The 58,081-nt window shown below is 35.6% G+C and overlaps 5 protein-coding genes across 11 annotated transcripts; 3 read left to right on the top strand and 2 right to left on the bottom strand.

The window, feature by feature from the left end:
- The first annotated feature begins 14,217 nt into the window (after nucleotides 1–14,217).
- On the top strand, nucleotides 14,218–19,010 carry LOC109021530 (ATG8-interacting protein 2-like). 2 transcript variants are annotated; one of them, XM_019004172.2, is made up of 3 exons: nucleotides 14,218–14,384; nucleotides 16,167–17,018; nucleotides 18,684–19,010. In XM_019004172.2, the coding sequence occupies exons 2-3, from the start codon at nucleotides 16,179–16,181 to the stop codon at nucleotides 18,786–18,788; spliced, it is 945 nt and encodes a 314-aa protein (XP_018859717.1). In that variant the 5' UTR covers nucleotides 14,218–14,384; nucleotides 16,167–16,178; the 3' UTR covers nucleotides 18,789–19,010. The 2 variants fall into 2 exon arrangements, with proteins under 2 accessions (XP_018859717.1, XP_018859718.1); XM_019004173.2 differs by having other exon boundaries at nucleotides 16,164–17,018.
- Nucleotides 19,011–21,106: 2,096 nt separating this feature from the next.
- On the top strand, nucleotides 21,107–25,772 carry LOC109021533 (origin of replication complex subunit 5). 4 transcript variants are annotated; one of them, XM_019004178.2, is made up of 6 exons: nucleotides 21,107–21,498; nucleotides 21,751–21,820; nucleotides 22,812–23,677; nucleotides 23,779–24,198; nucleotides 24,886–25,201; nucleotides 25,282–25,772. In XM_019004178.2, the coding sequence occupies exons 3-6, from the start codon at nucleotides 22,848–22,850 to the stop codon at nucleotides 25,330–25,332; spliced, it is 1,617 nt and encodes a 538-aa protein (XP_018859723.2). In that variant the 5' UTR covers nucleotides 21,107–21,498; nucleotides 21,751–21,820; nucleotides 22,812–22,847; the 3' UTR covers nucleotides 25,333–25,772. The 4 variants fall into 4 exon arrangements, with proteins under 4 accessions (XP_018859723.2, XP_018859726.2, XP_035547270.1 ...); XM_019004181.2 differs by having other exon boundaries at nucleotides 21,127–21,498; nucleotides 21,754–21,820; nucleotides 25,282–25,710; XM_035691377.1 differs by having other exon boundaries at nucleotides 21,127–21,498; nucleotides 22,802–23,677; nucleotides 25,282–25,710.
- Nucleotides 25,773–30,264: 4,492 nt separating this feature from the next.
- On the top strand, nucleotides 30,265–32,920 carry LOC109021535 (cytochrome P450 86A8). The gene is made up of 2 exons (XM_019004185.2): nucleotides 30,265–30,732; nucleotides 30,863–32,920. Exon 2 carries the CDS (start codon nucleotides 30,968–30,970, stop codon nucleotides 32,612–32,614), a length of 1,647 nt encoding a protein of 548 aa, XP_018859730.2. The 5' UTR covers nucleotides 30,265–30,732; nucleotides 30,863–30,967; the 3' UTR covers nucleotides 32,615–32,920.
- A 392-nt stretch (nucleotides 32,921–33,312) lies between these two features.
- LOC109021529 (ascorbate transporter, chloroplastic-like) lies at nucleotides 33,313–42,630 on the bottom strand. 3 transcript variants are annotated; one of them, XM_035691999.1, is made up of 11 exons: nucleotides 42,430–42,630; nucleotides 40,126–40,709; nucleotides 39,762–39,869; nucleotides 39,338–39,493; nucleotides 38,634–38,849; nucleotides 38,209–38,418; nucleotides 37,355–37,492; nucleotides 36,709–36,810; nucleotides 34,855–34,920; nucleotides 34,057–34,141; nucleotides 33,313–33,831 (listed from the first exon to the last, which is right to left on the bottom strand). In XM_035691999.1, exons 1-11 carry the CDS (start codon nucleotides 42,464–42,466, stop codon nucleotides 33,734–33,736), a joined length of 1,800 nt encoding a protein of 599 aa, XP_035547892.1. In that variant the 5' UTR covers nucleotides 42,467–42,630; the 3' UTR covers nucleotides 33,313–33,733. The 3 variants fall into 3 exon arrangements, with proteins under 3 accessions (XP_035547892.1, XP_035547893.1, XP_035547894.1); XM_035692000.1 differs by having other exon boundaries at nucleotides 40,126–40,691; XM_035692001.1 differs by lacking the exons at nucleotides 33,313–33,831; nucleotides 34,057–34,141; nucleotides 34,855–34,920; nucleotides 36,709–36,810 and adding an exon at nucleotides 36,962–37,143 and having other exon boundaries at nucleotides 37,323–37,492.
- A 9,780-nt stretch (nucleotides 42,631–52,410) lies between these two features.
- On the bottom strand, nucleotides 52,411–55,675 carry LOC108981658 (probable glycerol-3-phosphate acyltransferase 8). Its single transcript, XM_018952889.2, has 3 exons — nucleotides 55,243–55,675; nucleotides 54,799–55,111; nucleotides 52,411–53,442 (listed from the first exon to the last, which is right to left on the bottom strand). The coding sequence occupies exons 1-3, from the start codon at nucleotides 55,551–55,553 to the stop codon at nucleotides 52,564–52,566; spliced, it is 1,503 nt and encodes a 500-aa protein (XP_018808434.2). The 5' UTR covers nucleotides 55,554–55,675; the 3' UTR covers nucleotides 52,411–52,563.
- Nucleotides 55,676–58,081: the final 2,406 nt, after the last annotated feature.

The raw sequence follows: 58,081 nt of genomic DNA, 5'->3' as shown, positions 1-58,081 counted from the left end.
TTAAATATTTAAAAAAACATTTCTTTAATCACTAAGTAAAAAAAATCACAGTCAGGAGCACCTATGTGTGGGTTTAGCATTTCTCAAAGAAATATTCATTACATACAAAGGAAAGAAGAATGATAAAATAATGATAAATAATAAGATGGTTAGGAGCAATACTCGTAGATATGGTTTCGTATGATATATTAGATCTATTTTATAATAAAAATAATTTTATAATTCAACGTATTATATCAAGCCACATCAATTTATATATTTGTTTTTATAAAATTTCTTTGTAACTAAAGTATTTCTCTTACTCGTATACAAATATCTTTATGATCAATTGGTCACTTGGTCACGTTGTTTTTATTAAGTTTTGTTATTGTCACTTGTGAATATTGGTAGTTTTTAATCATTGTTGGATTTAATTTAAGGCCTTATGCAAAGGTCTTTTGGATTAAATGGCATAAGACCGGTCTAGGTTTGAACCCTCATCCCCGTATCAAAAAACATTTAATGGTATGTTGGTTCTATCAAAATATAAGTTTGTAAATAAATTTTTTTATTTTTTTATTATGTCATATTTACTCACACATATAATATAATATAATAATAGATGAATGCTTGAATTGTGAAACTATTTTCATTATGACGTAAATCTAACTTATCACATTTAAGCACATCAATTTGTAAATTTATTTTGTAAGTTCTTTTTGTGAACCTATGGTAAAGCTCTAATATAATATAAAAATGTGATACTCCATATTGAGTGATGGGTGTCAATAATCAATAATGTATGAGATCTCACATTATTTAGTACAGAGAAGTTCTAACTCTCTATTATACTTTTTTTTATACAAAAGGAGTGAGAGGTTTCAAGTTTAGGTTTTTCATTTGGAGAACTGGGTCATATGTCATCAGACTATCAGACTTTTGGCTTTATTATACTTGTAATAGAGTTTTGATTATACTATTAACTAGTCCTCTTAAAATATTAGCTCCAATGTAGCTTGAATCTTTTCTTAGAGTGCTACAAAAACTTTTAATATGCGGCTAAGCAAGAGAGCAGGTATTCTTACTAGGGAGTATGGTGAATTTTCTTCGTTACTCATACAAGATTTCTTCATCATATAAGATTTCAAATTCTTGGTTTTCAATTTTCAAGAAATTTGATCATCACCTATTTATTCGTCATATATATTGTAACGTTGTAACGCCCTGTACTTGAGGATAAACCTTTTTACATGATATATGGAAATATAGACTCCCAACAATACAGACATAACTCCAAATGACACATTGAAATGGCTCTATAAGAGCATTCTCATTGGCTTGGGCAAATGCGTCTTCAAAATTTAGCCAATATCACACTTTTTTACATTTGCCTATTTCATTTAAATTCAATCCCCACATTAGATTAGCCATTCACATTCTATATAATAATAAAATATTATTATTTTAATAATTAATTAATTAAATTTATTTTTATCACATTTTATAGTTCTACCAATTAAATGTTAATAATAATTATATTCTAATTAAATTAATATTAAAAAAATTATTATTAAATGTTAATAATAATTATATTCTAGTTAAATTAATATTAAAAAAAGTATTATTAAATGTTAATAATAATTATATTCTAATTAAATTAATATTAAAAAATTTTTTATTAAATGTTAATAATAATTATATTCTAGTTAAATTAATATTAAAAAAGTATTATTAAATGTTAATAATAATTATATTTTAATTAAATTAATATTAAAAAAGTATTATTAAATGTTAATAATAATTATATTCTAAATGTTAAATGTTAATTATATTCTAATTAATTTAATTTGTTTGCTTGGAGTGAGAAATTAGTATTTTAATATTTGGAGAACCAATTATGGTTCTCTATATTTGGCCAATGACTGTAGCAAAAATGTAAATTATTTTGAAGATGGTCAATTCAATGTAGAGTTTTTTTATACAAATTATCTAAATTTTAGATAATTTTCTCATTTGGCCAAGCCAATGAGAATGCTCTAACATGTGAAATTCAAATATTAAAAAATATACTATCCTCCACAAAGACATCATTGTACTCCGCCAATACAATTAATAAAGAATTTCATAAAATCTCAATAAAAGCGTTAGTATCCCAAATTACCAATCCAAAAGAAAGTGACAAATTTTCTAAATAGCACCCTTTAAAACTTTTGTACCCTTTGACACTTATTTCAATCTGTTGATACATTTGTGTCTCTAAGTTACTTATTCCATTACACTCAACTAAACCCGCCCATGCTTACTATTATTGGTTCTCAGTTGAAATATCAAAATTATCTAAAACATATTGAAGGTAATTGGATGAGTTATCAATAACTCAGTAAGCAGTAAATATATACTAATGTGCAAGCATGAGATAGTTACAGAATGTAAAACAAATTAGAATATCCAAGAATATCAGAGCAACAATTCATAAATATTTATTTGTAATAATAAAATATACAAAAGTCCTTTGGTATAAGCATAACTGAGCAGCATCATAACAGAACAAATTACATGTTAAACTCCTATGTTAAACTCTTGTGATAGGGTTGTGCTTTCCCTAGTGGTCAAACCAAGTAGAAATAGAAGTTAAATATTTCCCTTTCAAACTTAAGGCGCTGAGTGTGCATACAGGAAAGAGACCATGTAGAAAACTACTTTTGTTTCCAAAGTGAATGCACTCAAAAATAGAGATGTTGGTACCAACACAATAACAGAGGCCACAAAATTACACCTATAGTAAGGTCAGAACGGAAGCAGAAACAAAATGTTATATCAAAGGGTTTTTAAATGCAACATCATATCATAACAGAGTTTGAACAACTAAATATCATATAATCATTTACATATTTCATATTATCTTTTTATATGGTTGAGAATAGTGTACAAAAAATGTTCATGTCTACATCAGTTATAATAGAAATATACTTCATCTTCTAATTTGGATACAAAGAGTTGTGTAGAAAATGATCGATGTTGATTTCATAATAAATGTGCAAATTTTTCATAAAATTAACATCAGTCAGTTTTAGACAAAGTCTAGCATAGGAATACCGCTTACTTAAACTTTTTAACATCTCTGAACTTGTCTTACAACATAATCAAGCCAAAACCAATCGAAAGCAAGACCAAATTAGTAAAATGTATAAGTTAATAGAATTTTAACTAACACATCAAAAACAAGACAAAACGTGCTAACTCCAAAATCTCCAACTTTCTAACCTGTTACTACACAACTTCAAGGTCACCCAAAATAACTTTCAGGGCTAGCTAGAACTACTATAATTGTGAATATTCTCATTCAAATATTTTATAAACAGTTGCTACTCAATGAGCCGACCCATTTAAATAAATTCTAGCCACGTCACCAAATATGACCAACCAGCAAATCCAGGTATTGTCTAAAGTTGGTCATAAATCTTCTTGGAAACATAGGGCACGTAGCAGGTCCCTTCACCATGCCTCTCACCCCCCTCTGGAGGCAAGACCTATGTTGGGAGCAAAAGGCAAGCAGAACCAAATTTGCTATCAGACTCCAATAAGACCCCTAATAAAAAACTCAAAGCTAAGGCTTCATATGTCGAGGTTCAACCTGACAAGTTGGTGGTGGCTGCTAGGCAGCACCACCAACAACCATGATCTGCCAGAGCTGGAACTGCCGAGGGCTTGGAAACCCTAGGATAGTTAGCATCCTTAACCTTTTAATTAAGGATATGTCCCCCAACATGGTGTTTCTTATGGAAACAAAATGTTCTAAAAATAGAATTGAAGAACTTAGTAAACTGCTGCATTTTGACTCTTGTTTGGCTGTGGAAAGTAGAGGTAATAGTGGAGAGTTAGCTTTAATGTGGAAGATGAACATGGATATTTCAATTTTTAACTTTTCAAGATGGCATATAAGTGCTCATGTCAAAGAGGGACCTGACTCTCCCCCATGGTTTTTTACTGGCTTTTATGGCCATCCTGAGACTGCTAAAAGGGATATGAGTTGGGAGCTTCTGAAGTCCATAAAACCTGTGAACTCTGTTGCCTGGTTATGCTGTGGTGATTTTAATGTGATAACTTGCCAAAATGAAAAATTAGGAGGTGGCATCAAGCCTTTTCGACAAATGGAGAGATTTAGAGAGGCCATTATATATTGCTCTATGAAATCCATTCTGACTCGAGGCTCAAAATTCACTTGGGCAAACAATAGGAGAGGTGGGGATTTCACAAAAGAAAAACTTGACAGAGCCTTGGCAAACTCTAACTGGCTCAACAAGTTTAATGAATCATGCTGCCATGTCCTTCCTGCTATGAAGTCTGACCACTCTCCTCTACTTATTCGAGTAACAAGTAAAAGCATTAAAACCCATGGAAAACCTTGCCTCTTCAGATTTGAAGCTGCTTGGAATCTGATGGCAGGTTGTTCAACCACCATAAAAAAGGCTTGGGATGATATGGCGATGGGGAACGAAGGTGCATTTGGGATGAATAGGAGACTCCAAAATTGCAACCTTGCTCTAAAGAATTGGAATGTTACTAAAAACAAGAGGGCTCCAGATGACATCACAGTGAAACTGAAAAGATTAGGAGAACTGCAGGACTCAAACCAAGGAGACCAAGTGGAAGTAATGCAACAGCTTCAAAAGGAGATAGAAACAGCTCTTGAGGAGGATAATCTCAAATGGAAACAAAGGGCCAAGCAACAGTGGTTACAGAATGGGGACAAAAATACCAAACTTTATCACCTTCATGTCACCCATAGAAGGAAGACTAATAAGATCTCTCAAGTGTTGGATTCTAACAGCTGCACGATTACTGAGATAAAAGAAATTGGAGGAGTCTTTACTAGCTTCTTTACTGACTTGTTCACCAGCTCTATTCCAACTGACATTGAAGCGTGCATTGAGAATGTGTCCCCCAAGATTACCCCTTCGATGAATGAGATGCTACTACAGAATTTCACAGAGGAAGAGGTCACTACTGCAGTGTTTCAGATGAAAGGTATGGGCTCACCAAGCCCTGATGGTTTCCCAGCCTTATTCTATCAATCACGCTGGGATATTCTTGGAAAGAAAGTGTGCAGGTTTGCCCTTAATGTATTAAACTGTGGTGGATCTCTGGAGGGGGTTAATGAGACATTCATTACCCTCATTCCTAAGGTGAAAGATCCTAAGAGAGTCCATGACTTTAGACCAATAAATTTATGCAATGTTATCTACAAAATTGTAGCTAAAGTGGTCTCAAACAGATTAAAGCTTGTATTACCTGACATTATTTCTTTAAATCAAAGTGTCTTTGTACCAGGTAGAGCAATTTCTGATAACATCTTGGTGGCCTATGAAACACTTCACTCCATGACTACAAGAATGAAAGGCAAATCAGGCTTCATGGCTCTCAAGTTAGACATGAGTAAAGCCTATGATCGTGTGGAGTGGAGCTTCCTCTCTTCTGTAATGAAAAAATTGGGCTTTGATCAGTCTTGGATCTCCCTTGTACTGAATTGCATCTCCTCAGTTTCCTACTCAATATTGCTAAATGGTGAGGCCCAAGCCACTTTCAAGCCAACTAGGGGTTTAAGGCAGGGGGATCCCCTATCCCTCTACCTCTTTATACTTTATGGAGAAGCACTCTCAGCTATGTTGCAGAATGCTGAACTCATTGGAAGTATTTCGAGTGTTCCCATAGGTAAAGGCCCCCAAAGGGTTAGCCACCTTTTCTTTGCTGATGATAGCTTAGTTTTCTGTAAATCAAACTCCCTTGAGTGGTGCAATCTGATGAGGCTTTTTAGCATCTATGAAAGTGCTTCTGGTCAAGTACTAAACAAGGAAAAGTCATCTATCTTCTTTAGCAAAAATACCCCACTTGAAAACCAGAAAACAATCTTGAGCATTGCTAGGGTCAGGACTTCAGGCTCCTTTGAAAAATATATGGGGCTCCCCACCATGGTTGGCAAAGCTAAAACTGCAGCCTTTCACAACCTTATTGACAGAACTTGAGCAAAAATCACAAATTGGAAGACATCATGCCTCTCAGTAGCAAGAAAAGAGATTTTACTCAAATCAGTTCTGCAGGCCATTCCTACCTATACAATGGGCATTTTTCTCCTCCCTCAATCCATCACTAAGAGGCTAGACCAACTCTTGAGGAAGTTTTGGTGGGGTTCAAATGAGGGTCAGTCCAAAATTCAATGGGTTAAGTGGAGTTATATAAGTAGAGGGAAAGACCAAGGTGGGTTGGGTTTTCGTAACTTTAGCAGCTTCAACCTTGCTCTCTTGGCTAAACAATGGTGGAACATGCTTAATAACCCAAACTCCCTCTCTGCCCAAGTACTTAAGCAAAAATATTTCCCTTCTAAGACCCTTTTAGAGGTCACAGTGGGTTGTAGACCATCCCTAGTCTGGAAAAGTTTGATGGCAGGACTGGATTTGCTTAAAAAAGGCCTCATATGGAGAAGAGGAATACTAGGTTGGAATGGGTGGCAGACCTCATGATCCCAGGCCAGAAGAGTTGGAATGTTCCTTTGCTCCACAATCTATTTTCCCAGCAAGAGGTAGAGCTCATCAAAGCCATTCCTATCAGCTTGGGTAACAGAGAAGATAAACTAACTTAGGAATGGTCCAAAAATGGCCTCTTTTCAGTCAAGAGTGCCTATCACTTACATAGGAAGATTTTGGCAAGGCAAGAAGCAGGGCCCTCGACAGTCTGTACACAAAGCAACACTTGGAAATCCTTGTGGAATTTGCAAGTGCCCAATGCAGTTAGAATGTTCCTTTAGAGGGCTTGTAATGAGGCTATCCCTACATTCTCAAACATGCAGCAGAGAAATTTGAGAGAGAGTAACTTATGCCCAATCTGTCACCTAGAAAGGGAATCAACAGGTCATGTGTTATGGGGTTGTAGTGCTGCTCAAGACGTATGGGGCCAAGCAAGTATCGAGGTTATGAAAATGACCATGCAACACGACTTGTTTCGAGATATTTGGGACCAGTTAACTGAAAAATTACCGAAAGCTGAACTTGAGGTAGCAGGATCAATTGCAAGGCTTATATGGAATAGAAGAAACAAAGTAGTGCATGGTAAGGTTTTCAGACATCCCAACTCTATACTCCATAAGGCCTATGAGTATACAAGACTTTTCAAAGCAACTAAGGTCCAAGTCAGTGCTCATGGAGCAGCAAATTGTCCTGAAGATAAGCTTATATGGACAAAGCTTCCTGATGGGAAGTACAAACTTAACTGGAATGCTACTTTAAATGAGTCTTTGAGAGTGATAGGCATCAGAGCCATTATGAGGGACTGCCAAGGTATGGTATTGGAAACTATCAGATCAAGAAGAAACTTAAGAGTTTCACCCTTCACTGCCGAAGCCTATGCAATGTTGATGGCAATCCTTTTCTGCAAGGACATAGGAGTTACAAACATTGTCCTTGAAGGGGACTCCCTGCAGGTGGTTAAACAGATGCAGAGCTCAGTCAGGGACTGGAGTCTTGGTGGTCTAATTCTTGAAGACGCTAAAGCTATACTGAAGCCCTTCCCTGGCTGGAGTATTGGGCACACAAGAAGGGATGCTAATATGGCAGCTCATTTGATAGCCAAGGATGCCCTTAATAGTGCAAAAGATTTATTCTTCCTTGAATGTATTCCAAGCTGAGCATATTATTTGTAAGGAACAATGTAATACATTTGCTTGAGGAATATATATGATCTTTGATTTTAAAAAAAAAAAAAAAAAACTCTCCTTTCCACTTCAGCAAACCCACGACAGTTATCCGATCGTAACTCATCCTCTATGTCTATAATACACTCAACACCATCTCCAAGATCATATACCATTCTGAACCCTAACAAAAACTATTAAAATCCCTAACACTTGCTCAACCGAAGCATTAACTCCACAATGGCCCAACTATACAAATCCATAACTATCACTAGGTATTCAATCATCTAAAATCCCTCTCGACAATGCCACTTCAACATGCTCAGATTTTTTCCAAATATCTATGATCCATTAAAATCACCAACATTTTATCAAACCAATCATCAACTCAACACTAGTAAGGTCTAGGGATTTACCTACTGTTAATGGTGACCTAGATCTAGTTTGAGGAGAGCAAGGGTATGCAACGTGCACTCGAGCTTGACAGCATGGAACTTTCGTTCGACTGGGTCATAGTGGCAATGTGCACGGTGGAGTTTCTATTATGGTGACAACATGAAATGTGTGGTTGGTGAGAAAGAGTGATAGAGAACATGAAAGGGGCAAAGAGACAAAGACAGGGACAAAGTGGGGCAAAGGAAGCTTACTAGGGTGCAGTGAGGCTTCATAGAATCAAAGACAATGCAACTCAGCATTAGGTGTGGCAAAAAATAAAGAGATAGAGGAACTGAGACGTACCTTGGTGGCATGCAACGACGCATTGGCTCAATGGCCTTCGCTAGTCACCAAGGAGATCTTAATCACAGAGACAGAGAGAGAGAGAGAGAGAGAGAGAGAGAGAGAGAGAGAGAGAGATGGATGGAGGACTTACTATCGTGGCTTGGCATGGCATTGCCATCGATGACGGGAAAGATAGAGGTGGCAGCGCTGGATGTTCCACGGTGTGAAAATGTGCAGAGAGAAAGAAAAGAGAGTGTTGGGATGGGGAAATAAGGGCTTGGTGCGGCGGAGCTTCACAGTGTCGGTAGTCAGAATTGTGGCAAGCGGCGCAGTACGAATTGAGACAGACGACGTGGCGATGGGTGCGGCGGTGAACGGCAATCACAAGGAAGAAAATGAGAGAGAGAGAGAGAGAGAGAGAGAGAGAGAGAGAGAGAGAAGGCAGAGAGAGGTGTTGAGGGGTGTCTGTGCAGGAGGAGAGAAAAGGAGAGACACAGAGGATGAGATGAATGGAGAGAGTGGAATAGGGAGAAGGAAAGTAACGTAAATGGGAAGAAGAATGAGGTTCCATAATGGAGATGAGGCATCAAGAAAAAGGGGAAAAGTGAATGAAAGGGGATAGTCAAAACTCTAAGGGACTAAACGGTGCATTGCACTCTTAGGCTAGATTTAAAGACATTGGGTCTTTGGGCTTGAGCCTATAATCAGCTGGGTCATTACAATGAGTGGCACTTGGGGTGGTCGGGTGTCTAATGTTGATTTACACCAGCCATTAAACAGATGCCACGTGCAGATTTGATTAAGAATAGAACAACATGCAGCAAATCCCAATTTTACAGTCTGAAGATCTCTCAAAACGTCATGCCAGAAGCTCCCAAAAAGCAGATCATTTCATCTAATGAAGATGCCACATGACTTTTAAATTTCAGTACCAAAAAATATGATTTTGTCGGACATAAAAGGTCATTTGTCGGATAGTGCAGGAAAATCTGATTTTGAATAGAAACCAAAAAAATTTGCCTAGGGCTAGGGTTCGACCTTGGAGAAAGGAAGAAGGTTCAGCTGCGAATTTGGAGAGGGAGACACTCACTCACGATGGCAATTCCATGGAAACATCTTCAGTTCGATTTCGTTGATGGCCACGAAGAGGAGATGCAAAGGAAGGTTCAGCTTCAGAACAAAATATAATTCTTCAGTACGCACCATTTTGCAAGGCTGAAAGGAGGAGCACATTTTTCATCTTTAGCAAGGAGCCCGTGCGCACCGTTTCATTTAACCAGCCACGTTGATTTCGTGCGCAAAGGGGTCCCCGAAATGCATTACATTCAGCTTTTGCCTTTATAGAAAAAACCATTTTTAGAATCATCTTGCTTGATTTCTGGTCAAGCCCATTTCCTTTGCGAGTATAATTTTTTTAGATTCCTTTGGGTAATTGGTGAAATAAGGTGAGAATTAGTAAACTAAAACTTTTCAATATAATAGCAAAGAGGATAGAAGTAGAATTTGAGAAATTAATTGTTGAGGGACATATGGATGAAGGAAGTGCTCAAAGAGCCAGGCACGTAGAATTAAATGGAGCTCTCAGGAAGCCCCCTTTGAGGCCTCCAAGCATGTCGCATCACACCAAACTGCTAAAGAGCCATTTGTTGCCTCAAATGCTGATTTACATAGCGAAGATGAGGTATCCCTCCTCCTTGACCACACAAGGAAGTATCTTTCCCAAGGTTTCCCTGGGTAGCTTGTATTTGACCCATGATTGCATCACGTAAACAGCACTCCGTAAAAATTATATATGTGAACTTTGAATCGGCTCACCTTCGAATCAGGATCCTTGGAATCGGGATGGGAGAACAATAACTTTGAATCTCAGGATCTTTCAAATCGAAAGAATAAGAAAGGGAGGGAAGAGAAAGAGCAGGGATTCAGGATGAGAGAGGGAAAGGAAGTTGCAGGGAATCGAGAGAGGAGAGAGAGAGGAGAGGGAAAGGAATTTTAGTTACTCCGTGAGGTACGTGCATTGGAAGAGAAATAAATCTTATACGTGGTGCGCTCTTATTGGCCAGTGTGAAATTGGGTATTTACACCCGTCCGGTTGTGAGTTTTTCTCCATTACAATCTCCACATCTTAAAAAAATTTCATTCTTGAAATTTGTACCCTGTGACTATAATTAATCCCCAAGGGTCAATAATCTATAAATCCATCTTCCATGGATTCTTCCATTATGACTATAACTAATCCCCAAGGGTCAATAATCTATAAATCCATCTTCTATGGATTATTCCATTATGACCATAACTAATTCCTCCAGTAACACATCATGCCTACAGTCCTATTGTAGTCAAACATACCCTACAACACTCATGATCCTAATAATTATTACCTCATAATTTAGGTATCGTTTAATTACATAGATGAGATAAAAAAATATGTGAATAATAATGAAATAATTTAAGAATAGTAACTAAATAGTATAGGTTAAGATATTTTATGAAATTTTGAAAAATGAGATAGAAAAAGTTGAATAAAAATATTATAAAATTAAAATATTATTTTTATTTTGAAATTTGAAAAAATTGAATTATTTTTTGTGTTTTGTTTGGAAATTTGAGAAATTTGCAATAATTAAATGAAAAACTTAAAATTTAAAATTTTGAAATTGAAAAATATTTGTATTTAAATAGAGTTTTAATATTAAGATGATATGAAATAAAATAGTATGTGAAACCAAATAGGGCCTTAGATTACCCTGTCCATTTTTTATGCCTAAGGTTCAACTTCCAAGTCTCTATCGCACTCACTTTTGTTAGTTGCTAGTCTTTTCTAATGTTAACCATTAATAACCATAAAATGGTATTGCAACACAATCATGTATAGTCCCAAATCTTAAATTCATAAGTGATATCAAATCACAACTAATTCCTCAAGATCCTCATTAAATTTTACTCTGAAACCATCATATTACTAAATACCACACTTCTACTGTACACTTTGATAACTTCACTAAAATGCCTAAAGCTAAGACCTCTTTAATCATCTCAACACCTATGGGAAAAACCACGACCACACTGTTAACGTCTAAATTTGTACAATTAAATTGGAATGGAAGAAAGAGTCATTTTTTGCCAATGAAGGTGATTCGGTCTAAGCCGGTGTGGTCAAAAAGCCCACAGACGTGATTTGGGTGTCGATACAGTGCTCGTACGTACATCCATAAAAATAAGAAATAAATAAATAATAAAATATAAATAAAATGATAAGCATACAAATTTACATAGTTCGGCATAAAATTCTACGTTCATGGGTCATTTGCATGAGAATACACTATGATGGTGATATTACAATCTCTCACAACCTCACATTTCTTTCACTATAATGGATGAAATTGAAAAATCTGAAAGTTGAAACAGAAGCGATCCTTATTGAGGGATGAGATCTTTGGAGTCATTGTGTGACTTCTGTCCGTAGTGGAGTCTGTCCAAATCTAAGGAGATTTTTTTTTTTCTTTTATAGAGATCTCTTTTATTTCTTAGAGTAATTGAGTCAAACTTATCTTATAATTTGTTTTTTTCTTTTACGTCTAAGTCGAGTTGTTTTATCTTTGGGTTTGAATATTGGCCTTAAATTCTTGGCTACTGACTTTATACCCAACACACACATTGATAGAAATAGACTTCGTCTCCCAAAACCATAAACACTCACACGTGTTCCTAGATTGTCTCTCTCATCCCTAAGTCAGAGTAATTCTACATACAACCGTGAAGTGCGTAACCGCCGCGTAATCGCTTTGAAAAAGAGTAGGATCCACTATTAAAAAATTAATTTTTTTTATGTGGGTCCCATGTTTTATTCATTTTTTTCAAAACGATTACGCGGCGGTTACGCAATTCACGGTTGTAAGTATATTTTCTTTATGTTGGGTAGAGAATAGGTTTAATTCATTCTTTGGAAGGGAAGGTAAGCAAAAGCCAAAGTATCAATGGGCCATCCACAACATCTTCGTACATACCCCTCATAGAAAAAGGACATCTTAAAAAGAGATGCTTCGTTATTTCAAACTAACAGATGGTTCTTCACATGGCAGATACCAAGTTGGGAAATCAGCATCAAGGGGCCACCAACTAACTTTCGGCATGTCTTGTAGCTTTCCATGATTTTTTCTAGTTTGTCTAGAAGGAACTTCATTATTTTTTATCAGCAATCATTTGTACATAGACAAAATAAACAGGGGGCAGTCCACCGTTTTCTTCCTAGGTTTATACGCAAATTATTTATAAAAAAAAAAATTATATATTGATATGACTTAATGTAATACGTCAGATATATTTATACTAAAAATAAGTTTATAATATGATAGATCACATTAAATTATATCATTTTGTAAACTTTATTATAAAAAAAATTTTTGTAATGTTTGTTTGAGGTATTTGTTGCAATCTTCCCCCTTCTCATATTGTACTTTGAAATTGTATTAAATTTATTTTTGTTGTAAAAAAATTATCCATTGCATTAGAGTCCTATACTTTGTAGTAGATCCTTTAGGTCTCGTTTGGATTTGAAGATGAGTTGTAAATAATAGTGAGATAAATTGTGAATAATAGTTAAGACGTGAATGGATCGAAGATCAACTAGCTTATCTTATTATTGTATTGAGCATTTTCCTTTTATTGATTAGGGAAATAAAATACTAATATCGTATTGACAAGATAAAATAATTAAATACTTTGAGAATATGAATAAGGTGGTATCCATGTCTTATCAAGTAATGATATATTAACTATTTTGAGTAGTGAAGTATTCTCAGTTATTCTAAGAATTTTTATATACTTTTTATTATTATTCACTATTATTTAATATACTATTATTATTTTTTATTACTATTCACAGAATACCTGAGAATATCTTACTACTCAAACGCAATCTTATTTCTAGTGTTTCCTATTACAACCCTCGATGACTTTTTTTTTGTTTTTTTTTAACAGTTTTTCTATAATTGGAAAAGAAAACAACAAGAGAGAACAATCATGCACTTAACATGTGAATTTTGGTCCCATCATCATCGTCTTTGCCATCCTTTATTTGATTTTCTTCTATATGCCCGTACTTGAAGAATAACAACAAGGATGATCATTATTTTTTGAGTTCCTCTCTTTGTAAGTCAGTGCGGGCAATGTCGAGAATATGCCATTCATACCTACTTATAAGTACTTTTTTTTTTAATAATATAAGTTACAAGTCGATATAGTGGACACATCCTCCACGTTGTTTACATGTAATTGTTTGATTTGTAAGAAAATTTAATTTTAAATAATTTTTTTTTATAAATTAAATTATGAGATATAAATAGTATAGAATGTGCCATTGTAACGCCTTAATGGAAGGACCAAATAATATGATCTATACTCTAAAAAAACTAGTCAATGATACAATTAGAACCTCATTGAAACTTTATAAAGAGCAATAACTTTTCATTCACAAGTAATGTGAGATCTCATTCATTACTTACTCTTATTCTTATTATATGAGATATCACAATTATTTACGTCAACTTTTAAATTGAGCATAGTATTACATATAATCAAAGAATTCCTAAGTTTTTTATACTTGAATAAAAGTTAAAACAATTTAAAATTAGTCATAATTTAATAATCTAATGTTCACAAAAAAATTATTTAATAAACAATTTTTGCAAACACGTAGCGCGGCAAAGCTTGTACGTTGAAATTACTAAGAACTCGTCCTCACGCAACATACGCGCGTCGCCAAAGAAAGTTCCTTCCTCTCCGTACACGCAAACGCAATAATTACCGGTTTAGGGGCAGTAACCAGTTACCATAGCCGGTCAAGCTGATTTCTCTGGGAGCCACGCTTACCGATACTACCGGTTTTCTTCATCTCTATCCCCGACCCCGAGAGACAGCTCGGTATAAGAAATCTATTCTCTACGCACTTCGAGGTAGTTCCAAGTTCAACCTCATCGGAACGTCGTTTTTTTCATCTCCGGTTAGCCCAATCTTGTGTTCTAGTTTGCTCGTTCGATTACGTTTCTGTGTCTATCTCTCTCTGCCTAGTCTAATTCTCATCGATTCTTGCCGTGGAATTCGGTTCTTTGATTGTTGATTTTTTGTTCTTTTTATAGTTTCGCGATCTGTTTGGTGATTCATATCGTGATTGGACCTGTATGTCTACTTTTGTGCGACTATATTAACTATTTCCAATATACTTATTCATATACCGAGTAGAATTGATCTGGCGTGAATGGAGCGTTGTTGTTGGATAACGCTTAATTTGTTTGAGGAATTGGAGTTATATTTGGTTAGAGGAATTTTCGAAAAGAAGAAGTTTTTTGTATTTTTGTTTATATAATGATCGCTAATGAAGTTTCTAACATGGAATTGGATTTTTTAAATCTTTTTGAGTAGGAAGTGCATCATAGCTCTTCAATATTTTTTGAACTTTTTTTGTAAGTAGTCGAATTTTTATTGAATAACGTAGTCAAGTACACAGGATGTTTACATTTTAATTTATTGAGAGAAACAAATTAGTTGTGTGATTGCTTATAAAAATAAAAACATATTAGTGTGTGATTATTGAGTCCTAGGATTGAGACGAGTTTCTGTTCTTCTGGTTGTTTTGATGGGCTATTTTTTATTAGGGAAAATTATCTTTTGCAATTACAGTTGTTATTTATTTGTTTGAGTCACTAGTGTTGTCAATGATGGCTAGAGGCGTAAATGAGGTAAGTTCGAACAAGTAGTGGGTGGTCAAATCCGGTTCATATAATTTTTATTTGAAGATGAATCGAGCTCAAGTTTATCACCCCATTACATTTTATGTAAAACATCTATTTGTTATTCAAAAAAGTTCGAGCTTATTAACGAGCAACTTAGGCGTCGTTTGGATATCAAAACCATCTTAACTCATCTCATCGAATCATTACAACTTTTTCAAATTCCCAAACAAAATACAATAAACAATTCAACCTTTTCAAATCCTAAAACAAAATTAATATTAAAAAATAATATTCTAACAATATTTTATTCAACTTTCAACTTTCATCTCAATTCACTATCCAAACCTCCCTTTAATCTCGATAAAATAAATTATTTATTTTGTATTTTATAACTTTATCTACAAATTTTGGCAAACAATCTTTGAGTTTTGTAAATATCTTTATATAGTATGTACATATATATATGCACCTATCATTGATATTAAGCATTATGTCTATGAGGATTCAAGCAACACATATAGTATTTAGAACATAATTTCCTCGTATCGATATTCAAAATGATGAAGTTAAAGATAAGGCTATAAAAATATCAATAAATCATTTGAGTTTATAAGAGTCGAGATGAGCTTAATCCGAGTAGTATCATTTAATAATTGATTAAAAAAATTTATTCGCAAAAGGTTTATTTAATAAACGAATTGAGCCAAACTCGAGTTTGACTGAGTTGATATTGAATGACTTGTCGAGTAGTCTTGTTTATTTACAGCTCTATTGATAGCTGTGTACAGTTTATTTAATCCTCTCATTTGTTTTAATGACAAGAAAGAAAGGGTAAGTACATCTGAAGTTATTTTATTTTCAAAGTACCCTCAACTCTTAAGGGCTTCTGTATGGTCTGTTAAACGAAGTTAATTTTTTTTATCATGGTAAGACAGCACTACCATTAGGTTTTCTGTTTTAATACCATGTTCAGCACCAAATTAATATTTTATTGCTCTTTGACTATGATTTTAATTTCAAGTTTCATTCTGGCAATTGTTAATGGTTAGAAGTAAGGACAGAGGATGGCAGATAACGAGGGAGGGGAAAATGCCTCGCGTGGGACTGATTGGGAAGTAGTGTCACTTACAGCATCAGCATATGCTGCTGCCCCAGGCCCAAAAGAAGTTGAACTGAAGGATGATGACGACAATAATGCTTACCGAGAGGATGATGGTGCAGAAACATCTCATGCTTTGTTGATGTCTGGTCACTTTGTCTTTCCACACACTAAGCATGAAAATTTGCCATTGGAACTTGATGACAGTGAGATTCATAACGAAGAAGGCAAAAAGGAAGCAGTATCTGATCTTGATGCTGTAAAAGCTGGTAGATCAAGTGGAAAGGATGAAGAAAATTGGACTTTTAAAGATATAACTGTACCAGATGAGTTCCCAGGAATGCAGTTCTTTGATGAGAAGGGTAGTAAGTTATCCATCCATGGTACAGAGTTTGAGGAAGGCACTACTCTCCAAGTTTTAAATTTGGTTGAAAAGGAGCAAAGTATATTTAGTGCTGCTACATATGGTTCTTTACACAATGACACAGCTATTGGTGGTTCATCCACATATGATGAGAATGAGCCCGTTCCTAGACTAAATGAGCAAGGCTTAGATTTTTCTCCAGACATTTCATTATCCCCAACGCCTGCAAAAGACAATAAACATGATGGGTCTGACCTTCCTTGTGGTGCTTGGTGGAAGAGAAGGGTTGCTTCCTTGTATGCTCATGCAAAAGAGGCAAATACATTTTGGTCTATTTTCATTGCGGCGGCTGTCATGGGTTTTGTAATACTTGGGCAGAGATGGCAGCAGGAAGGATGGCAAGCTTTGCAAATTAAGTGGCAGATCAGCATCAATGATGAGGTATGTTAATTAATTGATTATGTATTCAATTTTTTTCTAATCATGCTTATGCTTTCAAGTGAGTGGGATGCTCTGTTATGCCATTTGGTAGAAAATGTATTGCATGTTCTATTGGTTTATTGAAATATGATAAGGAACGAGTTTTGCTCTTTTGCCTCGTAAGATTCTCAAGGAGGTCCGGCACTAGGCCTTTTTGTGTGAAAATTAATAGAATCTGAAGCTGCAAGGGTATAAACAGCCTATGATGTGTGTATGTGTGTTTATGAGCAGCATGAGTTAACCAATTACGACATTTGGGATAACAGTAACCAATTATTAAGCTGCTGGTGCTTAAGGTGTAGCTTGGTTTTGGTTGTTTTGTCACAAAAGATCCTTAAATTATTTTTATGGATTGGTCTATGGTTAGAAGTTTTATATCAAAATAACTGTAGTAGGTTTATGATTTTGTTTGGATTTATAACTTATTCATCCTAATGTACGAGATGGATAAAGTATATTGATAGCAAAACAAGACGTAATTTTGAACGGAAAAATGTAATTTCCACATTGCATGATGTGAAGGCTAGGGGCACTAGTGTAGGTTTATGGTTTTATTTGGATTTATAACTTAATTCATTCAATTAACCATTAATCTCTGATGGTCAATGGCACAAGTTTTTCATATTTTGATCCCATTTTCGGTTGACTAGTAGAGGATGGAGTTAAGATTAAAGGATAGAGAAATGAGGTTTTGAATTATGAAACACTAGGCGGTTTGGACAGTGAGATGAGAATTTTTGGTTTTAGATGAAAGTTTAAAATATTATTTTTTAATATTGTTATTGTTATTGTTTTGGGATTTGAAAATTTAGCATTGAGATTTGAAAAAGTTGAATTATTTATTATATTTTGTGTAGGAATTTGAAAAAGTTGTAATGATGAGATGAGACGAGATGAGAATTTTGTGTCTCATCCCACTTGCCAAATGTACATTATCACTCGAAGTTCTGCATCTCTCCGTATAAAATGATTTTCTGCCACATTGGCAATCCTCTCTCCTTAATGCCTTGTGTTAATTTAGTGCATTTGCATCCACCACTTTCTTATTAAAATCCACGTTTCAAAAATTTCTCTACTAGAACAATTTCTGATTAACCACTCTTTTGACAAGACAAGGAAAAAAAAATTTACTGACGTAAAGGTTTGAATCTGGTGAGGTCCACTTGTTTGTTATGCTCCTATTATAAAATATAATTGATATGTATGTTTGTATCTACATGGTATCTCAATATATATATATATATATTATGTTTTTTAACATTCTTAATCCCTAAGTTATTTTCCGTGTGAAGAGTCAGTTTTTGTTACGTTTTTACTGCAAGCCATATTATTATTATTAGTTTTATATTTATATTTATATTTATATCATTATTGTTGCATGTTATGTATACTAATACACTTGGGATTGTTGTAGATCTATCCTACACTTTAGTTTATAGGCTTTCTATCAATGATTTAATCCTGCTTGTAGAACGTAACTTATGTTTAATTGGATCCAAATCTTGTGCATAAATCTCTGTTTATTCCTGGATGCTACTTGCCCCCCTCCCCCCTCTTTTTCCCTTTAACCTTGTCTTATCCTGACGTTTATTTTTTTCTTCTCTCTTTTTGAACTGATATTGAAAGAGGAGGGGCAGGATGCTGGGTCCTATATCTCGACTTAAAGATGTGATTGTAGGTGGCCACCGTCGTGGTTCCGTGATCAGGGGCAGCTCCTCAAGCAAGGCTTAAGATGATGATGATGATGATGATGATGATGATGAAAAAGCTAGAGAAAGAGACATGTTAGGTTTATGAAGTGCTACTTGTTGCTGAGTGTGGTTCCATGCACCTATTTTTCTTATGACAAGCTGAATGGTATATTATGTAAATTTGATATTGTTCCGAACTTTGATGGTATTTTCTTCAGAGTTGTTTTGTATAGTTTTGGGAAATCATTCATCCTTTCAAAAAGTTGAGCTGCCTATATTTTCATTACAAGCACAAAGAAAGAAAGGAAAAAAAAAAAACCTTTTTAGTGTGTGGTTGTGCGCATGCCATCTTCAACGCATGTGGCCACCATGTTCCACTAGACCTGTTCATCCGAGCCGAGTTTTTTTCCGGCCTGGTCTGGAACCCGGATTTGAAACCTGGGTTCCAAGCTGGATATACCTGGGTACCTGATCTGGAATCCGAATAAACAGTATTATGTTCTACTATTTTTCGTTCTCTAAAATAACTGCACACCACTATGTACTTCGCCGATCCCCTCACTATTGCATTGCTTGGGAATTTTAGGTGATTTTAGTTATTTCATTTATTTCTTATTTAACTTTTTTATGTGTAATTTGTTGTCTTTTTTTGTTGTCTCATACTTGCCACCCTCCTCCAGCCACCTCGTATCACCACTTCCAACAGCTTGTATACGCCTAGAATCTCCAACTCCCTCACTAACCATCCTTTATTTACAGTGACCACCTCGGCATGAACTTTTTCAATGTTCATTTGATTAATGTAGGATCATCCTACAGCAGACAAAAAAATGGTCTTCAAAGCAGTCTATTTCTCAATTACGAATCGAAATATGGAATGGAACTATTAAGTTTCAATTTTCAATTTGTTTTTCTATTTCATGCAGTGTGACTTTTATTTTGAGATCTTTATTGGGTTTTCCCACAGTCCTCTCCCTCTTATTACCTTTAATTTTACTTATTTTAATATTACCAAAAAAAAAAAAAAAAAAATTCTATCCAATGTGGCATAACAATTTAGATGAGTTAATGCCGATGAAAATGACATCACATCATGATTGAAGTTGTTGCTCCAAATAATTTTCTCTTTAAACAAAAAATTAGTTGACTTTTGAGGCTATTAACTAAAGGTTTGAATAGTGAATTTAGATGAGATAAAAGTTAAAAATTGAATAAAATATTATTATAATATTATTTTTATTTTAAGATTTAGAAAAATTGAATTGTTTAATATATTTTTTTAAAAAATTTAAGAAAATTATAATGATTAGATAAGATAAGTTGAATTTTTTTTTAAATCCAAACAAGACCTAAATTATCAATCGATATTAGGGTAACTAAACTTCAACTGGAAATTTAGAAAAACCAATACCAATAGTAGAATGAATTATATATATACATGCGATAATTGTCAATAAAATGATGATGAGGATGGGTAGGAGAAAGAAACTAAAATTTTTCTGTAACACCAAGGGTTGATAAAAAGGGAATAAAAAAAACCTATATTCAATATTCATGACCAAAAAAAAAAAGTAGAATTTTTGAAAAATAGGGAAAAAAAAAAGGAATTAGAAAAGTTTTTTTAGGGGGTTGTTTTTGGAAATGTACTCGAAGGGAACTATGTTAAAGTGGTGCAGTTATCCGCGCCAAATAAAAGCTCATTGGCGGGAAACGTTTTCGTTTTTGTTTCCTTGCATTTTCTTTTCTTTTTAGTTTTCTCAAATTTACTAACTTGGAGTTTAATAATAATGTTAGATACAAATTTAACACGCGTGAGTTTTGCACTCTTTTTTAAAAAAATAAAAATGAGATTTATTATTAAAAAATAATCTTTTGTTTAAATTTTATATTTACTCAATTTTTAAAAAAATACATAAAATTTATACATTTGAAAATTATAAATATTATTTTTCTTCATTTAAAGTCTACAAAAATCTGGAGCACACTAATTACATGAGCACATGTATTAATAAGATTTTTAAAAATAAGTTTATTTATAAGTGTTTTTATTATAAAATTAAACATGTTATTAATGTAAAAACTCGACACATTAATATACATAAAAAATTTATTAATATTTTAATTCAAAATCGAAAGTATTAAATGCAGTCATGAGTGTGCAAGCGTTGTACAGTTATTTTAAAAAAAAATAAATATAAAATTTACATGAAAAAAAATTAATTTTTTATAAATAAATCTCACTCTTTTTTAAAATAATTATACGATATTTACGTATTTTACGACAGTACTTAATTTTACTCTTAAATAATTGTTATCTAAATGTAATATAACAATCAATTATTAATACGGCGTAAGAGCATTGTTATCTAAATGCAAATGCAAATGCAAATGCAAAAGCAAAAGCGCTCTCTCTTCCCCCTCGATTTTTCCTCTGTGAAGTAGTTGCTCTTCCCTCGGTTTGTTGCTCCCGCATTGGATTGTCTCAGTTTCTTTCACAATTTTCTCTCCATTTTCGGTCTCGTGCAACCCCATTGTTTCCAGCCCAAAATCTGAAATCACTTCGCCCGTTTCCTTCGCACGAAAGCCACTCAAGCCATCTGGTCCAGATCTCTGACCTAGAGTCTCTGTTTCCTTCGCACAAAAGCCATTCCAGTCGTTTCTCGTCGACGCAGCACTACTCAAGGCAAAGAGAAGACATTGAAGCTGCTCAGAGATGGAGGCGCCTTGATGCAGCCGAGGCCCAACTCAAGGTCCCTCCTCCTCTCCTACCCATCTAATCTGACCAAATCGTGACCCCCTTCGTGTGTTTTAGTTTTTATTTAGTTTTTTTTTTGGATTCTCTAATTGGTTTATGATTAATTTTTCATGATAATCAGATTGATTTTGTGGATCAGAAAACTCATTTTTCATCTGGTTTATTAATAATTTATTAGTTAGGCTCTGTTTCTTTCTTGGAAAAGTGGCGTCCTATTTCACTTTGCATTTGGGTTTCATCGCAGCAGCAGCCCCTCGCAGCAACACCACTTCGTCGCAGCAGCACCAGCACATCCTGCCGTGAGTTTGGAAAAATAGGTAAGTATGTTTGAAATTTGTTTTACCGTGATGTTGGTTGAATTTGTATATTTTTCTCAATTCTGTCTACAAACACAGTGAGAGGGGAAAAGATTTATTGTTTGTCTTCCATGTATAAAGCTGGATTGACACTTACATATACTTCTAGAACAATAAGAACAAACGAATGTGAACACTTATATATATGGCAAGTTATTTTTTGTTTTTTTCCCCTTTCTTGAAAATTCGCCTGTTGCACTCCAGGATCGTGTCTACAAGATTTATTTCATTTGTATTACTTCTGCTTGGTCTTTGTGAAGTTGGAGTGAGAGTGGAGTGAAGTGGTCTTTGTGAAGATGAAGTGCTATTCAGGAAGCTAATTAATTGATAAATTAATGCAAAACTAATGCAAATTCAATAAGTGTTCTTGATAAATTAATTGAATCATTTACCGTGAAGTTAGGATTATGGTAGTCATCTTTGTGCACTGTTTGTAAAGTACTAAAAAGAGGATGTGTTGGAGTATCATATCGGCCCATGCATAAATCAAGACCTCCAACAAATGCCATGATCTTTGTTTAGACTTAATTTACGAGTTTTCTTCCTGAATTGACAGTTTGTTTAGACTTAATATACGACACAATGCTGGATTGATATGATACTGACTTTGTTTTCCTTGTTAAATTTTGCATTTAGGGAAAATTAAAAACATTTCAACGTCTCTTTTTAATCTTTTACCCAAAACTATCCCATTCGCTGAGAATTTTCAGTTCGAGTTCACCTGAAGAGAAAATTTTCTATGTAGTCACTGAAGGCATTCCTTCCATTTTCGCCATTTCATTCCAATTTAATTTTGAACACTTGGATGTTTTTTTATTAACATTTTTATCTTTCATTTACTCTACCTTTCTTTTGATTGCCTGCTGATTTTGAATGTTTCTTAGTGTGCTTTCGTATGCTTGTATTGTTGTAATTTTTTCTCCTAAATTGAGAATTTCTTAGTTTTTCACAGAATAGAATCTTTTTTCGCCCCTGCAAGTTTTATTAGATGGGTAAGGAGGAAAGCCCACGAATTACCAGAAGAACAACAAGGTCTTCCTGTTCTACTCCTGTTGCCAACAATGTGGTTGAAACAATGAAAACAAGTGATGAATCTCTCACGACCAATGACCTTGTGTTTGGAGAGGACCCCATTACCTTGGATGATCTATTATCTAGCTTTCCAAGTAGACGAGCTCAGATTCTTGAACTTGTGCGCCTTTTGGGTCCCTCTAATTCTCCCATGCTTCCTCTCTTTATTTATGGAGGTCCTTCTACTGGGAAAACCAGTATCATTCTACAGACGTTCAGGCATCTCAACCGCTCTTTTGTTTATTCAAGTTGTCTTACTTGTTATAGTCCTCGTATCCTGTTTGAATCAATTTTGAATCAACTGATGCTTCATAGAAAAAATGCAATGAATGGTTATTCAAGTGTAAAGCGCTGTGAAAAGCCCGCTGATTTTGTTAATTTTCTCCGTGAAGCCTTGAGTAATGTCATAAATAATCTTATGGGGAACTCAGGAAAATTGAACACCAAAAGATTGGTTGGACAAGCTCATGGAAATACAGTCTACCTAATATTCGACAATTTGGAGCTTGTTAGAGCATGGGATAAAAGTTCCACCATATTACCTTTTCTGTTCAATCTCTATGATGTTCTGAAGATGCCTGAGTTGGGTCTAATCTTTGTGAGTAACACGTCGCCTGATACATATTACTCAAGTATGGGTTACATAGAACCCGTGCCTGTTTATTTTCCCGATTACACAGAAGATGATCTTCGTCAAATATTCATGAGAAACCAAGCAAACCGGAAGGTTTATTCATCCTTTCTTGAGTAAGAATAAATTTTTAATTTGAATTCTCTTTATATCGCATGCCTGATCTTCTGTTTGATATATTGTGTAATGAACTTGAGTTTTGTTTCTTGTCAAACAGTGTTGTACTAAGGCCTTTCTGCAGAATTACTAGAAGGGTGGATGAATTATCTACTGCCTTTGCACCATTATTTGCAAAATATTGTGAACCTTTAAGTGACTTGGGAGTTGTTCCCAGAGAAGAACTGAAGAGAAGATTGTTTAGTCATCTTCAGCCACATATTGCTTCTTCTCTGAATGAGGTATTTAAGATTTCATCTCAGCCTTCCCCTGAAGCTGAATCCAACAAGGAGATGAAGCAGAAGGGCAGCAGGAGAAGATTCGCAGGATGTGAAGAAATTGATGAGTTAGATTTTCACATGTCAACTTCAGCAAAATATCTCCTTATATCAGCATTTCTTGCATCAAGAAACCCAGCTACCCTTGACGCCTCACTTTTTGATTCAATGGGTGGTTTTGACAACCGAAAACGAAAGAGGAAGTAAGTGCATTAAAGCTTGACATTCAATCTATGATGTATAAGTCTATTCTGTTGGATATAGTCAGAGTTTTCAGATTTTGAAAGTACTCACTCTGAAGTAGGATAGCATGTATAAGTCTATTATGGTTTTTAGTTTGTGATGGCTAACTTCAATCCATGCTTTTTTGGTGCTTGTTATGATATAATATTGATTTTCCAATGCCTATTTGAATATCTCTCTCCTAGGATGGCTCCCATGGACCTTGCCTTGGTGAGGTTCAATGTAAAAAAAAAAAAATATTTCTAACATTACTTGAAAATCTAATATTCTATTAGGACCAAACAATGATTGACAGCTAATCAACCGATACCCATCTTCATTTTTGTAATATTGATTTTCTGTTTGCCTTTTGTTTTGATTTTTTATGTAGGATCTGGCCACTTTTAAACTAATATTTACAAATTGACTGCCTATATAATTATTTGCTTGGTGTCACCCTTTATAATGAACATATCGAGCTCGTGTCTAATGTCTCATACAAAGGCCAGGTAGGAAGAGAACGCCAGGCATCAGTCCACTACAAGAATGATAGAGAATTGAACTCCCTAGGAGTTTTTACAATCCCAAGCCGTTTGCTTTTGTTTCACCTACTATCATGTGCATGCCTTGCTTGCATAATTTCATCTTCTATGCATGTTCATGCTTAGGTCCTCTCAAAAGTCACTGGAGCAGAAGGAAACTGCAGAACAGGAATTACTGATGAAAGGACCAGGAACTTTTCCGTTGGAGAGGTTATTAGCCATATTTCAGTGTATCACATCTGTAGCAGAAGGTTCAATCGACGAAGAGGAGCAAGAAAATGAAGGGTTAGGAGTTCAACGTGGGGATGGTGGACTCATGTCTGATGTTCTGTTGCAACTATCCAGTCTCTGCAATGCTAATTTTATCATTAAAGGAGGAAGCTGCCCATTGGAGGGTTCAACTCGATATCGATCAACGGTGTCTGAAGAAATGGTTCTCAAGGTAGTTTTTGCGACTCATATTATGTAGATTTTTTATTTGCGTCAACTCTCTTTTACTTCTAATATTGAAGTGTTTCACAGGTGGCAAGGAGTCTTAAGTTCCCTTTGTCGAAGTATTTGTATAGAAGATAATAATCTGTGATGTGGAAGCTACTTGTAACATGGTCATGAAATCAAAAATATCTTCCATAGAAAGTTTCTGAAGAAAAAGCTCAGATGCTTATAATCTCTAGCACAGCCTCTGCAATGGTGATCATCATCATGAGTGTTGAATGGACAACACAAAATAACTGGTTTTGAGTGGACATATATACGTACTGATTATTGTTGTCCATTGGATGGATGAAGTCGGGGGCACTCGTTACTTCGGGACTGGAAAATAAAAGGTCAAGTAGCTAACTAATCCCTGTTGTTTCTCATACCTAATCTCTATCTTTTTGGATGTGGTGAAGGGTGTAGTAATAGGTGTTGATAATTTTGATAGGGAATATTGATATTTGAATTAACAAATTCGACCAAATTACTATATATATATATTATATTAACTTTCCTTTCAATAAAAATGATTTTTATAACTGATTGATTGTTCATTTAATAAAGTTCAAAAAAAAAAAACCCCATTTGGTCACTTTTTGGTCTAATCTGTTAGTCCGAGTAGCAAGCAGTCATGTCTAATATGGATAGTACACTCAAATGTCAAGAATATTGAATGAGGGTGTTCGTCAAGTTTTTGAAGTTAAAAAGGGTGTAGATGATTTTTTAGTTTCAGGTACTGAAACGCATAAAACGCCTAACTAAATGGAGAAGTGTGGTCTCCCTCCTCGTGTAATAAAATTAATGTGATAACATTCATGTCTACTATATCTAATATATGTGGTAGAGGTAGCGGCATTAATGGTGTAATACGAACCAAAAGACTTGGGCAGAAGAAAAAGAGTGGTAATAGATCATCATCGAGGAATTAAGCTGGCATTTCTTAAGTTATTTATTTTATTTTATGTGAGAATTTGAGAAAATAAGATTTTCGAGACACGATTGTCTTAAGGCTCGTTTGTTTTCAGAGATGAGATGAGATTAAAGTTAAAAAATTGAATAAATTATTGTTAAAATATATTTTTTAATATTATTTTTATTTTGAGATTTGAAAAAGTTAAATTGTTTATTTTATTTTATATTGGAAGTTGAAAAAATTGTAATAATTAGATGAGATGAGATGTTTTCTGAAAATAAACAAAGTCTTAGCTGCTGCTAGGGAAGGTCACATGCATTCATGGAGCCTTGAAATTTGCTAGAAGAATCTTGTAGAATTTGAGAGAGAGAGAGAGAGAGAGAGAGATGGGGTAGTAGCTCAATAATTTAAGTACGTACGTAGTGGCTGTAAATTACAAAGAGAGCGAGCAAGCAGCAGCAGCAGCATTGTGAATATTTATTTATGTTTCTTCTAATTCTCTGAAAACAACGGCAAGTAGGCCGCAAGGATTTGATTGAAAACAACGGCCGAGGATTTAGCGACAATCTGAGTACTGCATATTACGCCATGCATGATGTCTGTCTAAAAGCATGCATTCATGAGCCATTTTAATTACTTTGAATGCTGAAACAGCATATCACGATGACGATGCTACTTTGCTTGCTAGCCCGGGTAAAAGAATATGGAAAATGGATCTATGCGAGTCATGTTTTCAATAATTCCAAACCCTAGACCTCTTTATGCAATTTTGTAGACCTATTCATGATATTGTTACATGTTAGCCAATCTCAATTATTAATTATTAACGTACACAAAATTAATTATAATGTGAGATCAATTCTCTATCTAATAAACGCGAGCATGATATATAGCACATGATGATATTATTGTTAAAAAAGACGCACGTGTGCTACTGCTACATCAAAATAGGTAGGGGTGAAAAAAATATTTTGTGAGTCGGTTGGTCCAATACCGCGTTCGGTACCGGTTTCATTTTTCTCAAAATCGGTTGAAATTGGTTCAGTTCCAATTTTTCTTTTTCTAACAATACTGGACCGGTTTATATATATATTTTAATTTTTTATATTGTACAAAATATGTTTTATATAATTTTTTTTATATCATATATAATGATATATAAAATAATTTGTATTATATGATAAATTATTAATTAATATAATATTAAATTTTAAAATCCTATATGAATAAATATATATTATCACTATAGTCTATAATACAATTATAATATATATTATAATCTACTACAATACATTATCACTATATTATTATATATTATAATGCATATACTATATAATATATCAAAAAAACTAGACAAAATTGATAAAATCGGAAGTATCGATTTAGGGGTGTAATAGGTGCGCACGGTATCGACTTTTCAAATCTAAAAATCGCTATATATCAGTTCGATTCTAAAATACGTTCAAAATAGACCAAATCGAACCGATTATACTTTTAAAAATAGTAAAAAAAAAAAAAATAAGGCCAATGTCACATCAAAATTTAAATATATATTAATTGGAATTTTGCAGCATGCAACGGCACTTCTCTCTCTCTAATTTCATGCTAAATTTTCTGATTACAAGCAAGTAGAGAAGTCTAGAAATATGAAGAATTGGTATGAAATATATAATAGGGAAACGAAAATAGTTATACGTTAGTTTGTGGAGGTTGAGGATTTAGAGGAGATTATTAATTACCTCAAGTAGTAGTACTTGATTTATTCAAAAAAAAAGTAGTAGTACGTGATAAGGGGAAAGAAAGTAGTAATAAAGACGATCCAACCATAATATAATATAATTAAACAACAGTCCACCTAGATCTTACTAGCTAGCTACATTAATTAATGTCTTTTCAAATATATTTCAACAATTCTAATTAATTAATAAAGCAGTTGCATGCATGCGTTGAAAAGGTGCTTACCGCCCGGAATGACCCCTGATCTCTCTCTCTCTCTCTCTATAAATATATATATATATATAGGTTGCTATATATATAATTGCTAGATTTAATTATGATATATTGCAATAGACAGCACAGAAGTAGTCTATTATTTTAATTAGGCTGTACGTATTACGTAATTAATTATAAGAATTCAATTATTTATATATAATTATATATATGCGCTGCTTAATTATAGAGTCTACTAGATCAGTCTGAAATTTGGTACTCATCTCTCTGATCTCTCGATTAATTTCTGCGTGTCTCAGTTTTGCGTTGCATGTTTGCAGATTTGGTTGCTTGATGATCTCGGCCTGCGCATTCATGTCTGATTATCTCGATAATTACTAGTATGGCCATGCACATAGTATGCATGGCACCAGTAGTAGTATATACCGCACGTACAAATTAAGGATAAATTCAACTTCTCCATCAACCAGTAGTACTACTACTCCCGCGTGAGATCGATTGAAATATTCTCAAACTATACGATTTGCATGCATGTGGTTTAGAAACTTGAAAAAATCATGCAACTTAAGCTTACTACTTAAGATCAGTCTAATTACTTTGTTTAGGATTGGATTTGCTTATTATATACGTACGTACCTTCCTATATATATATATTTATAGAGAGAGAGAGAGAGAGAGAGAGAGAGAGAGAGAGAGAGACGTACGTACACATATTGAAGTAGTCCAAATATCTTTGAGGCCGGAAGTGATCATCATCTTGAGATAAATATAGACAATATATAAGTGGAGAAGATATCCAGATTAATGTTTAGAAGATAAGATCATCACTAGATGCCGTCTAAGGGAAGCAAATTGCGGCCAATTACAATATGATCCCAATACTTCATGCATGATATATCATCAATATTGAAAAAGTCAAGACAAGGATCAAATGGAGTCTGATTTAGCTTAAACCACTCAAGTTTTGGAACTGTACATACAGCTGATATGAGCTGCTGATCATCAATTTGCTGCATGGGAGGATCTCCAGAATTTGAGGCTTTCTTATTTTAGGTTGTTTAAAAATCCAAGCTAATTAAACAAACATTAATATTATTTCTAGAGCTATACTTATATATATACATAGATAAATACTTTAACCACAAAATAATTACACAAAAATAAAAATCTACAAAATAATGTGACTCAATGCAGTTTATCAGATTGTAAATTTACTTTTAGTGTAAAATTGATCTAACGGATCACATAAAATTATGTCAATTTGTGAATTTATTTTTATATAATCTTTTTATGTCTGTAGCAGTTATCTTATAATATATATCGCTAGTATCTGGCCTCTAAATAAAGATAAAAAATCAAGAGATCAGAAGGCAGAGAAGAAAAAGATAGATAAAATAAAAGACCGGAACAAATTATTAAAAAGCCAGTATATATAAATTTTGCAATTACTTTGGCCATGATCATGTTCACCGCCTGGCCTCATATGTAGCTTTGACTTTTGTGTTTCTTTGTTTTGATCATGGCAGAAGGAAGCAGCAGAGGCACACTTTTTCTTATCATAATGCATTAAAAGAGGAAGGTGGTCAACACGGTGTGAAGTACTGCATGTGAAGAGTAATACTCCTCCTCGATCCCGAATGATCAATTGTTTTAATTTACCAAATATCGAAGAAGAAGATGAAAGCAAAAAGCCAACGCTTTAAATTGGTGGTGGGTTGCTCACCCAACTCCTCCAATCCAAAGCCCAGGACATGAAGAACCACATGTTCCATTAAAGGGAACTCCTTAAAATCGCATATTTGTTTATATATATATATGAAAAATTCTATATACCATATTACTGTTAACAAACCGAAACTACTGTTAAGAAACCGAAACTCTCTCGATCGATCCCATGTAAACTGTAGTAATTGTTTTTTTTTGTTTTTTTCTTTGTTGGATTGATCATTATTTTGTGTGTTCGTTCTTAATTTTTGGCTGGTCTCCTTTTCCTTAGTTTCTCAACCAATTTCATTAATATCTCTCTGCATTGATTGCTGGAAGTAAAGCAGTCTTCCATTTTCTGCAAATTAGGTGTGTGTCAGAGAGGGAGAACATTTTCTTGGCGGTCTTTTTTTGCTAGCTTTTAGCTAGCTAGCTGGTGGTCTTTTTTCTTTTCTTTTTTTCTTCTATATATGCGAGAGATATGGCTGTATTTTTCCCTTAAAAAGTTTCAACAACCTCTCAGTACATTTATGGTGGTGCTTTGATCTAATGCTCTAAGAGAGAGAGAGAGAGCGATGGTGCAGTGTCGAGAACCAGTCTGGCCTTAGTAAGTGCTCTTCAATGCTATCTCACCTATAAATCCCTCTCTTATTACTCCCCTTTCGTACAATTCACAGTTCATTCTCACCCCCCCTTCCCCTCCTACTCCTCTCCTCTCTTATTCTTTTGTATGTCCTTTTATATCCCTCATCATCTCTGCTTTCCCATCCTGCAACTCCACTTTCCCTACAATGGTGTCAGGTTAAGATCATCAAGAAACCGAACCCGGGTTTCCTCTCAATGATCCACCATCTTTTCCATTTCGAAAGCTCAGTCTTCTGGGTTTTTCTTCTTTTGGAGTACTTCAGATTCAGACCCTGCATTTTCAGGTATGTTTTCGTAACAGAAGTTTCTTTGTTTTCTTGCTTCGTTCTCTCCAACATCTTTCAGATACCATATTATTATGAGCTCTAAAGCTGGAAATTAACGTGCATTCTCTCTAACGGCTATTTCTTTCAGGTACTACTCCTCCTGAGAAAGTCGTTTCCAGGGAAAAAATCTTCCGAGATAACGGGTTTCCCGGAATCCCCGTGTAGTTTGGGTTGTTGGGTTGACGAAAATAGTATGGAAATATCCACTGCTCTTCTGCTTTTAGCGGCTATCACGGCTTATCTACTATGGTTTACATTCATCTCACGGTCGTTAAAGGGTCCATATGTCTGGCCTCTGTTGGGCAGTCTTCCGGGCTTGATCGAGAACTGTGACCGGTTGCATGACTGGATCTGCGACAACCTCCGCGGGTGTGGCGGCACGTACCAGACCTGCATCTGCGCCGTTCCTTTCCTGGCTCGAAAGCAAGGTCTCGTGACAGTCACGTGCGACCCCAAGAATGTGGAGCACATACTCAAGACCCGCTTTGATAATTACCCCAAGGGACCCACGTGGCAAGCTGTGTTTCATGATCTTCTCGGAGATGGCATCTTCAACTCCGATGGTGACACGTGGCTATTTCAGAGGAAGACTGCCGCACTGGAATTCACCACTAGGACCTTGCGCCAAGCCATGGCTCGATGGGTTAGCCGAGCCATTAAGGAAAGGCTCTGTTCTATACTTGAGTCGGCTGAGCTCGAAGCCAAGTCGGTTGATCTCCAGGACTTGTTGCTCCGTCTCACTTTCGACAACATATGCGGTTTGGCTTTCGGAAAGGATCCGAAGACGTGTGCCCTCGGACTCCCCGAAAATGGCTTCGCACTGGCATTCGATCGAGCCACCGAGGCCTCGCTTCAACGGTTTATTTTGCCCGAGGTACTGTGGAAGTTCAAGAAATGGCTTGGGCTCGGGATGGAAGTCAGCTTGAGCCGAAGCCTAGTACAAATTGAAGAGTATTTATCTAGTGTGATCGATGCACGTAAGCTCGAGTTGCAAAGTCAGCACAAAGACGGGAACCCACACGATGATTTACTCTCAAGGTTCATGAAGAAAAAAGAATCCTACACGGACGCATTCCTCCAACACGTGGCACTCAATTTCATCCTAGCTGGACGTGACACGTCATCAGTAGCTCTGAGTTGGTTCTTTTGGCTGGTGATCCAAAACCCAAGAGTCGAAGAGAAAATCTTACGTGAAATCATCACCGTTCTGATCGAGACACGTGGAAACGACGTGTCAAAATGGTTAGACGAGCCACTAGGGTTTGAAGAAATTGACCGATTGACATACCTAAAAGCCGCGTTATCAGAAACACTACGGCTTTACCCGTCGGTGCCGCAGGACTCAAAGCACGTCGTCGCAGACGATGTGTTGCCGGACGGAACGTTTGTTCCGGCGGGTTCGTCCGTGACCTACTCGATCTACGCAACCGGGAGGATGAGGTCTACGTGGGGGGAAGACTGCATGGAGTTTCGTCCAGAAAGGTGGCTGTCCGCAGACGGAAACAAGTTCATAATGCACGACTCGTACAGATTCGTAGCATTCAACGCAGGCCCCAGAATATGTTTAGGGAAGGATTTAGCATACTTGCAGATGAAGTCGGTCGCGGCGTCGGTGTTACTCCGGCACAAGCTGAAGGTGGTTCCCGGCCACAGGGTGGAGCAGAAGATGTCATTGACGTTGTTCATGAAGTATGGGCTTAAGGTGAACGTGCACCGTAGGGATTTGGAAGGAATTGTGGGAAGCTTGAAAATGGAGACTGTTGCCGTTAAATGCAACGGCGGTAATTCTCGTGAGGAAGATGATGATAAACATGAGGAGGCCGAGGGTGATCGATCATAGTAGCTAGAGTACTGAAATGAAAGGGTAGTTGGGGTTGATTAATGAACTATTTAAGGAGGGGGTGGAGCCCATGAGACTTCTGAGCTGCCAGCTATGATATATTAAAGGGAAACACATGCATTATATGTGGTTTCGATTTTACGTGGGTTTGTTTACCACGAAATTATAAGGACACCAAAAAAAAAACGTGTTTTTACACACACTGTAATATTGTTGAAGAGAGAGAGAGAGAGATAGAGAGGGAGAGATGTTTAGTGGCTGCAACCAGCTTTTATAGCTTGGAGATCATCATCATCATCGTCTTCTATATGTTGTTTGGTTGTTAGATCATGTACGTGACATTAATTGGGTTCATTTATTTATTTGTTCGTTGATCTTCATCATGTATAAGCTCATGTCCTAATTACTTAAGTTTATTATAATTTAAATAACGTTTATATATAGTTTCACTTGAAGTGATATTGAACCATCATGATCAATTATTCATGGGTGGATTAATTCTAGATTCAGCTCTGCAAATTTACAACAAATGCATGCATGTTCTTTCAAGAGCAGCGACTGATTCGCTGCTAATTAAAGAGGCTTATTTGCAAGTTATATATGGAAATTAAGCAACTGAAAAGGGAGGCAAACACCATAAATGCATAATATCAAACTAAAATGTCAGATCATCAGCTCTATCTACCAAAGTTAGAAAGTAGATGTAATGCTTCATGTGTAATATGGAGGCATTTGAAAAGAAAGTTGTAGGTTCGTCAACTAGGGAGATTTTTGAGTTTGTTATAAGGTTGATCCCTTCAATGAAATATACTTTGGGTTCATGGGTGCAAATTACCCATAAGTTTTCTGCTTTAACACAATCTAAATATGAGAGAAAGTGGTATTAATCTGTGAAAAAGGTATTTAAGGACGAACCAGAAGTTGTCAGAGCAAATAAAAGCCTCAAAACTTTGGTATAAAATCTTCTACGGCAGCATCTTAAGCCTCGATTGTCACTGCAGCAGGGTTTTGCCCTTGCAGGTGTTGCTCATGCTTGGTATTGTATCTTTCTTCCGACTCCTCACGCGCCAATCTCCATAGTTACTTGCACCTTAATTTTCCTGCCATTCTTGAAATTTTCTATTCAAGAATTCTTTCTCCAGTCGAAAAGAGGTTCCAGACCAATGTGCCTAGTATGTACAATGCAACAGCCACCTTGAATACATCATCCCAAGAACCTGCAGCAAGAGTTTGGCAAGAATATATGAAAATGAAGCAGACATTTAAGAAGAAAAACAAATCCGACAAGCAAAAGAAGTGGCAAATTGCTACCCTTGCTCCTGCACGCCGTACTTGCGCAATTTCCATCAGGATTTCAACACTTAGAAGGACTCCTGATGGAAGTGGCACCAGTACACAGCAGGACTCCAAAGTTTTTCTCATGAAGTGGGTGTATGTTGTACCTCGTTGGAGTATGTAGCCGGTTGCAGCTGTACCAAAGACACCAGCAAGCACTCCAGCCGTGTTCGACAGTCCCAACAAGACTCCCTGACATGGAAGTTATCAAGGTATTGAAAGAAAAATTACTTTCTAACTTTTATTGTCATTGAAATTCTAAGCTTCAAATAAATTAGTTCAATTGTGAAGAAAAATGAGTTCCAATTTAAATAGTTAAATTCATATCTTCTTATTAGCTTAACCTTTTGGGAGAAATGGGGATTTAACTTAGTTTTAGAGCCTTGATATTTAGTTCAAAGCCCGACAGTAATCTTTACCCTCCCTTTACTTCCAACTATTCCATATGTTGAACCAACTTGTTAAGGGAATCTTGGCCCACACTAAAGGAAGAGTGTTAATTTAAGCTTTTCTGATGATTAGTGATTTAACTAAATGAAAGCAAATAAGTGATTGATTGAAAGACAAGCAAAGAAATATAATAATGTACTGATAATAGTGTTCTGAGAACAGAAAGGAAGACAGAGGGAGGGATGCTCTTGTCCCCTAAACTATGAGATAAAACGTAAAAGTAATGGGGCTATTCAAAATTTGAAATTTGAAATTTGAAATGTCCCTCCTTTTGGCTCCGATAAATTCGTTCTTTACCAGTAACTAAAAGGTATTTTTCATCTATTAATCATTAATAAACATGTTAGTATTGTATCACGGGAGTAATACTTCATAAAGCATAATTGGTATGCAAGTGATATAATTTTTCTGTAGGGCATGGGCATGTATTGCCATTCCAAAAGATGATAGCTTACAGAATAACGAGGTCCAATGTCTTGGTGATTGGAATAGAGACCAGATTGTGAAAATGCATCAGATCCCTGTCAAGGAAAGAATGCTTCAGTCAGGTAGATTATAAAGATCTCTGACAATGGAAATTTGTATCTGATTTACTACTATGCACTGTTTCCAGAACAAATTATGTGAGAGCATAATAACAAGAGGTGCATGCCAGGCCTCCTTTCCATGGTGGCATCCTCCAGAGGTCATGAAGTTGCACCTGAATGCCATGTGGGACTTGGTTGTCTGGTTCTTTGAATGGTGTGAGCTAAATTTGCATAAGCATGGACACTTGTTTTTGGATATATTTACATGATGTCATCTTCAGAGGTCATGAAGTTGCACCCAAATGCCACGTGGGACTTGGTTGTAGTTTTAGCTCAAAAGATGCCCCAAAAAAAAAAATAGTTGCATTAAAATTTGTATAAGCAAGGACACTTGTTTTCAGATCTCTATTTGGATAGCTCCAACAATTTTATAAGAAGGGCCATGAAGACTAGCTATGGACGCCAAAGAATGACAGAAGTTCACATGTTTTCATTTAAAAACAAATGCATCTTGACGGCCAAACAATCATAACGTTGCTTCATCAAAGCCTATACAATCCATCAAGGAGATATGTGATCTACTCATGCCAGTATATGTCACCACACACTACCTACAACTTATTACTTACCTAAGCCCTTCTACTATAGTGGCTAAAACTAACAAAAATACCTCAAAATGTTGCTTATTTGCCGCATCAAATATGTGATTAGGACCGATTCACAATTGAAATGTCTGCATACATTCAGTAAACCCTGTTTCTAATGTTCATGAAGTACTGACAATATTTTCTAGTTGTACCAACAAAAATAATTGAGGTCAACTTTGAAATTTTCCTTAAAAAGCATGGCTTTTACAGCTTAAAGTTTAATAGATATATTAGGGAAAGAAAAAACTATATTAAAAAAAGAAGTGGAGCCCAATGCATTTTGCAAACCCTTGAACAACTGAGAGATGGAAGCAGAGAAAGAGAGAAAAGAAGAAAGGAATAAGAAGTTAAGAACAATAAGAAATAAAAAAGGAAGGGGGGAAAGGAAATGTGAACTACTTCAGAGAGATTTTTTTTTCAACAATTGTTTTGTTCAGGTAAATACCATGTATGTATGTATATAACTACATTCTATGGTAATTCTAAACCACTTCCATCTTTCAAAATCCATCTTTAAACCTTCATGCGATTCAGAATAAAATTAAATCTTCATATGTTCCACTCCCCTTTGATGTACACATGTTAAGTGAAACATGAAATTGAGTAATGATAGAGACTTTCACAACTTTTTTGCAATGTTGTATTAAATGGGGGGCATTTTTGTAATAAATGATAATCTTAAAATCTGTTTTACAAAAACATCTTCCATCTAAAACAAAATTGTAAAAAAGTTGTAAAAAATGATTGTCTTTACCATTTTCCTAGGAAATTTAGCTCTTAGTTGCCCCTTAGAAAGAGTGGAAACAAAGCTATTTGCTTTCTAAATCTACGAACACAACTGTTTTGCTGCCTCTTTCATGAAGCTTTTAAAGTCCCATTGAAGGCTAAATTGGGTGTGTCAAAAGACATTTGAGAGAATCGATTTATTAATTACATATGAGAAAACTTTTTTTGGTCATACTTCAATTCTTTTTTAAGGTCCTTATTAGTGAATAGATGATGGCATTGACATAAATTGTTGACAAATGATGAATTTGAACTTGGTATACTTTATCGAGAATGAATTGCACCCACTAATTGAAAATCCTGGCTCCACCCTGAGCTAGGATAATAATGATTTTAAACTAGCTCAAACCTGACTGCACGCCATGCATAGCACAGCCATCGCAGGTGTCCTAACATGGCTCAGCTGCGTAAGAAAGAAGGCTGGGCCCAAAAACCCAATTGATTGCATGATCTGCAAAAATCAAAAGGATTGAAGCAGGATTATATTCCAGCAAGTGAAATAAGAGAAGCATTGATTATATCTATACTGCCCAATAAACGTTATAATAATTGATCAAAAGGGTCATCCATTTCATCTTGAAAAGACTGCAACTAGTACATTTGAAACACTATTCCACAGTTACCTGTAAATGCATGCTGGCATATTTGGTATCAAGTACTATATCTAGAAGTTCACCCATCTATCAGTAAAGATCATCTTTCGGAGAACTTGCAGTTTAATTGATATTAGGACTGTGACTAGAAGGTTATGCCGGAATGGTTGCTTAGTAATACCATCTGGACACTAGCCATATGGACAAGACCGTTGTAAGTAAATAATAATTGTGGTACAAGGTACAGGCTACCAAGGCTCAAAAGAAATCACCATAAGAATCGACCATACGATTCTGTGTTTGTGTGTGTCTGTGTACTGTCAATCTATGAATATTGATATGGTTTTACACTCAATGTTACACGACTAACATTTTCAAATTCAGACAAATATTGAATCTTGCCTTACGAACTGCTGTTATGGAAAGACCTCTGCTCACAAGTGTGTCTGCAATCCATCCTCCTATATTAGCAAAAGCAGCCATAGTCAACCATGGCAAGACACACAATAGCCCAGACTCGGTAAGGTTGAAATTCAAAACCTGCAAAAACAACCAAGATTAGAAAAGACATGAATAATTTGCTTTTTGGTATAGGCATCATACTGTTAACATGGCCCATATATGATGAAATCATAATTCATGGTTATCCATCAACTCATATTTAAAAAATTAACAAGCTATTGAACATCTCTGTTTCATCAAGCCTCAAAGGATACAAGAGCCAAACAGAAGTAAGATTTATTGTACACAACAAGCAGTTTCCAAGAAGAATAAGTCACCCCAGTCCTTTCTAACTTTGCGATGACAAGTTAGATTCTAAATTTCATTTTTCTCTTTATAAAGAACTGGACTATTACTTTTTGACTATTTATGGAAACTTGTGAGCTTGTAAGATTTTGGTAATGCAAATGCAACAATCCAACGTCACGGTAAAGGGTAGTTTGAATATCATTTGAAAGTAGCCTTGTTAGTTTAAAATGGCTTGGTATGGCATCAAAAGCAATGCAAGGCAACCATTATTAATCAAAGACTACAGAACTGATTTCAACTTGAAGGAAGTCAGTCTCGAAACAAAACACTAATAGTAGCAGACAGCAATGCTGATGAAATTCGTCACAGGTGAAGAAATCAATTGAACATCTGTTTTCAGATTTCTGCACATCAAACTTTATATATCCATATAGAAGATAGACAAGTTGTGATATTATTGACAGATATGTACATAGATCACAGAATTGCAACGATGGTTAAAGTACCTGGTTGTAGTAAGTAGGCATCCATGTCAATAAAATGAATGTTCCCCAATTATGGCAGAAATGGGAGATTATAAGAGCCCACACGGGTGCTTTTGATAAAATCAGTTTCCAAGGAATGACTGAAACAGGTTCCTTCGATACGCTGCCACCCAAGATAAGCCTTTTTTCCTCCACACTAAGTTCTGGGTCTTCTTTGGGTGAGCTATATGCCTGGGAAGAAATTTCAAAAAATAAAATTATCAGAAAGAATGGTAGAGTTTTGTTATATGGCATGAATTCTGAAATTCAAATAAAAAATACCAATTATGTCACCTGCAACCTAAAACAGGATTTTCTTTATTTTTTTGTGGGGAAGAGGAAGAAGCAAGGGGGTGATGACAATGTTTGTTTTCCATTGGAGAAAAGCTGAAGAAAACAAATCTTACTTTACTTATCCATAATGCAAACCAGATACTTCCAAGAGAGCCAAATGAGTAAAACACTGATGGCCACCCAAAGTTGTGGATAAGAACAGGAGAGACGGCCAACCCTGCGACAGAACCAAGATACATGCCACTGTATACTAGTGCAAGTGCTCTGCTTCTCTCTGAAACCGGAATCCACTTAGAAAGCATATTATTCATTGCAGGCATAGCAACACCCTGTGAAGAGAGCAATCACTTTTAGGAACATAATTCTTTACCTATACAAATAAAAGAACTAAGGGAAAAAAACTTTCTCTACTAGAGAAGCTTATGTACAACATAACTATAAGGAGAACTTCAACCTGCGATATATTACTGAAAATAGTTAGAAAACGTACAATATTCTGAGCTGCAAAATCAGTATACCAGATCTAAAGTTGTAAAAGGATGTACATGCCCCCTTGTAGATATGAGTTTTTAACTTTTCGTACTTCATCATTATATGATTAATTTTATTTTTAAGTTTTTAATGTGTCCTTAATTTGCTCTTCTGGCAGTATAACATGCATATGTCTGTCTTTCATACTACAGATCACTTGCAAAGCGGGGATAGACATTCATAAAGCAGAAAGAAAGTTGCATGATTGACCACAAGATTTAAAATCTAACACGTGTAGCCAAGTCAATGATATCAGAAACAGAGACATGTATGGGAATATACCAACCTCGCCAATTCCCATAAAAGCACGCATGATAAGCAAAAATGGAAGCCCGATTTTTGCTGCAATAGGTGTCAAAATTGTAGCTACAGACCACCAGACCACTCCAAAAGCCAATACTAGCTTCCCACCAATTTTATCTGCCCATATGCCTCCAACAATCTGTATGCCAGAAAAGTACAAAACAATTATGGTTATGTTCAAAAAATGCAAATAGAATTTCTCACCGAAGTGGTAATACACACACACATGTAGTTTGTAGACCAAAAGTTGTACTAGTGCCAAGTCATATAGATTAAATCTCATCCATCAAAACCATAAATTTTAATGTAGAAACTACCTCCATGGTGATGCACTTATCAGGAGATAGATAAACAGTCGACCACATTACCATATAATGTCAAAGTACTCCAGGTAAACTATGTCAAACCTGAGTAAGTAGGTAGCCCCAGAAAAAGGAGGACTGAATTAATCCGACTGTTGCACTGTTCCAATTAAACTCCTTCGACATTGGAAGTATAGCAATGCTCATGTTAACCTACAGTGAAAACTAAAATTAGCTAGCAATAAAAAGCATTACCTATATGACAAACATGTTGCTACAGCTAGTAGGCAACTTGGAGATATTGCAATGCTCATGTTCACCAAGACGAGAACGGTCTAGGTTTCCACAATTTATACTTAAAAGGTTCTAGAAATATGCAACATGGGAAAACTGATATGAAGTCCAATATCCATGAGAATACAGATGTGGCATATGACGAAATGTAACAGAAAGACATAAAAATACTCACACGGTCCATGTTGCACAATAGAAATGCGGAAAAACAAAGCAGTACAATCACCCAACGCTTGGGAAACTGCTCCCACCAAGGAGATACTTTCTGCACATTTCCTTCTGCTAAAACAGCTTCACTTGCATTTGTTATTTCGTTCTCCTCGGACTTGAAATAGGCACAGGTCCCTTTTGATCTCTTAACATGCTCAGAATCTCCACTAAATGTATTCCGCTCTCTTGGTTGAATCGGACTGCTCCAAGCAGAATCTGAAGAAAGAGAGCATCGACACTGTCCACAGATTCTTTGCTGATCTTTGAGGCCCCAAATTGTTGGGAAGGGAAATGAACAAGCATGCTTCCCTTCATCATGCAATGTTCCTGACTTTGGAATTTTCCTGTCTGAGGGAGCCTGAGCATGAAGAAATGATCCATACAAGCATCTAGATACAGAAATTTTTTTACGCAGACTGCCCAAGTGTTGGTAGAACATATTCCCATGTCCATGTTGGGGTATAGCAAGAGCAACACCTGTACGCCCTCCTCTCTGACGTGAAATTACATGTTCACTTTGACAAAATTTTCCTGCCAACATTGGAGCCTCTAGTACATCATAAAGAAGAGAAATTACATATCATGTACGATCTGGTAAATTTTTCAATGAACAAACGTCTAAGGAAATTATTACACATGAATCTAAACAGGAAATTTCCTCAACTTGTCTAATTCAATGAGTTTGCAATATCAAAATATAGAAGGTTGCTAGTTTTGCACAAAGTCAACTAAAAACAAATTTCTGACAATATCAATGAAAACAATCAAACAAACAATCATGCTTCAAATGTATTCTTAAGATTTGCCAGAGAGTTTTGGGCCTACACTAGAGTTGGATTCCACAGAGCTTCTGGTAAGGAAAGAACCAATAATTTTTCAGAGCAGATCAACTTCAAATCCATTTAATCAATCAACCAGCTAAACATCCTCCCAGCCACCGTCCCCAAAACAAAGATGTACAAAAAAAAATATTATTGTTAGAAGAACTGATTTAATTGCATTGCAAGGGGCAGAGCTACAGTCATGTGAATGGCAGCAATTGTCCCCACTGAAATTACAAATACATCAGGGTTGACTTGGAATGTTTGAAATAATTATGGGATAGTTCAAATTGTCAAAACTGAAGGAAGATTGATAAATTCAGGAGATTTGATTCAAAGTTGTTATGACAGAAAATAGGTAGGGGATTGATTACGAACAACTTCTAAGCAAAAGATCGCTTACAGTCTAAAGTCTAAGGGGCTGAAATTCAAAGGTGGTGTTTAATGTAAACAATAAAATATAACAATTTTTTTTCTTAAAAAACCTAGGAAGTAAATTTAAAATCAATTACTAAATTAAGTTGCATATTTTGCACATTAAACTATTCACCTCAATGTAAAAATAAAAAATAAAAAAAGGTGTGAAATTAATGTTGTCTGGCAGCATCTAATGATATGATTAATTGTTAATGGTTAGCACTGTATCAAAGTTTTTAGTTTAGCATTTCTCTTTGTATAGAAGTTCTAGTAAAATATAATGAACGAAGAAAAATATTAAGGACCTCCAGAGATGAAAAAATCTAAACCATATAATTGAAAGTAATGCAATAAATTCTAAGATTATAGAGTTACAGCAGAATATTGACCGACGTCACTCGAAGAAAATCTCCACACTCTGCCGCTGTGCATATATGCAATTCATCTACTTTTATCAATTAATTTAAAAGAGATGGGATTGCACGCAGTTAGAAAAGGAGCTAAAAAAAGGCCTAACTTGAAAAGCTCTTTAAATTCACAAATAAAATTTGGCAGAGAAAAGTCAGTGGCAAATAAAATTCTACGGAAAAAAGATGCTATCAACACCGAGGCCGTAGTAGCAAGGAAGATCAGCACAAAAATCGTATGGAGACTAGTTTTTAGCTCAATTCCACAACGAAGGAATATTGATACAACCCTACTCTGCTCTCTTCCATTCAGATCAAAATCCAATTCAATGTTCCACAGGCAAAATCAATTCCAAAAACATTATGAAGGGAAAGAAGGCAGGAAGGATGCGATGGATTCACGCCCTCTAAACACGAATTCCGATAAGTTCTCACAAAATGCAGCAGCTAAAGAACTCGCTCAGACCAGTTAAAATTTATACAAGCATACACACTCCAAGCAAAAAAAAAAGGAGAAGAAACCAAAATAAAAATAAATTCAATACTGTTTCATCCAAAGGAAAAAAACAAAAAGAAGACAGCAGCAAAAGTTCAAACTACCGGTATCTGAGCCGATAAACGTACCGAAATTCCGGTTCGAAATTAAACCGCCGATGGCCATTTCTTTTAGGAAAAAGCTCTTGATACCATTTCACAGCCAGGGAGCAAGCCTCATATGTCGGAACACGACGTTCAGCTTCCGCTGCTCAATCTAGTCTCAGAGATAGACCAGAGTGGATAAACCAGAGAGAGAGATTCATACGAATTTTGTGGAATCTTTTAATATTTTTTTTCAAAAGCGGGAAATAAATCTCGTTCTCATTATATACGTGGAAAAGGAGGGTCGAGAGACTGACACGTGGCACATCATCCTCGTTTTGATAGCTTCCCGAATTGTATGAAGACAAAACGATCCAAATTGCCCCTCCATGTGGGACGCCTCTACCGACGCGTGACTCGTGTTATTAGTTGTAAATAGAGGGTGAGGGAATGGGTACTTTCGGGAAAATAAAATGAGGGGAATCCTAGCCGTTGCAATCACGACAGCATAAAAGCTTAGCGTTTGATAAATATTTTTTTAGTATTTATTTCCTAACCACGCGTTTAAAATCATTCGTGGAATACTCGCATCTTGACACGTGGCAAGCTCGCATTTGTGATTTTTAGATCATAATTCTGTTTTATTCAATAAAAAAGGGTTCCATGTGGGTGTTTGTTTGCTAACAAGCCGCTTTGAAAAGCAAAATTAACACTCTGCCCCCTAAACGGATTAAGGTTCTCACAAGTTTGAACATCAATTATTCCAATTTGAGTGTCTTAAATGTGAGAAAAATATATATCTAAAGTGGATTTTATAATATTTATTATTGTCCCAACATTAAAATGAATAAAAAATAATATAGAACCTACTTTATATGGTTATTTCTCTACTATTTAAAGTCTTCAAGTTCGGACAATAACTCAATAAACCATGTGATAAGCTTCCTAGAGTCAATTTTCATGGTGGAGATAGAGTTTCACCTCACATATTAATCGTAGTTATAAAAAAAAAATACATCACGGTATGGAAAACTTTTAGACTTAAAGGGATGATTAGGGAATTAGATGAATTGATAATTTTATGAATAGTAATAAAATGATTTATGAATAGCAATGAAATAATTTGAGTTAAATATTTATCGATGAATAATTTTGTTTGCATTCCCCTACTTGGAGACTCCCCGCACACGTCGTACATAGCCTAGAGAGTGAGTCGAGCCGTTTCACTTAGATGAAAAATGCTGAGATAATTCTTCCCCTTTTGTTCCCTTCAAATCCCCTTTGCCCTTCGAAACCCCTTTATCCTAAGAAATCCCCTTCCTCCCTACCTCTAGAGCTTCCTCCTTAACTATTTTATCATCCACAAATTTCACTTCTTCCCATTTCTGTTATGGCCTATGAGCCTTTTGGTTGGTTATTGGGGCTTATCTAATATAAGGCCTTGTGTGGGTTTAGTCTATTTATTTTATGTTTGAATTTGTCTAAGAGTGGTATGAGTCCGAGTCTTTAGGGTTATTGTTAGTGGTCTGAGTCTATTGGGATAAGTGGAATAAATCGTGAAGAAGTGTTGCGAGTAGTGGATTGTTAGTTGCTTAAATTTAGTGAGTATTTTCGGGTGTTGTTAGTTATAATGTTTATTTATATTCTCATGATTAATAAAAAGGAATCATAATATTTTCTAGAATTTATGTATTGGAGGGCTTCGCCCCCTCGAAGTGGCTGATTATCTAGCTCTCTTTATCAAGTACCTTACAAGTGGTATCCAGAGCAGCAGTCTATGGCTGACAGACAGGGCCACAATACTCGTTTTTTTCAACTGGCTGAATCGGTGGCATCATTACGTACCACCCAGGAGACTCAAAACCAGCATCAACAAGTATTGCAGCAAGCAATGGATGGATTAGCACAAGAACTGCAACTTGTTGTGGCTAATATGGAGACATTGGTCTGTGCAAAGGGGAAGTCAAAGGATGATTCAACTTTAGGCTCGAATTCACATGGGAACCCACTGTTTCAGGAGCAAGGAGGCATTCAAACTAGGGCGATTCATCTGGAATCTCCTAAGTTTAATGGAGAAGATCCTAATGGATGGATCTATCATGCACAATAATTTTTTACATACCATCAAACCAACCCCCTACCATAGGATTTGGAATCATCTAGTGGAATTACTAGCTGGGAAGGGTTCACTAAAACTCTCCTCACATGGTTTGGCCCTATTATGTTTGATGATCCTATGGAGGCTATTACTCGGTTGTGGCAGACTACAACTGTGGAGGCCTATAAAACAGAATTTTGAGATCCTATCTAACCAACTCAAAGGGTCAGTTGCTTCTTGAGAGGGTTATGTGAGGATATCTATTTTATGGTACGTATGCTTAATCCCTCGAATCTCATCATGGCTTTCGGTATGGCTAAGATGTAGAAGAAAAATGTTGCTGCATTTTGCTGAACCAACTGTTTCGGTTCTGCTCATACTTGGCCTATTGTTACTTTGCCTTCAACCTCGGAGAAAATTATACTTCCAGTTCAAAGATTGTCCCCAATACAAATGAAGGAGAGAAGAGAACATGGACTCTGTTATAACTGTGATGAAAAATGGGGGTCGAGTCATAAATAAAAATCCGCTCGCCTCTTTCTTATGGAATGCACTAAGCCCAACAAAGATAAGGAGCTCCAGCCCATCACAGAACCTCTCTATTTGGGAGATACATCTAATTCTGGTGCCACAAAAACTGAAAAGGCTAAGCAACTACCGGGTATCTTAATCATTGCATTATCTGGGTCTCCTAGCTCTAAAGACTAAAACCATGCGCATTTTGGGTAAGGTCTGTGGCTGTCTAGTGGTGATTCTTTTAGATACTAGCAGTACTCACTGCTTCATGGATCCATCTATTAAGCATCGACCTCACCTACAATAAAGACCAACAGAGGGACTTCAAGTTAAGGTGGCCAACGGAGACACATTATTAAGTGACGGGAGGTGCTCTAATATTCCATTTATTATGCAGGTAATACTTATCACACTGATTTTTACATCTTGACATTGGGTGGTTGTGATATTGTATTAGGTATCCAATGGCTTAGTACATTAGGCCCTGTCTTGTGGGATTTTGACAAATTACGAATGGAATTTACTATGTTTGGGCGTGAGAGTGTTTTAGAGGGACAAATTATTTATTGGGCAATCAAAAGCTCTTAAAAATCAATTACTACATTTGGTTCATAGCAACCCTTAAGTTGGGCACTCAGGTTTGCATAAAACTTTACATCAAGCTAAAGTAAATTTTCATTGGAAGGGTATGAAAAGAGATGTTAAATTTTTTATTAAAGAGTGTAAAGTTTTTCAAAAGAATAAAGTTGATACTCCCCACTCAGCATGTTTACTTCAGCCATTGCCTATTCCTGAAAAGGTATGGTCTGATATCTCCCTAGATTTCATTGAAGGATTGCCCCTTTCCCATGGGTTCAATGTGATTTTCGTGATTGTGGATCGTTTTAGTAAATATGCCCATTTCATTCCAGTGTCTCGCCATTATACAACTCTTAAAATAGCTCAGTTATTTATTGCCACTGTTTTTAAATTGCATGGGATGCCTAATTCGATTGTAAGTGACAGAGACCCTACCATTACAAGTTAATTTTGGAGGGAATTATTCAAGTTACAAGGAACTAAGCTTAAATTTAGCTCAACCTACCATCCCCAAACATATGGCCAAACTGAGGTAGTAAACAAATGTGTGGAACATTACTTGAGGTATTTTTTAGGAGACAAATCAAGGAAGTGGTCTAAGTGATTGCCTATGGCAGAATGGTGGTATAATACGAATAAGCACGCCTCAACAAAACTCACACCATTTGAAGTGGTTTACGGGTACTCACCACCGCCCTTGTTGGCTTATACTTCGGGTACATCGTCTGTGCAGTCCATGGAAGAAGCCCTCAGATCTCGAGATTTAATATTGCGACGGTTACGAGAAAATCTGCACATTGCACAGGAGAGGATGAAGGGATTTGCAGATCTTAAGAGAACTAAAAGAAGTTTTGAAGTAGGAGATATGGTTTACCTGCACCTTCAACCATATAAGCAACAATCGGTTGTTCAATGACGAAATTTGAAACTTTGAGCCAGATTTTTCAGACCCTTCAAGGTTTTGGAGCGGATTGGTAGTGTGGCTTATTGATTGAATATTCCTCCTAGTTCTCTAGAGCAACGTGGGTTCCATGTGTCCTGTTTGAAGAAGAAGCTAGGGCATAAAAATGTGTTAAGCCGTACCCTTCCTCCATGTGAGGACGATAGAGCCTTCAAAACAAAACCTGAAGAGATTTTACAATGCAAAATGCGCAAGAAAGGACGCAAGGCAGTGAGCTAGTTGCTGGTCAAATGGAAAGGGCTAGGGGTTGATGAAGATTCATGGGTGGAGTACGAGAAGCTGTTGAAAGACTTTTTAGACCTTAAGGGCAAGGTCTTCTGATGGGGGAGGGATTGTTATGGTCCTGTGGGCCTTTTGGCTGGTTATTGGGTCTTATCTGATGTAAGGCCTTGTGTGGGCTTAGTCTATTTATTTTATGCTTGAATTTGTCTAAGTAAGAGTGTTATGAGTCCAAGTCTTTAGGGTTATTGTTAGTGGTCTGAGTCCGTTGGGATAAGTGGAATAAACTGTGAAAAAGTGTTGCAAGTAATGGGTTGTTAGTTTCTTAAATTCAATGAGTATGTTCGGGTGTTGTTAGTTGTAATGTTTATTTATATTCTCATGATTAATGAAAAGGAATCAGAGTATTTTCCAGAATTTATGTGTTAGAGGACTTAGCCCCCTCGAAGTGGCTGATTATCTAGCTCTCTTTATCAAGCACCTTACAAGAATGTTATGATCATGAGGGTTAAATGTTTAATCAAATTAGTATCCAACTAAGACTTTTGGATCAATGGTTGAGTTTTTAACAATTTCTCTTTCCGTTGGTTTTTTAGGGCGTTTCCTCTTCAATCAGAAACACTAACATCAGCCGGTAAAAGGGTCATTGGAATTTTCTCTTAGCAAATTGAGTAGAAATTGTAAGACACCAAGGTTTCATTTGTGTTTTCTCACATATTCTAAGAAATTAGTCAGATGGAGTGCAATTTGTTTATTGTTTACTTCCAGTTTACTGGTACTGCATAGATCTTGTATGTGCAGTGTGTATAAAATCATAAAACTTTGTTGAACTTTTGGCCTGGAAAATTGAATATACCTATGCCACTTTTGTTTATTTATTTTTGCTTAATTTAGCGTATAACTCATTATGCGCTATTTGTTTCTGGAAGAAAGTGGTGAAGGATAAGAATTTTCTGGGAATATGTGGTTGAATTGGAGCATGAGATTGAAGTAGATGGATTCCAAGAAATTTTTAAGTCCATTTCAGAGAAAATTTCGCTATCTTGAAGGAAGATGGATGCAGGGTCATTATTGTAATTAAAAAAATAGTAAAATGAAAGAAATGCCCAAGAGTGCGTGGATAGGGACTATCCCTAAACAGACTGTTTTTAATATAATTTTTGTTTTAAGATTTGAAAACATTGAATTATTTTTTATTTTTATTTAAAAGTTTAAGAATTTTAACTCAAAAAAAGCTAAAATTCAGATTTAAACTTGGCAGTGGCTAGAATGCTCTAAAAGCATTGGCAATGACCTAGCCAAATGCCATTGCAAGTCTAAATTTTAGCTATATGTGAGAAAAAGCCTCCACATTGGACTAGCCAAAGGTCCAAAGTTCAACACTTGAGCTACAATAATTCTTGGGTGCTCTCTAAACTTGGCAAGTTACTGTTCACACTTGAAATGTATATTTTATTGTTTCATCTACCTCCCGCTCTATCTTTCCCTTGTTCTTCTCTCTTTCTTCATCCCGAAGTTGCCAATTTCCCTCTTCTTTCCTTTCTTCATCTCGAAAGCTCCCACCTTGCAGGCTTTTCTTCAACCCACAAGTCCTCCTCTCCATCGATCATCCATGTTGTCGTTGTCTTCCAGCCCAAACAATAATCTCTCTTCCTCACTCCTCTCTCCATCTTCTCTGTGTAGGCTTTCCTGTCCCTCTTCTCTTTCTATTTTCTCACATTCACATAGACCTTGACTACGAGAAGTCATGCCTCAAGTCGATGAAGCTTTGTTGAAATCTCTATGTCATTTTATTTTATTTTATTTTATTTGTAGTTTTAAGTTTTTCCTATAACCAAAGCAGGAGTGACAGTCCCAATTTGGTGAGATTTTTTTTCCCTTTTTGTTTTCATTTTCTCATTCCCTCTGTTTCTTCTTTAGATTCAGAGTCTTCTCTGCCTCTCTCTGGCTTGTAGTATTATCACGGTAACCCTCGCAACATTTTCAGTTGACCCAAAAGAAATAAACTACTTCTCTCCTTTGCTAATCTCTATTATTGTGTAAATATCATTTCATTCCCCAAATATCATTTTAAACCTTCCTGCATTTCAGCTTCTATGAAGGATTTTGTTAAACAGTCCTGGAACTCATAGTTCAGGTCTCTCATTTCTTTTGCTTTTATGTTATTTCTCTTGTTCTTGGTTGAGATGTATAAAGTTATAGTTTTGTTGTTGCCTTATTTTAACAATGGCCTTATGGCTGAAGTTGGATCCTCAAGCGTCGGAGTTGTGGAGATTTATGGATAATCTCATGAGTTCATTTTACCCTTTACGTTGATTGAGTTAGTGGCTGAAGCAGAAGTTTGGTTAATAGTTGTTCATCTTCTAATTGACTCTTGTAAAGCAAATCTTCTGTAAGTTGTGGTTGGTTTGTTTGAAAATATAGATGAAAAATAAGTTAAAATTGATTGTCAAATATTGAATTTTCAATTTGTACTAAGGTTTGCTTTCACCTTCAAGAGGGCTGTTATATGAAGAAAAAAATATGTATATTGAATTTTCAAGTTTTTGGATAGTAGAGAAAAATCCTTTACTTGCGAATACTAAGCTTATTGTTTAGCTGGCCCTTTAGATTATTCACATGCAGTTTATAAGTTGTTTCAGTTTCCATGATTTAGCTGTCATTTTCAGAAGCAAGGAGAAGATGGTGGAAGATATGAAGAAACAGCTTGGCAAAACTCTGTTTGGTGATTTTAGATAAGAGTAATGTTGTACTCCATACTCTCATTCTATTTTCATCTCACTATGTAAGATGTGACATATTTGTCATTAGTAGATGATAAATAATCATCCAATAGTGATAAATGTATCACATTTTACATAATAGGATGAGAGTACGATGGTAGTTTGGAGTGAAAAATGTAGTTAGAACTTTGTCCTTTTCCAATGAAGTGTGTCATCATGTGGATCATTATGAAAGAGAGGCTGCAATACCTACGAATGGGGTTGTTAATCCATGTTTCAATGTTGTAACTATTTAGATATCCTTCCTGATGCCTTGTCTGGATCATTCTGTGATGTAATTTACAATATCTCAGTATAATGCTCCTACAATAGGTGGTTATCAATGGAAGTAAAGAGATTGTTGGCTAAGACATATGTTGACATTGTCTTACTACACAATCAGTTGGGATTGTTGTGACAAAACTTCAATCTGAGGGAAAAAAAGTTTCAGTTTTGTCATGTGCTGATGTATATTATATATAAAAAAAAAGAGTAATACTACATACAGTCGTAGAGTGCGCAAGCACCGTGCAGTCGTTTTGAAAAAGAGTGGAGTCCATTATTAAAAAATTTATTTCTTTTCATATGGGTCTCGTATTTATTCACTTCTTTCAAAGGGACTGCACGGCGCTTGCGCACTCCACGACTGTATATAACATTACTTGTTGATAGTATAGCCAAAAGTTGAGATTCTAACGGGCCAAACTTTAGAGTTAACAATGGCTAGCCATTGCCAATGCTCTAATTACATGATACATGTCAAAACATGCATAAAATAAAATAAAAACGTGAGTAGAAGTAAATATAACCAGCAACACAAATTTTTACTACAGAAAGAGAGTATTCGTTTTGTTGTTGATATGTTAACATGGGAGGAAACATTTGTGAATGATTTTTCTATTACACATTTTTCATTTAATAATTCTAATATTTTGTTTATAACTTTCCTTTAGCAGATTTTCTTTATTTTTTACTTTTATTTTTTAATTTTCTTTATATATTTCTTTTAATGATCAGTTGGCCGATCGATGAGGTATTTAATTTATGTCATATTATATCATATTCTAATTGGTTAACAACACCTGATATTTGACGCCATATTGTAACAAACAGTACTACATCGTTAGCAGACTTAACGTACAAAAGTTAGATGGAAGGATTTCATTATTAAAATTTTAAAACTAAGTATATTTGCTCAACATTAATTAAGGCTTGTTTCCACGCACTCAGAATTCTCAAAATTTTCAAAAATTCTCAAAAATTTTCATAATTTTATTTTCAAATGCCACTCAAACACAAGACAGTTTTTAATTTAATTCAGATTTTTAATTTTTTTCATCTAATCATTCTCCAAACATAAAAAACAAAAGAATTTTTACAAATCTCAAAATAAAATACAAACAAATTTTATTCAACTTTTTGCCTTTAAAAATTTTAAAATAAAAATTATATTAAACTAATTTTTTAATTTTAGAATATTTTTATTCAACTTTTTCTATCTCATTTTACAAAATTTAATAAAATATCTTATTTTAAATTATTTAACTATTATTCATAAAATTACGAGATTCTCCAAATCACGCCTAAGAGAACTCAGAGAAGGTTCCGAGCCAGGATTGGACCGAAGGACTTGTGAGAAATTATGAAGGCATTGCAGTTCCATTGTACATTTGCTCAATTATGGGCTTTTAAGATATGAGCTCATTTTTCTTTTTATGGAAAATATACTTCATTCATTCATGAAAGTGAAATTATAGCTGTGACTGATACATACTGAGAAAAATCTAGATTACAAGCCAACTACTCACAGTTAGGGCTTCACCAATACACAAATTCCTTTGTGACTGGTATTGGTCTTAACTTCCAGAACTCTCTATAGACAAACCATCTGAGAGACCACACTCTGCCTAAAGGAGAGATTTCAAACCCCACCCTCTAGAGGAGGAGATGACTTTCACTCTATGAATAAAATGTCTAATAGACAGGATATCAAAAAAGCGAACACAGGGACTGTGGTGGCGCGTGAGGGACATGCACCACCCTAGAATTACAGCAGACAGTAGAGTCTGAAGAAACCGATTGCTCTTGTCCCAGAAATAATGCACATGGAGGCAGTAGAGCTCCCCTTGCAGTGGCACGTGGATGTCACGCTCGCACTTTGGACCGCACGTGTGGCTCCTACGCCACTCCGTCTGACGAGATTCTTTATTCGTCTGAAGGATCGGTGCTTTGGAAAACTTGAGGTGGGGCACATGGTAGTTGCCGGACTCCGGAGAACAACAGATTGACATTTCGCCCTACTTTAAAAGAAAAACATACAAAACTAAAAAAAAATAAAAGAAAAAACTAGAGAAAAGAGGGAGGAGCCGAAGCTCCAACCGCCCTCCTCTAGTCTGGTCTTTTTAGGGCCAGGGGCTGCTCTAGAAAAAAAAAAAAAAAGAGAGCGAGAAATGTGCTAGGGTTTTTTTTAAGAGATGAGCTTATGATTGTTGTTTAGATGGCTGTATATTCAAAAAACTGATGTTGCTCTTGATTCCATGAGCCAATGGTCATAATTCAAAAACATAGTGATCACCCCGCTTTCATGGTTTGTGCCGCGTGCAAATCTCGTCAAAATTTCTTTAAAAAAAAAAAGATTTATCTAAAAAAATCTAGCCTTTTACGTTAAATTCTATTTATTTATTTTTTGAGTCTTAAATGGGGCTTGCAACTAATTAATTGTTTTCAGCATTACTGTAACATAAATGTATAAGACAACTACATTTCTTTTCATTAGCAATGAGGGCATAACTTAATGTCTTGATCCAATGATCAATCACATTGTGCAATTTCATCAGTTTGGGAAAAAAAAAGGCCAAAAAAAAAAAAAAAAAAGAGAAGGAACATTTCTACGAACACGAGCCAATATTGAATATACCCGGCCACATGGTACTGCAGTACATGAGCTATGAAAGGCTTCTCAACAACTTTGACCATAAATACCCAACATGGAACACCTATGGGCAATCAATTATATCATGCATCAAAGTACCAACATCTTTAACTCACTTCTTGCCATTGTACATGGATTCCAGCTTCCCATCGTTCCCTCCCAGCAACAGATACTTATCCTTCCTGGTCAACCCAGTGCGCTCGAACCCAAGGACATCCCCCAGCACCTTCTGCACGTAGTTCGCCACCTCGATCGATGACTTCCCGCCGGCCTTGCATGTCATCTCCTCCGGCAACCGATCCAGGAACGTCACCTCGTAGGTGGGTCTCGGGTTCATGAAGAAGAAATAGGGGTCCCAGAATTTCACCCCGCGCACCGTCGTGCCGTAGAACATGCTCTGCTTACAGTCAACCGCCACGGGAACGATCCTGTCGCTCATTTCCGCGAACAGAGCACTGAACCGAAGCAAGTAAGGCTCCCGACATGTCGTCCCCTCGGGGCAGACCACGAGATCACCCTTCTGGAGAAGGGACGTGATGCGGGCAGCGTCGGCCGCACGATCGCGGGTCAAAGCGACGGCAGGGATCGGAGACAGGAACCTCGAGAGACGGCTTACGCTGTATGTGACGCAGGAGACTTTGCGGCCTAGGGCGATGGCAATTACGATGGGGTCGAGTGCGGAGCGGTGGTTGCAGACGTAGAGGTTACCGGGGGAGCCAGGGGAGGGGGCCGGAGGTGGGTTTCCGCGGATAACGAGCTTGATGCCGAGCATGGCGTAGGTGTAGGGCACGATGCGCTCAGGGAGTGGGAGATTGAAGTAGACGCGGATGATGGAGAGGACGAAGCCGAAAGGGAGCCAGAGGTAGGTGAGGAGGGCGTTGAGGGGTGTGGGGCGCTGGACTAGACGGCCGTCGTGGAAGATGATTCGGCTCTTGAGGCGATCGAGTGGGACCGGAGTTGCTGACTTGCTACGGTGAACCATGTAGCCCTCCTGTTTAGACAAGTAGTAAAGACTAACGTAATTAGCGGCATGCAGCGACCACACAATAATAACTTAATTCGGATCAGAAAAGTGGACCAGAGAGCGACACTAGTACATGATGTGTGTACATGCATGGAGTTTGCATTAAATCACGAAGCATGCATGAAATCAATTCGTGATCAATTATCGAAGGCGCACACTGATTTAAGCTGTACTGGCCAATTGCCCATGCATCTCATCCAAACCCTAATCAAGACTCATGAAATGGGTAGACAAATTAGACGAATACTATTCTTTATACTACATTTATGATCTCTAATTACACTATGATGCGACACAAGAGTAAATTCTTCTATTAACAACTTAAGCAATTAATTATTTAAGATATACTATATAGACGAATTCTATATATATATATAAGTTACTATTCATCCACACACCTCACACTTTTTTTTTTTTTATAAGATATAAGATGTTTTTTATATGGTGTAGAGTGTAGGATAATGAATAATAATTGATAAGAAGAATTTTTCACACTATATATATGGAGTTTACTAAAAAGAATAGTACGGAGGATAAAGAACATCTTTACTATTCTCGTGATTAAGTATACTATTATTACATATATAAGAATACAGATAAATGCTCCCTCGTGACGTAAAATATTCGGATAAACATCTCATTTAATTATTTATTTAAATAGATATAACATATCATGAATCCTATAATATTTAATGCTTGATGGTTTGTTTTTCTCCCAGTTTTTCAAAGCTTGATGGTTTGTTTTCAACCGTGTTAATGTTGGTGACCGATCGGGGGGGGTCAATTAATTCACTATGTGGACCACCTAAAGTCTATGCAGGCAGGCAGGCAATTGAGGATGGTAAAGACTGTGGGTCCCATCCCATGGAGGGGGTTTAACCATGAAAACGAAATACAACCATTAATGGACTTGTTTGTTCTTAACTACAAGTTAACGATCAAATATCGCAACAAAATCCCATTATTTATACCAGCAAAAACACGCAAGAACTAAACAAAAATATATGACCATAAAAATCACATCAATCCGATTACTCAGTTTATATACATCAACATCAGTCAGGAATCAAATTGGACATGAAACTTGTTTTTATTTTTTTCAATCTTGAACTTGATCAGCAATTTATCATGAAGTCATCAATCATACAAGATTTTCTACAAGACGGCAAATTTTGTACCATCTTAATTATATATCGATAACAAGGTTTTAGATTTCGAGCGCTTTCGATAATCAATATATATTTTCATATATCGTGAATGATATATATATATATATATGTATGAATGTATGAATTTGATCAACGCAAATGGTGATAGACAAACCTTGCAAATGGACATGAAATCATGGTCGGATTGGCGGTCTCCGATCCCAAGATCGGGAGCTTCCTCGCCGAACTCTTTCAAGATGGCTAACCTCTTCCATTTTCCGACCAACACTCCGGGCTTCTTCACGAACCCAGTCGCCTTCTTCGTCCTAGGGTTCACCTCGATTTCTGTTCCAAGAACCTTGTCCCCACCAAGAAAGTCCTTTACAAACGGCTCAACCATCACCGTCGGATTTGCCGTAACCACCACCTTCCTCTTGCACTTGTCAAACACCTCGAAGCTCTCCGATCTCAGATCTGCCGCATAAAATCTGAACCAGAAAAAAAAATACACATACAGATAGCTTAGTTTTGCATATTCAAAATCAAATCATATGACTGAAATGTACAGTTATTTCCAGCTAAATCAAGTTGTTTGTCGTTACATGTACGTAGTAGGTACCTGGGAAGCACGGCACGCGAGACGAGCTCGATGTCACGGATCTTGAGGCCGGAGAAGGAGATGAAGATGAGGATTTGGATGCCAATGGCTTCGGAGATGAAGAGGTAGGCAACGATGACGATAGGGAGAGAGAGGAGGAGAATGAGGCCGCGGAGGAGGCTTCCGGCTTCGATTGCGACGAGCATGAAGTAAGGAAGGGAACTGCTGGACATAAGCAGAGTGCCATCCAGATCAGCGGCGATCGAACCGTAGGAAGAACCGCTGCATGTGGTTATGGAGGGGAATTTCCGGCTAGGTTTCGTCGGAGACATGGTTTCAGAGGATCTCTCTACTTTCTTTTAGAGTGTGGCAGGGACTCAACGCACTGGGAATACACGGACGGGGGAGGGAACGCGTTGGGTTTTAAATGAGAAGGTTGGAGGGTGGAGTTACGGAATTGGGTCTTTGTTTTTTATTTAGCCGTATTTAAATGCAATAACCTAGCTAGTCCAGTTCCGGTTGACACTCTCTTTGGGAAGAATTGTATCTCACGACAAGATGTACAAGATGATAAATGCTTTCTTTTGCATTAGAATTTCACATTTTTAGGCTAGAGAAATCTTCTTAGGTGTCGTTTGGATTTGAAGATAAGTTAAAATAAATTAAGATGAATTATGAATAATAATAAAATAAATTGTAAATAATAGTAAAATTTATGAATTAATATTGTTGAATAGTAATAAATAATAATGAGATGAATTGAGATGGACTGTGAATACAAATGAGGCCTTAATCTATCTCGTTTCATTATTTTAATTTTCATAAATTTTTATTTAAAATATAATAAATATTAAACTTTTTCAAATCTTAAAACAATAATAATATATATTCTAATAATATTTTATTTAATTTTTAACTTTAATCTTAATTCATTTCATCTCAATTTACTATTCAAACCTTACCTTAGTTAGAAGTGTTGTATCAACACAAAAAAATATTAAAAAAATTATATAATCATTTTTTATATTAATTATTTTTATCTTGAATGTATTAATTATTTCTTTTTTTTTTCTCCATAGTTAAAAGTGACTAAAATGGAATCAGCTTATATCTTATGTATTAATTAGATTCGGCCATTTTGTTCACTTTGAAAAAAAGAAGAAGAAGAAATAATTAGTTGTTGAAGTACTTCTTCGATAGATCGTTAATAGATGCAGAATTAAGATGTGATATTATTTCAAACCCTCATTAATTAATTAGTAGCTAGGAAATCAAAATAATAATATTATTGTTAATTTGGATTGATTAATGTATAGATTCAAATGATATCATGATTTGCTTGATCATGATGATGGTACGTAAGCTTATGATCATCACGAGATATATATATATATATATATATATATATAAATATCTTCGTTAAAAATGGTTGAACTGTAAGTACTGTATATAAGGTACTATATATAATGCAGGTTGCCCAACTTCACCCATCCCCTGATCTTAATTTGTTGGTTGGTCAGCGTACGTATAATTATTATATATTTGGTTTTGACTTCAATGCCTCCAGCTTTAATATTGTTTTAAGATCATAAACTTATATATATATATATATATAGGAAGCTGCTACAGCCCCCGCTCCCTCTCCCGCTCTCGGTCCCGCTTAGTGTAAAATGTTGTATTTTTTTATTTTATTTTTTTATATATATATTTTTTTTAACACTATAAAATATTTTAAAAAAATAAAAAAATTATAATATTATTAAAAAATACTTACTTAATTATTAAGTAAAAAATATATATTAAAAAAATAATTTTACACTGAGCAGGACCAAGAATGAGATCGAGAGTGGTGAGAGTAGCATTATTCATATAAATATAAATATAAATATAAATATAAATATATATATACACAGACATAGTACTGTTGTTAGTTGGAGTAGTTAAAGCCTTGAAGAGTTGAGGATATTCAGCTTTAATTGGTAGCCATATATACTTTCTTGGTCGGTTTAGTCGACAGAAACGTCCTAGAGGCTGACGCGTTTTACTTGCACTTGAATTTCAATTTTCGTGTGGTACTGTGGGATTCAATTGCAAGCTAGGAAGTTGTCGGGACTTGGGTTTTGTTTTGAAAGTGGGTACGTATACCGCGTACGTATTTAATAGATTTATTTATGGCCTTATAAATTATTAATTTATAGCATGCACCATATTATATATATGAGAAATTTTATTTGTAATCTCTATTTAGAAATTATATGTGCAAGCTCTTTATTAAATAAAAAAAAATATTATTTTGATAAGGATATTATTATAATTTTAAAAAATTTAAAGGTAAAATTAACTAGATTTGTAATGCAGTGCCCATTTGAGGACTGTATGTAGTATTATTATTATTATTATATATATATTAGGGAATAGTCCTTGGTGCATTAGTCCCAAGGTGCACCCGATATAATGATTTAAATAAAAAATAAATAAAAAAGTCAGTAGCTTATTTGTCTAGGAAAAGAAAATATAAGGTTAAAGAAAAATAAAAAATAAAGATTAAAAAAATCTAAACTTCAGCAAAGTATGAGCATTGGTCTACATCCATATTGGATTATCTATTTACTCTTTATATAATAATGAAATATTATTAATTTAATAATTTTTTAATTTTTATTTTTATCACATTTTATAGTTCTACTAATTAAAATATTAATAATAATTATATTCTAATCAAATTAGTAATATTCAATATTAATATTAATAATAATTATATTATATTAAAGTCTTTTTGGTAAAACATGATCCTTCATTAAATTCTACAAGGGAGCTACACGTCAAATGGTCAAGAGTCTTAAGGACTTTTTGGTAAAAT

The sequence above is a fragment of the Juglans regia genome, chromosome 7 (assembly GCF_001411555.2).
Source record: "Juglans regia cultivar Chandler chromosome 7, Walnut 2.0, whole genome shotgun sequence".
Classification (NCBI taxonomy): Eukaryota; Viridiplantae; Streptophyta; class Magnoliopsida; order Fagales; family Juglandaceae; genus Juglans; species Juglans regia.
Note: the sequence above shows the minus strand (reverse complement) of the source record. Positions and strands in the feature narration are given on the sequence as shown.

What these genes read in the sequence shown, in the direction of transcription:
- LOC109021530 (XM_019004172.2), top strand. Translation starts at nt 16,179, where the DNA reads ATGGCAGATAACGAGGGAGGGGAAAATGCCTCGCGTGGGACTGATTGG. An exon ending in AGATCAGCATCAATGATGAG is followed by an intron (nt 17,019 to 18,683) that starts GTATGTTAATTA and finishes TGATATTGAAAG; the next exon opens with AGGAGGGGCAGGATGCTGGG.
- LOC109021533 (XM_019004178.2), top strand. Translation starts at nt 22,848, where the DNA reads ATGGGTAAGGAGGAAAGCCCACGAATTACCAGAAGAACAACAAGGTCT. An exon ending in GTTTATTCATCCTTTCTTGA is followed by an intron (nt 23,678 to 23,778) that starts GTAAGAATAAAT and finishes CTTGTCAAACAG; the next exon opens with TGTTGTACTAAGGCCTTTCT. An exon ending in CTGAAGAAATGGTTCTCAAG is followed by an intron (nt 25,202 to 25,281) that starts GTAGTTTTTGCG and finishes AGTGTTTCACAG; the next exon opens with GTGGCAAGGAGTCTTAAGTT.
- LOC109021535 (XM_019004185.2), top strand. Translation starts at nt 30,968, where the DNA reads ATGGAAATATCCACTGCTCTTCTGCTTTTAGCGGCTATCACGGCTTAT.
- LOC109021529 (XM_035691999.1), bottom strand. Translation starts at nt 42,466, where the DNA reads ATGGCCATCGGCGGTTTAATTTCGAACCGGAATTTCG. An exon ending in TATTGTGCAACATGGACCGT is followed by an intron (nt 39,870 to 40,125) that starts GTGAGTATTTTT and finishes TTTTCACTGTAG; the next exon opens with GTTAACATGAGCATTGCTAT. An exon ending in TTGCATTATGGATAAGTAAA is followed by an intron (nt 38,419 to 38,633) that starts GTAAGATTTGTT and finishes ATTTCTTCCCAG; the next exon opens with GCATATAGCTCACCCAAAGA.
- LOC108981658 (XM_018952889.2), bottom strand. Translation starts at nt 55,553, where the DNA reads ATGTCTCCGACGAAACCTAGCCGGAAATTCCCCTCCATAACCACATGC. An exon ending in TCGCGTGCCGTGCTTCCCAG is followed by an intron (nt 55,112 to 55,242) that starts GTACCTACTACG and finishes TTTCTGGTTCAG; the next exon opens with ATTTTATGCGGCAGATCTGA. An exon ending in ATTTCATGTCCATTTGCAAG is followed by an intron (nt 53,443 to 54,798) that starts GTTTGTCTATCA and finishes TTGTCTAAACAG; the next exon opens with GAGGGCTACATGGTTCACCG.